Genomic DNA, 72,089 nt, shown 5'->3' with positions numbered 1-72,089 from the left:
CACGCCCGCTCCCTCAATGCAAGTCTATGGGAGGGGGCGTGACAGCCGTCACGCCCCCTCCCATGGACTTGCATTGAGGGGGCGGGACGTGACATGAGGAGCGGCGGTTATGGCGCTGGCTCCAGCATTCAGAACAGTTTGTTCCAAATGCTGAGAAGCGGAGTACCCCTTTAATATTTGCTATACCCTTTAACACTTTAACACTTATCCCCTATATAGGGGATAAATATATGATCATGTGGCATCTTGTGTGGTGTTTTTTCCAGAAATGAGGGAGATTTTTCGGAACCTTTGCAGAGGAAAAGTGGAGCACTTCCCATAGCAACCAATCAGATTGGTTCTTTAATTTTTAAAAAGGCCTATGAAAAATGAAAGAAGCGATCTGATTGGTTGCTATGGGCCACTGTACCACTCTATTTCTGCACAGGGTTTGAAATATCTCCCCCCCGTTTGTATTAATATAGGTGTTTTTTCTTTTGTGTTTTATCCCTTGAGTGATCCATTACAATTGACATGATTCTCTATCCAGTGATCAATATTTCTATTTAAGAATTTTGGAAAAAAAAGCCCAAAACAATATCGACTTCCAGCTAATATTTGGACAATGGGGGAGATTTTTTAAAACCTGTGCAAAGGAAAAGTTGCCCAGTTGCCCATAGCAACCAATCAGATCGCTTCTTTCCTTTTGCAGAGGCCTTGTTAAAAAAGAAAGAAGCGATCTGATTGGTTGCTAGATTTTGATAAATCTCCCCCTTTGACCTCTTATATCGTTCCCAATTCTATTCTGTGTTAGGTTATCTTATTGTACTACTTTCTATTATATCCTTTATAAAACAGAGAATATACATGAATCCATATGAATACGAATCAATGCTTATATATAATGTATTATATTATGTTTCTACATGATATTCTCTCAATAAAATAAAAATTTACAAGAAAAATGAGTATGTATTATGCCAGTTTGAACCCAGCCTATAAGGCCATGTTCACATGTTGGAATTTCCGCTGCAGCAGAGTCCTGTTGAATTCAATGGGATTCTGCTGCGCTGTGCAGACAGTGGAATTTCCATGCCAGATGTTTCCAGAATGGAAATTAAGCTTTTCCATGTCTGCAGAAAGAATGAACGTGTTCATACTTTCTGTGGACTCCGCACGGAATGCATTGCCGTCTATGAGACAGCACTTTCCGGTGCGGTCCTAGCGCGGTCCTAGCGCCCGCAGTTTGCGGACTGTCCGCACGGATATTCTCTGTGCGGACATTCCGTAGTGTGAACATAGCCTAAGAGAACTCCACTCTTTTACATGTGAACATTTTTACACAGGCAGTACAATAAATTTGTAATGTTTTGCTCCCAATGTTATTTGGTTAGGGTAGGTTCACACTATGATTGTGTCTTAGGCATCCTCTCAAAATGGGATTCAGACTACGCACCATGCACTTGTTGTATTGCCTAATTACGATTTTTACCTATTTACCTATTGTCCTTCTGGGCCTTCAATTTCTCTGTTGTTTTTGCTTTGTTCCTGTATTGTGTTCCTGAAGCTTTTTCAATAAAACTTCTTATTCCTTCAATGGCCTGAATATAGTCAGGTAGTGACTACATTCAGGTAAATGTACAGGATAACTCTGTTAGTTGTACTTTGGAAGAGGGCTTGACAAATATGTTCTGGATTTAAGAACAAGCAAAAAAAAAAATTTTAGAAACCCGAATTCAACATGACTAGAGATGAGCACATTTTTTTAAAATTTCATTCGGCCATTTTGCCGAATATTCCGAAAAAATTAGGTTTGGTCCAAATTTATTCACGGTGAATCACTATTAGAAAACAGCTATTTCCGGCCTACAAAGAGCCTCAATAGGGGTTTGGAACACTTTGCCTTGCTGTAACATGCATATGGAGTGTGCTGGGGTAGTGAAATAATACTGTTCTTCAGTATGACATGCAGATTACAGACATCGCTATTAGAATCACTGCAGCAGAGCAGCACAATGACAGAGCCTGGAGGTGGCATCAGTAGGAGGAGACCATATAGTGGCTGAATGAAACAGCCTGGAGGTGTTGGCAGCATGAGGAGACCATATAGTGGCTGAATGGCACAGCGTGGAGGTGTTGGCAGCATGAGAAGACCATATAGTGGCTGAATGACACAGCCTGGAGTTGGCGGAAGCATGAGGAGACCATATAGCCTCAATAGGGTTGTAGAGCACTTTGCCTTGTCCTAACATGCATATGAGTGTGCTGTGTTAGTGAAATAATACTAAGAATGAATTCGAGTAGAATACAGACATAGCGCACATCTACAATCTTGCATAATGATCTGATTGCTTCTCAGCATAATATCAAAAACTAACAGGTTGTTAGTATACATTTTTGATCAAAAAGTACAAGCCCACTCGCCACGTCAAGGCCACCTATTCAGAGTGGGTCCCTAACGTCCCTAGCATAAAATGGCGCAGCACCAGGCGGCGACCACCACCGCCCTGACACAGGTGCCCACGGGGGGGGAGCGACCCACTGGCAGAGCGGCCCCAATGCCTCTCAAACCAGTCTATAGGCCGCACCCGCCCGCAGACACAGCACCACGGCAGCAACGGACGCCGCCCCGCACCACACCAGTGTGAACAAGGTGTAATGGCTCACTTACCCTGCTCTCCCAGTCAGACTGGGAGGCTGCTAGGAGTGAAATGGCCCTATTGTGGTTAATTACCACCTATATAGGTTTTGGCTGTGGGGGGTGGGGAAGAGTGCAGCACATGTTCAAAAAAACAAAAAAAAGGGGGAAGAAAGAAATCACAATATGAATTCGAGTAGAATACAGACATAGCGCACATCTACAATCTTGCATAATGATCTGATTGCTTCTCAGCATAATATCAAAAACTAACAGGTTGTTAGTATACATTTTTGATCAAAAAGTACAAGCCCACTCGCCACGTCAAGGCCACCTATTCAGAGTGGGTCCCTAACGTCCCTAGCATAAAATGGCGCAGCACCAGGCGGCGACCACCACCGCCCTGACACAGGTGCCCACGGGGGGGGAGCGACCCACTGGCAGAGCGGCCCCAATGCCTCTCAAACCAGTCTATAGGCCGCACCCGCCCGCAGACACAGCACCACGGCAGCAACGGACGCCGCCCCGCACCACACCAGTGTGAACAAGGTGTAATGGCTCACTTACCCTGCTCTCCCAGTCAGACTGGGAGGCTGCTAGGAGTGAAATGGCCCTATTGTGGTTAATTACCACCTATATAGGTTTTGGCTGTGGGGGGTGGGGAAGAGTGCAGCACATGTTCAAAAAAACAAAAAAAAGGGGGAAGAAAGAAATCACAATATGAATTCGAGTAGAATACAGACATAGCGCACATCTACAATCTTGCATAATGATCTGATTGCTTCTCAGCATAATATCAAAAACTAACAGGTTGTTAGTATACATTTTTGATCAAAAAGTACAAGCCCACTCGCCACGTCAAGGCCACCTATTCAGAGTGGGTCCCTAACGTCCCTAGCATAAAATGGCGCAGCACCAGGCGGCGACCACCACCGCCCTGACACAGGTGCCCACGGGGGGGGAGCGACCCACTGGCAGAGCGGCCCCAATGCCTCTCAAACCAGTCTATAGGCCGCACCCGCCCGCAGACACAGCACCACGGCAGCAACGGACGCCGCCCCGCACCACACCAGTGTGAACAAGGTGTAATGGCTCACTTACCCTGCTCTCCCAGTCAGACTGGGAGGCTGCTAGGAGTGAAATGGCCCTATTGTGGTTAATTACCACCTATATAGGTTTTGGCTGTGGGGGGTGGGGAAGAGTGCAGCACATGTTCAAAAAAACAAAAAAAAGGGGGAAGAAAGAAATCACAATATGAATTCGAGTAGAATACAGACATAGCGCACATCTACAATCTTGCATAATGATCTGATTGCTTCTCAGCATAATATCAAAAACTAACAGGTTGTTAGTATACATTTTTGATCAAAAAGTACAAGCCCACTCGCCACGTCAAGGCCACCTATTCAGAGTGGGTCCCTAACGTCCCTAGCATAAAATGGCGCAGCACCAGGCGGCGACCACCACCGCCCTGACACAGGTGCCCACGGGGGGGGAGCGACCCACTGGCAGAGCGGCCCCAATGCCTCTCAAACCAGTCTATAGGCCGCACCCGCCCGCAGACACAGCACCACGGCAGCAACGGACGCCGCCCCGCACCACACCAGTGTGAACAAGGTGTAATGGCTCACTTACCCTGCTCTCCCAGTCAGACTGGGAGGCTGCTAGGAGTGAAATGGCCCTATTGTGGTTAATTACCACCTATATAGGTTTTGGCTGTGGGGGGTGGGGAAGAGTGCAGCACATGTTCAAAAAAACAAAAAAAAGGGGGAAGAAAGAAATCACAATATGAATTCGAGTAGAATACAGACAGCGCACATCTACAATCTTGCATAATGATCTGATTGCTTCTCAGCATAATATCAAAAACTAACAGGTTGTTAGTATACATTTTTGATCAAAAAGTACAAGCCCACTCGTGATTTCTATCCCCTCTTTTTTTTTTTGTTTGAACATGTTGTCTGCACTCTTCCCCACCCCCTCAGCCCAACCCTATATAAGTAGTAGTTAGCTACACATGGGTCATTTCTTTCCTAGCAGCCTCCCAGTCTGACTGGGAGAGCATGGTAAGTGAGCCATTACACCCTGTTCACACTGGTGTGGTGCTGTGCGGTGTCCGTTACTGCCGTGGCGCCGTGTCTGCGGGGGGGTGCGGCCCAAAGACTGGTTTGAGTGGCATTGGGGCCGCTCTGCCGGTGGGTCGCTCCCCACTGTGGGCATTGGTGTCGCGGCGGTGGTGGTCGCCGCTCGGTGCTGCGCCATTTTATGCTAGGGACGTTAGGGACCCACTCAAAATAGGTGGCCTTGACGTGGCGAGTGGGCTTGTACTTTTTGATCAAAAATGTATACTAACAACCTGTTAGTTTTTGATATTATGCTGAGAAGCAATCAGATCATTATACAAGATTGTAGATGTGCACCATGTCTGTTTTTCTACCCGAATTCACATTGTGATTTCTATCCCCTCTTTTTTTTTTTTTTTTGTTTGAACATGTTGTCTGCACTCTTCCCCACCCCCTCAGCCCAACCCTATATAAGTAGTAGTTAGCAACACATGGGTCATTTCTTTCCTAGCAGCCTCCCAGTCTGACTGGGAGAGCATGGTAAGTGAGCCATTACACCCTGTTCACACTGGTGTGGTGCTGTGCGGTGTCCGTTACTGCCGTGGCGCCGTGTCTGCGGGGGGGTGCGGCCCAAAGACTGGTTGAGTGGCATTGGGGCCGCTCTGCCGGTGGGTCGCTCCCCACTGTGGGCATTGGTGTCGCGGCGGTGGTGGTCGCCGCTCGGTGCTGCGCCATTTTATGCTAGGGACGTTAGGGACCCACTCAAAATAGGTGGCCTTGACGTGGCGAGTGGGCTTGTACTTTTTGATCAAAAATGTATACTAACAACCTGTTAGTTTTTGATATTATGCTGAGAAGCAATCAGATCATTATACAAGATTGTAGATGTGCACCATGTCTGTTTTTCTACCCGAATTCACATTGTGATTTCTATCCCCTCTTTTTTTTTTTTTGTTTGAACATGTTGTCTGCACTCTTCCCCACCCCCTCAGCCCAACCCTATATAAGTAGTAGTTAGCTACACATGGGTCATTTCTTTCCTAGCAGCCTCCCAGTCTGACTGGGAGAGCATGGTAAGTGAGCCATTACACCCTGTTCACACTGGTGTGGTGCTGTGCGGTGTCCGTTACTGCCGTGGCGCCGTGTCTGCGGGGGGGGTGCGGCCCAAAGACTGGTTTGAGTGGCATTGGGGCCGCTCTGCCGGTGGGTCGCTCCCCACTGTGGGCATTGGTGTCGCGGCGGTGGTGGTCGCCGCTCGGTGCTGCGCCATTTTATGCTAGGGACGTTAGGGACCCACTCAAAATAGGTGGCCTTGACGTGGCGAGTGGGCTTGTACTTTTTGATCAAAAATGTATACTAACAACCTGTTAGTTTTTGATATTATGCTGAGAAGCAATCAGATCATTATACAAGATTGTAGATGTGCACCATGTCTGTTTTTCTACCCGAATTCACATAGTGAAATAATACTGTTATTCAGTATGACATGCAGATTACAGGCATTGCCATTAGAATCACTGCTGCAGAGCGTCGATATGGCAACAGAGAGACCATATGGTGTCAAAATTTAAGAGAATAAAGAGATTTTTATGTTGTTTTTATTTAATTTAATTAGAATTAATTTCAATTTTTTGAGTACCCATTCTGGTGAGCATTGAGCTTGCGGTCCTCCACCTGTTCCAGCCCCTGCCTATCAGTGCCCCCCTGACTGTGAAAGTGCAAATGTTTCATTTAATCAGTTATGGTTCATTGTTATCGCTCCAAGCTGTTTCATTGGATTCTTGTGATAATTCCCCAGGTAATATGATGTCGACGACTATAGGGCCTCAGTCATGAAAAGGTTACATCGATTTTTTTACATTTTAATTTAAGATTTATATTACGGTAGATTTCCAAGTTTAATGTCCTGGCATTTACTTTGAACTAATACTGTATGACCACAAAACCCAATCTAACAAGGAGTCACATGGCGGCAAAAAGAGGTGGCATATGCCCGACGAGACTATAGGGTCTCACAATTTAAAAGATGAAAGATATTTAGAAAAATTTAAATTGAAGATTTTAGATGCATGAAAATTTTTAAAGTTTAATCTAAGGTGCCAACAGCATAAGGAGACAGTATGGTGGAACAATGACACAGCCTGGAGGTGTCAGCAGCATGAGGAGACCATAGGGCCTCACAATTTCAAAGATTAAAAGATACATTTTCAAATTTTAATCGAAGATTTATGGTAGCTAGTGCTGCCATAACATTTTTTAGGTAATGTCCAAGCAGCATGATGAGACCAAAATGTGGCAGAATGACCAAGCCTGGAGGTGGCAGAAGCAAGAGTAGACCATATGGTGACAGAACAACACAACCTGGAGGTGGCGGCAGCCTGAGCAGAACAAAGGGCCTCACAATTTAAAAGATTAAAGATATTTTTTTTTATTACATGTGACCATGTTAACATCCTCCGGATACTTGATGAAAAACTGCCACACCGCAAAGTAGCTGATTTTCCCCCCAACAGTCCGCACTGACTAACTGCTACTGCCGCTGACTCCAGGGACCGCTGTTCCACTACCTACTAGGCAGGTAGGCTGCCGCGAAGCAGGTGATCTACCCCAGGCACGTTTGGCTCCAGACTTCCCACTGCTGCCACCATACTGACTCCCAACCATACTACCACCTTGCTGGCTTAACTGCTGCCTCACGGACTACCGGCCGCCCTCTTTTCCTCGATCATCATGGAGTTGTGTCAGCACGTCACTGATGTCCTCCTCAGGTTCTTCAACAGTATGTGCTCTAGGAGCCTGAATGCTCCCAACACCACCTACCACGCCACTCTCCTCATCACTACTTGCCCGCCTAGCGAAGGAAGAGGGGGATGTCTCCTCCACTTCTTGGCTGGGCTGCTGACTGTCCTCTAGTAGATCATTCTGACTAAAAAGTGGAGCTGAACCCACAGCATAGGATACAATCACATTTGAAAGCCCCCACTCGGTCGATCCTTATCAGGAACAGCATAGGACAGAGGCAATTGGAGGACTGGGACTGCTCCCAGGCCATACCAACTGATGGTTGTGTCTGAGGAACCCACCGACTGTTGACTGGGGGTGTTAGATGTCACTTGTGGATGACCGAGTTAACAAGTCAATGACAGCAGATGGGTTGCTGGTTGAGACACGACTGCTAGCTGATACCAGGAGCTCAGGTCTCTCGCTGCGACTCACCCCTGGTCTGCTGTGACCTCTGCCTGCGCCTGATGAATTTAGGCCTCTGCCACTCCTCCGTGCATGTCCTGGCACTTCTCTGCCTGACATACTTAGTGCATATATGAGGGGAGTACAATACGCTCCACTACGCTTAAAACAGTATTTGTCTAGAACAGCAGCACGTGTGTACTTTTGGCTGGCCTTTTACAATAACTAGGCCCTTAAGACTTTATCAGGAACAAAATGGTACAACACTTAGATGTACGTATGTGGTATGCACGTATGAGGGGAGGACAATGCGCTCCAGTATGCTTAAAAAAGTATTTGTGTACAACACCAGCTGGTGAGTACTTTTTCCTGGCCTTTCACTGTATCTAGCCCCTTGAGACTTTAACAGGAACAAAACAGTACACCACATAGATGTTCGTATGTGGTACGCACTTATGAGGAGAGGACATTGCGCTACAGTACGCTTAAAAAAGTATTTGTGTACAACACCAGCCAGTGTGTACTTTTGCTTGGCCTTTCACAGTATCTAGGCCCTTGAGACTTTAACATGAACAAAATAGTGTGGTGTCCCAGTACAGGATGATGTGGCCCCGTACTGTCCTCCTGCCCTGTCAGGCAGAGTCCCTGCATGTCCCCAGCCCCCCCCCTACAGTTCATCATGTTATACATAGGTTTTGTACCTATAATGTACTGTTGCTTTAATGTTTTGATCACATGATTGTTACCCAGGAGGCTCCAGTGACCAGGTGACCCCCCAAGTGACCAATGGGCTCCTTGCACAGCCCCCCTATATAACCAGGGGAGGGGCTGCAATCTCTCTCTTGTTCCTGAGGTCCAGTGGAGTCAAGACGTCTTACAGATTGTGTCCAGAGCATTGGAGGCCTCAAGCCTAAAGTCTTCAGACACAAGTCAGCTCAAGTAAGCTAAAGTCATCGTCTTGTCAGTCACAAGTCAGTCATGTCAATTGTCTAGTCACCGTGGCCTACACTAAAGTGTCTCTACATACTGCAATTCCCAGCAAGCCTGCGAGGTCCCCCTGTGTCACTGATCACCTCCTTGGTATTCTGGCTGTACTGCATTGACTGTGTCATCTGTCTGAGCTCAGTAAAGCTACCGTTTGTCCATAGCTTGGCACAAGTGTCTTCATTGCCCTCGTGCCTATCCTAGGACCAGTGGTATTACCTTCGGGTGGTTAAGGCTAAACCACGCCCTGGCGTCATGACAAGAAGGGGTTAATAACATCTACCCTGCATTGCACCTCGCTGACACCACAATAGTACACCGCTTAGATGTACGTATGTGGTATGCACTTATGAGGGGAGGACAATGTGCTAGAGTACGCTTAAAAAAGTATTTGTGTACAACACCAGCAGTACACACTAGTGCTGCAGCACACAGTCGCTGTGTACTACACCCAAAATTGCACTCTCTCTCAATCTCACTCCCTTCCCTAACAGTGCTTCTAGGCAGGATTTGTGCTTGAGTTGAATTGCTGCTGTTTTGTGCAACTCACTGTGCAACACACTGCTCTCTGTCCCTTTCATTGTGTTTTTTCATTCATTCAACTTTATACCAATATGTTGGGTAGTCTTTTCCATGTAATAAATCACTATACCGCATGTAGGGCTTCCAGCTGGACAGCTGTGAGCTCACTAATTACGTAAATAGCCTATAATGATACAGAATGCCATAATGAACCTAACCTTTGCTTTTGCGTACTGAATGTATTTTAACTTCACTGTCTTGTCTAGTCACATAAACTTTGCCTGACGGACGGTCCGGTATGGACCAGAAATGCGTTGCCTGTTTGTACATGAAATAAACCATTTTAAAGGGACAATGCAGTGTTCCTAGTCCTTTTATATCCAGACTACCAGCCCCAACACCGGCCAATTTTTTCAAACCATTCCTTCCATTGCCTTCAACTGGGACAGCAAGACTGCTACCAGAGGATCGGGGCTGAGGATCTCGAGATATATTCTGAAAATGCTACTTTTAGGTGTTGTGCTCTTAGCGCAAACCGACTCGGTGAGTGTAATCCTATATAACGCCTGTACCTTTCTTATAACGGCCTTCACTAGGGGCAAAAGCTTCCCCTTTCTCTTTTTGTTTCCTTATGTGGCCTTTCTGTAATAGAACGCTGTAGTGACTGGGAGGTGAATCGCTGTTGGATAAAAGCTTTTATGGCCGACACACAGCGCTGTCTATCCCTATCTATCTCTCTGCAATGAAAGGCTGAAGTGACTGGCCGCAATATGGCTGACGATTGTCACGATCCCGGCTGGTAGGAGGTGGATCCTCTGTGCCAGAGAGGGATTGGCGTGGACCGTGCTAGTGGACCGGTTCTAAGGCACTACTGGTGTTCACCAGAGCCCGCCGCAAAGCGGGATGGTCTTGCTGCGGCGGTAGTGACCAGGTCGTATCCACTAGCAACGGCTCCACCTCTCTGACTGCTGAAGATAGGCGCGGTACAAGGGAGTAGACAAAGCAAGGTCGGACGTAGCAGAAGGTCGGGGCAGGCAGCAAGAATCGTAGTCAATAAGGCAAGCAGGAGGTCAAGTACACGGTATGGATAAACACAGTAACGCTTTCACTAGGCTCAAAGGCAACAAGATCCGGCAGGGGAGTGCAGGGGCAGAGATCAGATATAGTCTGGGAGCAGGTGGGAGCCAATTAAGCTAATTGGGCCAGGCACCAATCATTGGTGCACTGGCCCTTTAAGTCTCAGGGAGCTGGCGCGCGCGCGCCCTAGAGAGCGGAGCCGCGCGCGCCAGCACATGACAGAAGGGGACTGGGACGGGTAAGTGACCTGGGATGCGATTCGCGAGCGGGCGCGTCCCGCTGTGCGAATCGCATCCCCGACGGCCATGACAGTGCAGCGCTCCCGGTCAGCGGGACCGACCGGGGCGCTGCGGAGAGAGAGACGCCGTAAGCGCTCCGGGGAGGAGCGGGGACCCGGAGCGCTAGGCGTAACAGTACCCCCCCCCTTAGGTCTCCCCTTCTCTTTGTCCGGTAACTGCCTCCCCTGGGATGAGGACACCGGGAAAGAATGGAGGGTTTCCTCAACGGGAGGCAGTACAGCAGGAGTGGGAATGGGGAGGGAGGGCAGAGGGCGAGGCCTGGCACGGGGCAGTGTGACACCAGGACGGGGGCCATGAGGAGGCACCGAGGCTTGCCTGACTGGACTGGGAGGGGGGGAGAGGCACTTCTTATGGCAGGCAGAGTCCATAAAGACTTTAGGGAGACCGGATACAGGGGAACACACAGGGTCACGGCAGGGAGTACTGGGAACCGGTTTAAGGCAGTCCTTGAAACAAGAGGTACCCCAGCTCTTGATCTCCCCTGTGGACCAATCCAGGGTTGGGGAATGGTGTTGAAGCCAGGGTAGTCCAAGGAGAATTTCGGAAGTGCAATTGGAGAGGACCAAAAACTCAATTTTTTCGTGATGAGGTCCGATGCACATTAGGAGGGGCTTCGTGCGGTAACGCACGGTGCAATCCAACCTGACTCCGTTGACCGCGGAAATGTAGAGTGGCTTGACGAGACGGGTCACCGGGATGCGGAATTTATTCACCAAGGACTCCCGAATAAAATTCCCAGAGGCACCAGAGTCCAGGCAGGCCACGGCTGAGAGGGAAGAGCTGGCTGAAGGAGAAATCCGTACAGGCACCGTGAGACGTGGAGAAGCCGACTTAGCATCAAGAGACGCCACACCCACGAGAGCTGGGTGCGAGCGTGCGTTTCCCAGACGTGGAGGACGGATAGGGCAATCCACCAAAAAATGTTCGGTACTGGCACAGTACAGACAAAGATTCTCTTCCCTACGGCGATTCCTCTCTTCCTGGGTCAGGCGAGACCGATCCACTTGCATGGCCTCCTCGGCGGGAGGCCTAGGCGCAGATTGCAATGGAGACTGTGGGAGAGGTGTCCAGAGATCTAAGTCTTTTTCCTGGCGGAGCTCTTGATGCCTCTCAGAAAAACGCATGTCAATGCGAGTGGCTAGATGAATGAGTTCATGCAGGTTAGCAGGAGTTTCTCGTGCGGCCAGAACATCTTTAATGTTGCTGGATAGGCCTTTTTTAAAGGTCGCGCAGAGGGCCTCATTATTCCAGGATAGTTCAGAAGCAAGAGTACGGAATTGTATGGCGTACTCGCCAACGGAAGAATTACCCTGGACCAGGTTCAGCAGGGCAGTCTCAGCAGAAGAGGCTCGGGCAGGTTCCTCAAAGACACTTCGAATTTCCGAGAAGAAGGAGTGTACAGAGGCAGTGACGGGGTCATTGCGGTCCCAGAGCGGTGTGGCCCATGACAGGGCTTTTCCAGACAGAAGGCTGACTACGAAAGCCACCTTAGACCTTTCAGTAGGAAACTGGTCCGACATCATCTCCAAGTGCAGGGAACATTGCGAAAGAAAGCCACGGCAAAACTTAGAGTCCCCATCAAATTTGTCCGGCAAGGACAAGCGGAGGCTAGGAGTGGCCACTCGCTGCGGAAGGGGTGCAGGAGCTGGCGGAGGAGATGGTTGCTGCTGTAGCAGAGGCAGAAGTTGCGACTGAAGTTGCTGCACCGTGGTGGACACTTCCGACAGCTGGTGGGTTAGATGGGCGATCTGTCGGGATTGCTGGGCGACCACCGTGGTGAGATCAGAGATATAAGGCAGGGGAACCTCAGCGGGATCCATGGCCGGATCTACTGTCACGATCCCGGCTGGTAGGAGGTGGATCCTCTGTGCCAGAGAGGGATTGGCGTGGACCGTGCTAGTAGACCGGTTCTAAGGCACTACTGGTGTTCACCAGAGCCCGCCGCAAAGCGGGATGGTCTTGCTGCGGCGGTAGTGACCAGGTCGTATCCACTAGCAACGGCTCCACCTCTCTGACTGCTGAAGATAGGCGCGGTACAAGGGAGTAGACAAAGCAAGGTCGAACGTAGCAGAAGGTCGGGGCAGGCAGCAAGAATCGTAGTCAATAAGGCAAGCAGGAGGTCAAGTACACGGTATGGATAAACACAGTAACGCTTTCACTAGGCTCAAAGGCAACAAGATCCGGCAGGGGAGTGCAGGGGCAGAGATCAGATATAGTCTGGGAGCAGGTGGGAGCCAATTAAGCTAATTGGGCCAGGCACCAATCATTGGTGCACTGGCCCTTTAAGTCTCAGGGAGCTGGCGCGCGCGCGCCCTAGAGAGCGGAGCCGCGCGCGCCAGCACATGACAGAAGGGGACCGGGACGGGTAAGTGACCTGGGATGCGATTCGCGAGCGGGCGCGTCCCGCTGTGCGAATCGCATCCCCGACGGCCATGACAGTGCAGCGCTCCCGGTCAGCGGGACCGACCGGGGCGCTGCGGAGAGAGAGACGCCGTAAGCGCTCCGGGGAGGAGCGGGGACCCGGAGCGCTAGGCGTAACAACGATTATATAGGGCTGTGACATCACAGGGGTGACTGGCTGCTGATAGGCTGCATGCTGCATGTGATTAAGAGTCATCACGCCTACCCTTGTTCCCGCCTTCCCAGGATTCCTTGCCCCATGTCTTCACATGTGGATCCGCCATTTTAGATGCCCTGGAGCCTGGACCACACTAAATTGAGCTTAATGAAGCGATTTGCATTTGTTACGAATCAAATTTTTCCTGAAATTCGTACCAAATTCAGATTAGTCAGATTCGATTTGCTCATCCCTAAACATGACGTTATGTGACATTCTATGAAAGTGTCCCCTTATCTCCCCCGTGTCACAGTAATCAGTGTCCCTGTTACGCCGAGCGCTCCGGGTCCCCTTTCCTCCCCGGAGCGCTCGCCTCATCCTCGTTGCTGCAGCGCCCCGGTCAGATCCACTGACCGGGTGCGCTGCGGTACCGCCTCCAGCCGGGATGCGATTCGCGATGCGGGTGGCGCCCGCTCGCGATGCGCACCCCGGTCCCCGTACCTGACTCGCTCTCCGTCGGTCCTGTCCCGGCGCGCGCGGCCCCGCTCCCTAGGGCGCGCGCGCGCCGGGTCTCTGCAATTTAAAGGGCCAGTGCACCAATGTTGGTGCCTGGCCCAATCTTCCCTATTACCAATTAGGGTGATCACCTGTGTACTTCCCTATATTACCTCACTTCCCCTGCACTCCCTTGCCGGATCTTGTTGCCTTAGTGCCTAGTGAAAGCGTTCCCTTGTCTGTTCCTAGCCCGTGTTCCTGACCTCCTGCCGTTGCCCCTGACTACGATCCTTGCTGCCTGCCTCGACCTTCTGCTACGTCCGACCTTGCTTCTGCCTACTCCCTTGTACCTCGCCTATCTTCAGTATCTTCAGCAGTCAGAGAGGTGAGCCGTTGCTAGTGGATACGACCTGGTCACTACCGCCGCAGCAAGACCATCCCGCTTTGCGGCGGGCACTGGTGAAAACCTGTAGTGGCTTAGAACCGGTCCACTAGCGCGGTCCTCGCTATCCCTCTCTGGCACAGAGGATCCACCTCCTGCCAGCCGGCATCGTGACAGTAGATCCGGCCATGGATCCCGCTGAAGTTCCTCTGCCAGTTGTCGCTGACCTCCCTACGCTGGTCGCCCAGCAAGCTCGTCAGATCGCCCAGCAGTCGCAACAGATAGCGCAACGAGATCAACAGCTGGCATACTTGACCTCCGAGGCACTGCGTATTCAGTCACAGATACAGCAGCTGCAGCCGCAGATACAGCAACAGCTACAGCTGCAACTACCATCTCCTCCGCCGGCTCCTGCAACTCCTCCGCAGCAACCGGCCGTTCTTAACCCCTGCTTGTCCCTGCCGGACAAGTTTGATGGGGACCGCAATGATTCTGCCACAGCCACAGTCCAGTCCTTCTTCGCTGAGGTCCGTGGTGTCTTCGAGGAGCCTGCCCGAGCTTCTTCTGCCGAGATTGCCCTGCTGAACCTGGAACAGGGTGTTTCTTCCGTTGGCGAGTACGCCATTCAGTTCCGTGCTCTTGCTTACGAGTTGTCCTGGAATAGTGAGGTTCTCTGCGCGACCTTTAAAAAAGCCCTATCCAGCAACATTAAAGATGTTCTGGCCGCACGAGAGACTCCTGCTGACCTACATGAACTCATTCATCTTGCCACTCGCATTGACATGCGTTCTTCCGGATGGCGTCTGGAGCTCCGCCTGGATATGGACTTTGTTCGCACGAAGCGTTTTTTCTCCCCGGCTCCTCTCTCCTCTGGTCCTCTGCAATCCGTTCCTGTGCTTCCCGCCGCGGAGGCTATGCAAGTTGACCGGTCTCGCTTGACACCTCTAGAGAGGACACGACGCCGCATGGAGAATCTTTGCCTGTACTATGCCGGTACCGAACATTTCCTGAAGGATTGTCCTATCCGTCCTCCCCGCCTGGAAAGACGTACGCTGACTCCGCACAAAGGTGACACAGTTCTTGATGTCAACTCTGCTTCTCCACGCCTTACTGTGCCTGTGCGGATATCTGCCTCTACCTTCTCCTTCTCTACTTTGGTCTCCTTGGATTCCGGATCTGCAGGAAAAATTTTTTTGGCCTCTCCTATCAACAGGTTCTACGTCCCTGTGACCAGTCTCGCCAGACCCCTCTACATCTATTGTATTAACAATAAAAGATTGGACTGTCTCATGCGTTTCCGCACAGAACCCCTCCTAATGTGCATCGGACCTCATCACGGAAAAATTTACTTTTTTTTCCTCAGGTTCTTTGGCCCCAAGAAGAGGGGGAGACCCAAGGGGGGGGGTACTGTTACGCCGAGCGCTCCGGGTCCCCTTTCCTCCCCGGAGCGCTCGCCTCATCCTCGTTGCTGCAGCGCCCCGGTCAGATCCACTGACCGGGTGCGCTGCGGTACCGCCTCCAGCCGGGATGCGATTCGCGATGCGGGTGGCGCCCGCTCGCGATGCGCACCCCGGTCCCCGTACCTGACTCGCTCTCCGTCGGTCCTGTCCCGGCGCGCGCGGCCCCGCTCCCTAGGGCGCGCGCGCGCCGGGTCTCTGCAATTTAAAGGGCCAGTGCACCAATGTTGGTGCCTGGCCCAATCTTCCCTATTACCAATTAGGGTGATCACCTGTGTACTTCCCTATATTACCTCACTTCCCCTGCACTCCCTTGCCGGATCTTGTTGCCTTAGTGCCTAGTGAAAGCGTTCCCTTGTCTGTTCCTAGCCCGTGTTCCTGACCTCCTGCCGTTGCCCCTGACTACGATCCTTGCTGCCTGCCTCGACCTTCTGCTACGTCCGACCTTGCTTCTGCCTACTCCCTTGTACCTCGCCTATCTTCAGTATCTTCAGCAGTCAGAGAGGTGAGCCGTTGCTAGTGGAAACGACCTGGTCACTACCGCCGCAGCAAGACCATCCCGCTTTGCGGCGGGCACTGGTGAAAACCTGTAGTGGCTTAGAACCGGTCCACTAGCGCGGTCCTCGCTATCCCTCTCTGGCACAGAGGATCCACCTCCTGCCAGCCGGCATCGTGACAGTCCCTTTATCTCTCCCTGTGTCACAGTCAATAGTGTTCCTTCATGCACCCCTTGTGTTTCAGTTATTACTGTCTTCTCATTTCCCCTTTGTGTCACTTATTAATGTTCCCTCATCTATTCCTGTGTCACATTCATTACTGTCCCCTCATCTTCCATGTGTGTCAGTTATTACTGTCCCCTAATCTCCACCATTTCCATTATTACTGTCCCCTCATTTCTCCCCCATGTCATTATTGTCCCTTCATCTCTTCCTGTGTGTCACAACTAACTCTGTCTCCTCATCTCGCCCCTGTGTGTCACAGCCATTACTGTCCCCTTATCTCTCCCTGTGTGTCATAGTCATAAGCGTGCTCTCATATTTAAAACAAAAACAAAACAAACAAACTGCTTTAATTCTGTCCGTCTCCCACACTGATCCTCCATTCTGCCTCTGCAGTTCAGCATGTCTTTGGTTGGTGCTCTGAAGTACAGCAGCGTATGTCTTCGGTTGGCCGTCCAGTGTCATGTGACTAACACAGCCAATTAAGATCCTTGCTGTGTTGCTCCATACTCCTCCGAAATTCATAGTTGCTGTGGCGGCATGGCGCCCAGGATTTGTCAAGCCCTGATTTAGGGTTCTAGTAATAACTTGAATGCGTTCAAAAAAATGACTTGAACCTACTCCCTAGTTAACTACAGCACGTTCGGGCCATTAAAGAAAAAGTCCAGCGGTAAGTAATTTATCTCCTATCTGCAGGAACGTTACTTCCTGAAGAAGAGCCGCGGCCTGTACATTCCCAGCAGTCAGACCACCTGCGATCAGACATTTATCCCCTATCCTGCAGATAAGGGATACATTTCTTACCGCTGGACACCTTCTTTAATGACCAGAACGTACTGTAGTTCGCTAGGGAGTAGGTTAAGGTCATTTTTCATAGGTATACAAGTTTTTGCTCAAACCCCCATCCTGCAGATAAATTTCTTGCCCCTGGACATCTTCTTTAATGTAATTGGGTCCGATTTTGAAAGTATGCTGCTGAAGTATCCATGCCTCAAAAGGCACAATTATAGAGTGAACCCCCCCCCCCACTACCCCATTCACAATCCTGCAGTGATCATGTTTGAAATTGATCCATAATATGAATTTAATCTTCAATAGCCAAGAAGTTGGATTTTTTGTATCTGATGTCTTATCAGGCACCCGATAGGTTGATATGGGGCATGCACCAGATCTATGCGCCATCGGGCACAGCACAGTCAGATCAAGAACCTCTGAACTGTTTTGTGATCTGGCGGCACATGCGGGATAGTAACAATGCTGGATAAATAGTAATAAGTGCTAGTCAGCCATGATGGTTTCCAATAGATAAATGAAGGAATTCTCACACATTTTGGTGCTGTAGACAATTCTATTGTTCTGTGGAATCAGTCATCACAAGCTGGAAGGATCTGTACTGTGTATGAAGCAATGCTTTCTTTCCTTCATGGATAAGGCTAGGGATTTTGGGGGCTTTTTTTAGGCATGAACAAAATGCCACAAAAACTGCACTGTCATTTTTCAGTCCCAAGATGCAGTTTTTGTGTCGTTGTTTCAAAAATAGTCATGGCTCTTTTTTCTGTGCTATTTTTACCCATGCGTTTTTTTCATCATGTGACCCAAGGATTTCTATTGAAGAAATGGGGATGCTAAATGCAAAACCCACGTGGCATTTTTTTGTTTGTTCCAATAGATTTCTATAGGAGAGAAACGCCAAGATCTTAATCCCAAAATGCTGCGATTTTCAAAAACTACCTCTGAGCCCAAAACCTCAAAAACCCACCCAACATGAGTGAAAAAACGCAGAAGGAAAAACATCAAGTGAGTATGGGGTTTCATAATTCTCTACTAACTTTTTGCAAATATCTGGACGCAGCGTTTTTTTCAACAGAAAAACGTTGTGGGGCTGATGTGGCGTTCTTGATAGCCTAAGGCTATGATAAGAATTTTTGCAGCAGACTTTCCGGAGAGAGCAAGTGCCGGAAGAACATGCTGGTGCTAGGACCACTCAGAATTGCACTGTCTCCATAGACAGCAATGCATTTCCGAGCAGATTCTGCAGAAAGAATTGACGTCAGTTTTGCAACAGCTGGTGGCACCGTGGTTCGGAAACACTGCCCTATTAACTCCATGCCAAAATCTGGCCGCAGTGTTTTAAAGGGGTACTCCGGTGAAAACCTTTTTTCTTTTAAATCAACTGGTGGCAGAAAGTTAAACATATTTGTAAATTACTTCTATTAAAAAATCTTAATCCTTCCAGTACTTATTAGCTGCTGAATGCTACAGAGGAAATTCCTTTCTTTTTGGAACACTGATGACATCGCGAGCACAGCGCTCTCTGCTGACATCTCTGTCCATTTTAGCAACCATGCATAGCAGATGCATAGCAGATGTATACTAAGGGTAGCATGGTGGCTCAGTAGCACTGCTGCCTTGCAGTACTGGGGACATGGGTTCAAATCCCACTAAGGACAACAATAAATAAAGCATTTTTATTATTATAATAATGTCAGCAGAGAGAGCTGGGCTTGTGATGTCATCAGAGAGCATTGCAAAAAGAAAAGAATTTCCTCTGTAGTATTCAGCAGCTAATACGTACAGGAAGGATTAAGATTTTTTAATAGAAGTCATTTACAAATATGTTTAACTTTCTGCCACCAATTGATTTAAAAGAAAAAGGTTTTCACCGGAGTACCCCTTTAATGCCTTTTGTCACAAAAAGTGGGGAAAAAAACACAAACATCAAATAAAGAAAACTCCTATACTAAACACAGCATAATGAAGGAGAAAAATGATGGGGGCAGTTTTTATGGCGTGTTTATTTTCAGGCAACAATAAAGTTGTGTCTGTCCATCACCTCAGTCCTTGACTTTACATCGCTCATCTTTCTGCAGAAGATCATCACTACTAGTGATGTCCGGTTCGTGAGTGATTCGTTCTTTTGATCCGGTTCTTTTCAATGAACCCAGTGATTCAGTTCACCAGACTAAATGAATCGTTTAACCCCTAAAGGACCTTTGGAGGGTTTCGTTTCACACTGTACAATTTACGGTAAAAATTAACTGTGTTCTTTATTCTATGGATCAATACGATTAAAATGATACCCATGGCTAGATACTTTTATATTTTTGTACTGCTTAAAAAAAATCTAAAATGTTTTGCACTAAATCAGTAATCTAAAATCACCCTATTTTGACTTTTGACCCTATTTTCATTTTTCTGTATATAGGGCGGTATGAGGGCTCATTTTTTGCGCCGTCATCTGTACTTTTTATCGATACCACATTTGCATATATAAAACTTTTATATCATTTTTTTATAAAAAAAAAAATGCGAAAAAAATGTGACAAAAAAGTTGCATGTTTGGACTTTAAAAACATTTTTTTTTTACATTTACGCCGTTCACCGTACGGGATCATTAACATTATATTTTGATAGTTCGGATATTTATGCACGAGGCGATACCAAATATCTTGATAACATTTTTTTTTATACTTTTTGAGGGTAAAATGGGAAAAAACTGACAATTTTTATTTATATTGGGGGAGGGGATTTTTCACTTTTTTTTTTTACACTTTTTATGTCCCCATAGGGGACTATCTATAGCAATCATTTGATTGCTAATACTGTTAAGTGCTATGTATAGGACACAGTTCTGCTCAGTATTATCGGTGATCTTCTGCTCTGGTCTGCTCGATCTCAGACCAGAGCAGGAGACACCGGGAGACGGATTAAGGCAGGTGAGGGGACCTCCGTCCGCCATTACAGATGATTGGATCACCACGGCAGCACTGTGGGCAATTCGATCATCTATTTTATCATGCGCATTGCCGCAGATGCCGTGACCTGTGCAGATCACGGCATCTTAGGGGTTAATGGCTGACATCCGCGCGATCGTTGATGTCGGCCATTACCGGCGGTGCCCCGGCTGCTATCCTGCTGTGTATGACGCGAGCACCACTCCGATGCTCGCGGTCATACGCGGGACGTAAATGCATGTCTTGGTGCGTGAAGTACCGCCAAGCCAGGATGTACATTTACGTCCATGGTCCTTAACCCCTTAACGACGCAGGACGTATATTTACGTCCTGCGCCGGCTCCCGCGATATGAAGCGGGATCGCGCCGCGATCCCGCATCATATCGCGTCGGTCCCGGCGCTAATCAACGGCCGGGACCCGCGGCTAATACCACACATCGCCGATCGCGGCGATGTGCGGTATTAACCCTTTAGAAGCGGCGGTCAAAGCTGACCGCCGCTTCTAAAGTGAAAGTGAAAGTGACCCGGCTGCTCAGTCGGGCTGTTCGGGACCGCCGCGGTGAAATCGCGGCGTCCCGAACAGCTGATCGGACACCGGGAGGGCTCTTACCTGCCTCCCCGGTGTCCGATCGACGAATGACTGCTCCGTGCCTGAGATCCAGGCAGGAGCAGTCAAGCGCCGATAATGCTGATCACAGGCGTGTTAATGCACGCCAGTGATCAGCATTAGAGATCAGTGTGTGCAGTGTTATAGGTCCCTATGGGACCTATAACACTGCAAAAAAAATGTAAAAAAAAAGTGTTAATAAAGGTCATTTAACCCCTTCCCTAATAAAAGTTTGAATCACCCCCCTTTTCCCATAAAAAAAATAAAACAGTGTAAAAAAAATAAACATATGTGGTATCGCCGCGTGCGTAAATGTCCGAACTATAAAAATATATAATTAATTAAGCCGTACGGTCAATGGCGTACGCGCAAAAAAATTCCAAAGTCCAAAAAAGCGTATTTTGGTCACTTTTAATATCATTAAAAAATGAATAAAAAGTGATCAAAAAGTCCGATCAAAACAAAAATCATACCGATAAAAACTTCAGATCACGGCGCAAAAAATGAGTCCTCATACCGCCCCGTACGTGGAAAAATAAAAAAGTTATAGGGGTCGGAAAATGACATTTTTAAACGTATAAATTTTCCTGCATGTAGTTATGATTTTTTCCAGAAGTGCGACAAAATCAAACCTATATAAGTAGGGTATCATTTTAACCGTATGGACCTACAGAATAAAGATAAGGTGTAATTTTTACCGAAATATGCACTGCGTAGAAACGAAAGCCCCCAAAAGTTACAAAATGGCGGTTTTTTTTCGATTTTGTCGCACAATGATTTTTTTTTCCGTTTCGCCGTGCATTTTTGGGTAAAATGACTAATGTCACTGCAAAGTAGAATTGGCGACGCAAAAAATAAGCCATAATATGGATTTTTAGGTGGAAAATTGAAAGGGTTATGATTTTTAAAAGGTAAGGAGGAAAAAACGAAAGTGCAAAAACGGAAAAACCCTGAGTCCTTAAGGGGTTAAGGGGTTAAAACGGTTCAGTATGCAAATCAGTAACTGCACTGGTAACCTGGTCTTAGTGGGGGCGATAGTTCATGAACTATTTTCTTCCGAACTATCTTCGTCACAAAATAATGTCCGTTATCAATAACGGACTATAACGGATTCAAACAGCTATTAGAAAATCCCATAGACTATAATGGGATTTTCTAACGGACGTATAGGATTTTGTTACTGCGGTTTTCATACGGAACTTCATAGAGATGTTTAAAAACTGAGAATTTTGTAGTGTGAAAGAAGCCTTAGTGTGGCACATACAGACACACAATGCAAACACTAATTGAACTTCTCTCCTTTTTATCTGCTTTCAGGTGTGATTTTTATATTGCCCACACCTGTTACTTGCCCCCAGTGAGTTTAAAGGAGCATCACATGCTTGAAACACTCTTATTTTTCCACAATTTTGAAAGGGTGCCAATAATTTTGTCCAGACCATTTTTGGAGTTTGGTGACATTATGTCCAATTTGCTTTTTTTCCTCCCTTTTTTGGTTTAGTTCCAATACACACAAAGGGAAGAAACGTGTATAGCAAAACATGTGTTACTGCAATCCAATACTTCACTTTCTGAAAAAAATTTCAGGGGTGCCAACTAGAGATGAGCGAACTTACAGTAAATTCGATTCGGCACGAACTTCTTGGCTCGGCAGTTGCTGACTTTTCCTGCATAAATTAGTTCAGCTTTCAGGTGCTCCGGTGAGCTGGAAAAGGTGGATACAGTCCTAGGAAAGAGTCTCCAAGGACTGTATCCACCTTTTCCAGCCCACCAGAGCACCAGAAAGCTGAACTAATTTATGCAGCATAAGTCATCAACTGCCGAGTCGAGAAGTTCGTGACGAATCGAATTTACTGTAAATTCGCTCATCTCTAGTGCCAACATTTACGGCCATGACTGTATATACATTACTCTGATATCACAAAAGCTGCTTCCCAGTCACTCCCCACACCGACTGGTCCACACAGGAGGCATTAATAGACTACAGTGAAGGGGTTAAGGACTGGGAAGTAGATACTGGTAACCCACAACCCCCTCCCCTCCCCCATTTTCAGATTGAGAACTGAGGAATCGGTTTATTTCAATGAATCACTCGAAATGAATCGATTTAGTTTAGTAATCCGGACTTTCCATCACTAATGACTACATCACTCTCTGCCATCCACAACATGGCGGAAAGTCACACGTTTCCTGGAGATCTGACAGCCAGCACAGTGACGTCACGACACTTCCGCTGAAACGCTCACTTCCTGTAGGAATCCACCTTTCAGCCAATGACCGATGAGGATACTTTTTCAAACCGGCCAATCAGAAGGCTCGTTGGTGAGAGGTCACTGGAGAGAGTGAATGGTGGCGGTTTGAAACGGAGACAGGGAAGAGTGGCCGGGAAAAATAAAGAAAGAACACGGTGAGTGGCGGGGAGCTGAGTGCGGAATGAGGAGCGGGTGTCCGGGCGGTGGACCGGGGGGGTTTGTGGTGAAGAGTGCGGCTCTGGCTCCTCTGTGTCCGCTCCTGACTGGGACATGTGCGGTTATTATTGGCGGCTGTGCATGGTGTCTCTTGTATTGCACACCATTGAACTTCTACCTATCCAAAACTACAACTCTCAGCATAAACTGAGAGCCGAAGCCTTGGAGTTGTAGTTTTGCTTCAGCAGCCAAAGTTTAAGGAAAACATGTAAAGCAGTCTAAAGAGGTGCTGTTGCCTATAGCAACCAATCACAGCTCAGTTTTCATTTTCCAGACAGTGGTCTTCAACCTGCGGACCTCCAGATGTTCCAAAACTACAACTCCCAGAATGCCCGGACAGCCGTTGGCTGTCCGGGCATTCTGGGAATTGTAGTTTTGCAACATCTGGAGGTCCGCAGGTTGAAGACCCCTGATAAGATGTAATGAAAGCTGAGCTTTGGTTGCTATGGGCAACAATCTTTTAGACAGCCTGATAAGGTCTTGTTCACACTAGAGAAATACCAGAAGCGGCGCCTAATGTCCACATAGGTAGGTACCATCCCATTTACTGCAGCATTGTGTTGGATTCCGCCAGAAGATTGAACTTTCTTAATTTTCTACAGAACTTGTGAACTTTCTATGTGTGAACTGCGCAGCAGAACAGCAGAATTCCATTGAGATCACTGGGCGACTGATGCAAAATTTCCATAAAGGAGTACTCTGGTGCCGAGTATTCCTGCTCCGTCCTGTCCAGGCTGGAAAAAAATAAAAATAATCACTCACGTTCCTGGGTTCCCGCGGAGCGTCACTACAGCTGATCGGTCCTCCGGTCCATCTTCTTCATACTTCCGTGTGAACGAAGCGTCACATGGCGCTCAGCCTATTGCCGGCTGCCGCGATGTTCTGTCTCTGCCCATAATAGGCTGAGCACCATGTGACGATTCGTTCACACGGAAGTATGAAGAAGATGGACCGGAGGACCGATCAGCTGTAGCGACGCTCCGCGGGAACCCAGGAAGGTGAGAGATGGTTTATTTTTTTTATTTTTTTGCAGGACGGAGCAGGAATACTCTGCACCAGAGTACTCTTATAAATTCAGCAGTTTGAACACCCTCTACGCAGTGTTTTCCAACCAGGGTGCCTCCAGCTGTTGCAAAACTACAACTCATAGCATGCATCACAGATGCCGTTGTAAAGTGTGAACGCGGCTTTGTATCTGCGTATCTAAGTTTACACAGAGGATGATTGGGGCAGTTGCCCATAGCAACCAATCACACCGATGCTTTAATTTGTAAAATGGCCTCTGAAAAATTGAAGAAGCGATCTGATTGGTTGCTATGGGCAACTGCACCTCTCTTCCTCTACACAGGTTTTGATAAATCTTCCCCTTAGATCCTAAATCTATTAGGGTGGAACCGCAATTGTGTTGAGGGTTTTTAACTGCATCATATCAGTTTCCCTTCCTAATCGTAAAGAACAGATGCTGCTATGGATAGGGGGTAAGTTATTTTTCTCTGCACTACTCCTTTAAGGGGAACCAATCATCAGATTTTACCCTATATAACGCTTGGTAAAGCGTTATATAGGGTAAAATCTTTATTTTCACCTTCCCCGGGGGACGCTCCTGCCCCCAGGGATGGTGAAGATATGAAGTTATAAACTAGTCACCGCCGCCGCCGCCGTAAGTAGTCACCTGGGCGGGGAGCTCTTCTCATCTACTCCCGTTCTTCGGCCAGGAGCGACGCCCCCTCCGCTTGATTGATGGGCAGTGTCATTGTTCCGCTCGCTGAACAGACGGAGCAGAGTGATGATGCGGCCCATCAATCAAGCGGAGGGGGCGTCGCTCCCGGCCGAAGAACGGGAGTAGATGAGAAGAGCTCCCCGCCCAGGTGACTACTTACGGTGGCGGCGGTGACTGGTTTATAACTTCATATCTTCACCATCCCTGGGGGCAGGAGCGTCCCCCGGGAATGGGGAAAATAAAGATTTTACCCTATATAATGCTTTGCCAAGCGTTATATAGGGTAAAATCTGATGATTGGTTCCCTTTAAGTCTATTCTACACCAGGAGTGGATCAAGAGAGAGTAGAAAAATAATTATTATGATCCATGCCAGGTTTTGGCTTCAAAACTCCTGCAAAAACTTCAGTGTGAGGGCTTGTTTACACTGTGGACATTCTGCCGAAATTATCGGCCACAGCGTGAACGGGCCCTTAGAGCCACCTCAGGCTGCTCTTACATTGTGCAGTTTTTACCTGATGTGTTAAAGCTGTATCCAGACTGCAGTTAGACTTGGTTCATACTGCGTTTAGGTCTTCCTTCACTGGATGGAGCCATCTTCTCTTTGTTCTGGCCATTATTGTGATAAAAATAGGGGACTTTAACCCCTTAAGGACCAACACAAATAAACCTGTACGCTCCTGAAAGACCAGGCCTGTTTTTTCAAATCGGGGATGTCTGTCTTTATTAGAGAATAACGCTGGTAACGTTTTGTCAATCACAATAATTCTGACACTGTTTTTTTGTCACAAGTTGTCCTTCATGTACATAGTAAAAGTTGCCGATATCATTTGTAGTTTTTTTTTTTTTACAATGCAAAAAAATCGTGAAGTTTTAAGAAAAATTAAGCTTTTTTGCTATTTTAACACTAATAGGTTGCATATATTTATACTTACTGACCAAATAGTTTATGAAACTTATACTTTCAGATGTCTACTTTATTTTGACAGCATTTTTTTTTGTTTTTAATTCACATTTAAAATTAATTAGAAGCCTAACAATTTAACTTGAAATTTAGAAAATTTGAAAAGTAAATCTTTTCTTATGTGCTATGCAAGGTTTGCAGAAATTTGAAGGTGGTAGAACATAGGAACACCCCCCCCAAATGACCCCATTTTAAAAACTAGACCCTTCAAGGTATTCGCTAGGGGGTACAATGAGTATTTTAACACCATAGTTTTTTGGCAGGAATTATTACAAAGTCAGTGTTAAAAATTCGAAATTTGCAATTTTTCACAAATACATCATTTGTGGGACATATTTTTTGTATATCACTTCTGATATTGCAAGAAATGCACCCTATATTTTATTAAGCTGCTCGGCCCGTGTTTGGAAATATCCCCGCTTAGGCCATATTTGGTTCCTTGGCGGTGTGGTAGGACCCAGAAGGAGAGGAGCGCCATTTGGCTTTCAGGGCATCATTTTAGGCCGAATGGATTGTAGGCTGCACTTCATGTCTGCAAAGGGTTTTAGCTGCCAGAATCATACAGAACCCCCACAAGTGACCCCATTTTGGAAACTACACCCCCCAAAGTATTCATCTAGACCAAAAGGGAGTACTTTGAGTCCTTTTTTGTGTGGCTGGAATGGATACAAAATCAGTGGAAACATTTTTAATTTTCTTTTTTTTTTGACAATTGCATCATTTGTGGGACATATTTTTTGGTATATTGCATCTGAAAAGTAGAAAATGCGCCCCATATTTTATTACGCTGTTTTACCCGTGTTCGGTAATACCCCCCGCTTAGACCATATTTGGTTGCATGGCCACATGGTGGGACCCAAAAGGAGAGGAGCCCCATTTGGCTTTCAGGATATCATTATACAAATTATGGGCCGCACTTCAACTTGCAAAGCATTCTAGCTGTCAGAACAATACCGCACCCCCAGATGTGACCCCTTTTTCGAAACTACGCCCCCTAAAGTATTCACCTAGGGCAAAAGTGAGTACGTTGAGCCCTTATTGTGTGGCTAGAATTATTTCAAAGTCAGTGGAAAAAATAGAAATGAGCTTTTTCTCCCACAAATTCTTTATTTGTAGGACATCCTTTTGGTAAGTCGCTTTGAAATGGAGGAAATACGCCCCATATTTTATCACCCTGTTTGTTTCGGGCTGGGCAGTACCCCTACTTAGGCTATATCTGGTTGCCTGACCGCCTGGTAGGACCAAGAAGGAGAGGAGCCCCCTTTGGCTTTCAGGGCATCATTATATGAATAGTCCCCATTCATTAGGGATCGACCGATATCGTTTTTTTTTTTGGGCCGATAGCCGATAACTTATACCGATATTCCGGTATAAGTTATCGGCTATTTATCCCCCCACGACACCGCTGCAGATCATTGATTTAAAGCGGGCGCTTTAAATCAGTGCACTGCAGTGGCTTTTGCGGTGCCATAGGCCGCCGCCGCCACACGCTTCTCTCCCCCTGCCTGTCTGGGGGTCCTGAGTCCGATCACCGCCGCCGCACCGCGACTGACCACCCGCCGCACCGCGTCACACCCCCCACCGCTACGCCCTGGCCCCATTGCCTCCCCCATCCCCGGTTTTATAATTACCTGTTCCCGGGGTCCACTCTACATCTGGCTCCGGTGGCGTCCTCCTGAGCTGTCACTGTGCGCACTGACGGTGACGTCACGTCGCGCACGTCACTCGTCATTGCGCACAGCGTAACGCAGGACGCAGCAGGAGCCAGAAGTAGCGTGGGCCCCGGGAACCCGGTCGCGGTGCGGTGCGGGCGGTGCGGGGCATTATCGGCTTATCGGCAAGGTAATTCCCGATACCGATAATGCCCAAAATCGTGATTATCGGCCAAACCGTTAATCGGTCGATCCCTGACATTCATACTGCGTTTCTGCAGTATAGGTGTCCGTTGTCATGTCAAAAAAGGAATGCCAATGTATACTGTAGCACTCATTCAGAAATGAATGGAGCTGCTACAGTATACGTCAGCATCACTCTTTTTGACTTTATGCTGAAGGATACTTCTAACACTGCACAAACGCAGTATGAACGGGGCACAGAGCACATCCACAGCTTATGTCACACCGCGGATGCCCCCGGCAGCAGTCACAAGGGGCGAGATCACTGCTGCGGCTGGGTAGCTCAGTGTGTCCGCTCATGACTGCCGGCGGGAAATCCGCCGCTATGAGTGGACACACAAAGCTACCTAGCCGAAGCAGGGAGCTCTTTATCGTGATTGCTGGCGGGCATCCGCAGCATGTAATATGCTGCGGATGTGCGCCCTGTGATCCTACACATTATTAATTTTTATTTTTGATTATATTTATTTAATTAATGTTATTATTTTTACACTTTTTTACATTTTTTACATTTGTCTTTACACTTAATTTTTTTACACTTTTATTTATTTTATATATTTTTTACACTTTTTTTAATGCTTTGGAATACTTAGTATTCCAAAGCATTGCAGTTATATTCTGTCTGCCAGTTTTACACTAGCAGGCAGCATATCAGGACGTCCAAACAGGGAGGATTGCTGGCACTACTCATGTACAAACAAGCCTCCCAAAATAAATGCTACCGCAAGATCCTGCTTGGAAACATACAGACTCGGGTATTGCTTTCGGAAGAAGCACTTGGCGAAACGTTGCTCTGTTTGTACGCACCTGCATGCACCTAATCTCGTGGAATAAAGCTGTTCACACGCAAGTGAGTTGCCATCTTATTCCTTCTATGTTGGCCTCAGGCACGTCCTATCAGGCAATAACCGGGGAAGACCTGGGGGTCCTAGTAAAGACCCCCGGCTGCCCAGGTAAGCAGCAGCACCCCGCGATAGTTGCGGGGTGCTACAGGAGAGAGACAGAGGGATCTTGTCATCCGATCACTGCAGGCTGCTCTGTAACCCCCTCCTCTTTGTTTTCATGCTGCAGTCTGATAGACAGATAAGACAGACTTTTTTATTTTTTTAAAGCGCAACTGTCATCAAATCTGGGCCAAATAACCTACACACAGCCTTTGTACTGTGTGCAGATTGTGTATTAGGCAGTGTATTTACTTTCTGTCTGTCGTCCTTTATTACCCCCCAAAAAACAGTTTTGATCACATCCGCACACAGCCGTGGGGCGCACGAAGGGGCGCGTGCGCTGGGACCTGTGTATCAATCACACAGCGGTCCCAGCGTTGACATGCAGGGGATAGGAGTGGTGGCGGGGCATTGTGGACCCCGGCCACACCTATCTGACTGTGTGCGGCTTCCATAAAAACTGTTTTTTGGGGTAATAAAGGACGGCAGACAGAAGGTAAAAACGCTGCCTAATACACAATCTGCACACAGTACAGAGGCTGTATGAAGGTTATATGGCCCAGATTTGATGTTGCACAGTTGTGCTTTAAGCCATTATTTCTATAAAAATTTTATTTTTTTAATAAGTATATTAGAAATATTAATATATTTCCAATATGTACATCAAAAGTTTTTGATTCTGACATTTAAATGATGTTATTTTGCGGGGTGGGATGTGGTGTTCAGTAGTTGCTGGTGATCATGGTCTTCACTGAGTGATGGGGGTACATAGTGGAATTCGGTCTCCCCTTCTGTGCACCTGTGTGTTTCTGGCTGAAGCCTTTGATGTAATCCGGCTGTGTGGCTGTACATGGCAATTACCCGCAGATCCCTGGACCAGAAGCCGGGTAATTGAGCCGGGCCTGTGTGCGCAGGCTGTTCTGTGGAGGAGAATCTGTGAAATTAAATTTGCTTGAAGCCACTGGCATATTCTTATTTAAACGTCTGTAGTATATAATTACTTTATTGATCCGAGAGGAAATGAGTTGGTTAGTGGACCTTCTTTTTATTGTATTAGAGGCTTCATAGAGGCCTGGGCTTATTAAAGACATATGTCTTGTTTAAACCAATCTTAGTTTCTGGTAATTTAGGAGGTTAAAATCCTTAGTAATTAGTGACAGATCTCGTTACAAGGAAGACATTCCTGCTCCGTTATTAATATAGTTGCCACCAGAGCAGCCCCTATTACAGGAGTCACAGTGATAACTTGTATCATTCAGAGAAGCAATCTGCTGATCAAACTATCATAGCACGGCTGTCTATCACAGTAATGCCTTCTCATTTGTAGAGAGAAACTGTTTGAAATCAGGATTTTGTGTTTTGTTGGGTTATTGCTTGTGCTCAAGATTAGGGATCGACCGATATCGTTTTTTTTAGGGCCGATACCGATAATCGGTGGAGGTTAGGGCCGATAGCCGATAACTTATACCGATATTCCGGTATAAGTTATCGGCTATTTATCCCCCCTCGACACCGCTGCAGGTCATTGATTTAACCCCTTAAGGACCAAGCATTTTTCTGTTTTTACACTTTCGTTTTTTCCTCCTCACCTTTTAAAAATCATAACCCTTTCAATTTTGCACCTAAAAATCCATATGAGGGCTTATTTTTTGCGCCACCAATTCTGCTTTGGAATGACATGAGTCATTTTACACAAACATTTATGGCGAAACAGAAAAAAAAATCATTGTGCGACAAAATTGAAGAAAAAACACCATTTTGTAAATTTTGGGGGCTTCTGTTTCTAGGCAGTACATTTTTCGGTAAAAATTACACTTTATCTTTATTCTGTAGGTCCATACGGTTAAAATGATACCCTACTTATATAGGTTTGATTTTGTCGCACTTCTGGAAAAAATCATAACTACATGCAGGAAAATTTATACATTTAAAATTGTCCTTTTCTGACCCCTATAACTTTTTTTTTTTTTCCACGTACAGGGCGGTTTGAGGGCTCATTTTTTGCGCCGTGATCTGAAGTTTTAATCGGTACCATTTTTATTTTGATTGGACTTCTTGATCGCTTTTTATTCCTTTTTTTTATGGTATGAAAAGTGACCAAAAATACGCTATTTTGGACTTTGGAATTTTTTTGCGTGTACGCCATTGACCGTGCGGTTTAATTAATTATATATTTTTATAGTTCAGACATTTACGCACGCGACGATACTACATATGTTTATTTTTATTATGATTACATATTTTTAATATGGAATTTGGGAAAAGGGGGGTGATTTAAACTTTTAATAAAGAAGGGGTTAATGTGTGTGTTTTTAAACTTTTTTTAAACTTTTTTTTTTACACTTTTAGTCCCCTTAGGGGACTTTTAGGAGGAATCATTTGATTCCTCATACAGATGAATGGGATTGCATACAATCACATTCATCTGTGTGCTCTGCGCTCGATTGATAAAGCCTGGTCCTGCCAGGCTTTATCATTCAGAGAGCCGGAGCCGACACAGGAGGAGAGGTAAGCCCTCAGGCTACCTCAGTAGTGGATCGCTCCCCCGCGATCGCGCTGCGGGGGAGCGATCCACCCCACTGGACCACCAGGGACTGGATACAGGCACCTTTAGACGCCGCTGTCAACTTTGACAGCGGCGATCTAAAGGGTTAATAGCCGGCCGCGGCGATCGCCGCATGTCTGCTATTAACGCCGGCCCCCAGCTGGGGGCTGGCCGGTATGACGCGGCCTCGAGTCGGGAGCCCGTGTCATACCTCGGTAACGGCCATTGGACGAGTATAGACGTCCATGGTCGTTATCGGGTTAAAGCGGGCGCTTTAAATCAATGCACTGCAGTGGCTTTTGCGGTGCCATAGGCCACCGCCACCACCCGCTTCTCTCCCCCTACCTGTCAGGGTGGTCCGGGCCATCCTTCCTTCCTTCCTGTAGTGTCCGGCGGCATTCCGGATGGAGGGTGCACCTGTCAGGGCTGTCCTTTTTCTCCGGGGGTCATCTTCTCCACTCCGGGCAGGCTCCGGCCTAGTAACGCAGCATAGGTCGCTGTGCGGTGGGGGGCGGGGCATTATCGGCTTATCGGCAAGGTGATTGCCGATATCGATAATGCCCAAAATCGTGATTATCGGCCGATAATATTGGCCATACCGATAATCGGTCGATCCCTACTCAAGAGGCAATGATGTTTTATTTCCTAAATATTACTTGTGTGGAGAATAAAAGACGGCAGCTCACCAAACTTGCGTTTCAAGCTTCTTTATTCATACAGCAGCGTGGATTTGACAGAATGCGTGATGCAGGTGCTCAACAAACAACCGCACGAACGCTCGTGCGGTTGTTTGTTCCGCACCTGCATCACGCATTCTGTCAAACCCAAGCTCTGTTGGACACTTTGGTTTAATCACAAGTCTGTGCACCGCCATAGAAGCAAGCCACAGCAGGTGACACTGCCACTACTATACAGGTGTAGGGGAGGTTGGAGCACTTCACACCCAGGATCTGGCAGCAATGCCAATTGAATTTTCTGCTATTTTTTGATTTCCTAAATATTGCATGGGGTCTACAGCTGGGAACATCTTTTAGGTAGCTGTTGACCAAACACTCGTTCGCCTGAATGATCTCCATGTACACATGCGACCAGACATCCCTGGAGACAGCTTATCTCTCCCAAAACCAAAAGGAATGCAAGTGTAGAAATCAAACCTGTCCCATCCTTCCCGGGGAGAGACCACCACCTACATATATCGGTGGTCTCCTTACTGTGGACCTCCTAGATGTTGCAAAACAGCCTTTGGCTGTCAGGGAATGCTGGAATTTGTAGTTTTGCAACAAATGGAGGCACTTTTGTCGGGAGACATTGGTGTATAGGCTTTAAGATTGCAGCGAATCAGCAGCAAAATCTGCATGCAGCACAAAATGTTGCCACATGTGTCCTTTGTGTGTCTGTGCCTCTCTTTGCAGCTGTTCCCTCCTCCTTTTCTTTCCCCTCCCCATAGACTTCTTCAGGCAACAGCTATCATTTGATCCCTTAAATGAATTTGACCTGCTGAAGTTCACTGCACATCATGTCAGGGGTGCTGTTGAATAGAAGAAAAAAAATGGTGGCGGGGTTTAGGGATCGACCGATTATCGGTATGGCCGATATTATCGGCCGATAATCACGATTTTGGGCATTATCGGTATCGGCAATTATCTTGCCGATAAGCCGATAATGCCCCACCCCCCCCACCGCACCGCGACCGCCACCCCCTCGACCCGCCGCACCGCACATCCGACCCACCGCACCGCGTCGCACCCCCCACCGTGATGCTAGGCGGTATACCAGTATGGATTTTTTCCCATACCGCTATACCAGTCGGGCCCCTCCCCCACCCTCCGAGTGAATAAAAAAATTAAACTTACCCGTAATGGGGGTTGTCCAGGCCATTCTTCCTTCATGTAGTGTCCGGGGACGTTCCGGGTGGAGGGTGGTCCGGTCCGGGCTGTCCTTCTTCTCCCACGGTCTTCTTCTCCACTCCGGGCAGGCTCCGGCCTAGTACGCTGCATAGACGCCGCTACGCCGTGACGTCAGGTGCGTCGCTGCGCACGGACGTCACTGCGCAGCGACGTCTATGCAGCGTACTAGGCCGGAGCCTGCCCGGAGTGGAGAAGAGGCCCGCCGGAGAAGGACAGCCCGGACCACCCTCCACCCGGAACGCCCCCGGACACAACAGGAACGATGGATGAATGGCCCGGAGCACCCTGACAGGTAGGGGGAGAGAAGCGGGTGGTGGCGGCGGCGGCCTATGGCCCCGCAAAAGCCACTGCAGATCATTGATTTAAAGCGCCTGCTTTAAATCAATGATCTGCAGCGGTGTCTCAGGGGGTTAAATAGCCGATAACTTATACCGATATTCCAGTATAAGTTATCGGCTATCGGCCCTAACCTGCACCGATTATCGGTATCTGCCCTAAAAAAAACGATATCGGTCGATCCCTAGCGGGGTTACACGGCTAAATCAGTGCTGTAGCATTTTCAAGTGTGTGCTACTCAGTACCTAATCCTGACCATGTACATATAATTTTTGTGTCTAGCACCTATATTTTTCTCAAGAATACACTCTGTTTCTCACTTGTCATTCTATGCTTTGAGCGGACATGTCCTTGCATGACTCCTCTTCCTCACTGAGTGCTGGGTCTCTTCATTCAATCACTGCAGGCTGAACTGTTACCCCCATTCCTGCTTGTCTGATTGGACTGGAGTGAGCACTGAGTGCTAGTCCCACCTTCACTTACTGGACTTTGTTTTATGCCTGTGGACAAAGATGATTCTGCAGCCAACAGGATTGTGTTCCGGATGGTGTGTTTTTTTATTTTTTTTTATTTAAAAATTTTTTTTTTTTTTTTTTTGAAGCCATGATTTCTATAAAAAGGAAATAAAATCTTTTGAAGTATGTTAGAAAGGTTAATGTTTTGCCAAGATGTACAACATATAAAAAGTTTTTGTCTCTACCAGTGCCCATTTAATCCTCTAGTTCCCACCAGTCACAAAGTAGTTCTATACTATAAAAAAAAAAAATTCCTGTTACTAAATACTTTGTTTTTTTACTGGTTTAGATGACTGGCTCCAACGAATTTAAGCTAAATCAAGCCCCTGAGGATGGAATATCAGCGGTCAAGTTCAGCCCAAACACTTCCCAGTTCTTACTGGTTTCCTCCTGGGACTCTTCTGTCCGCCTCTATGATGTTCCTGCAAACACCATGAGGCTGAAGTACCAGCATGCTGGTCCCGTCCTGGACTGTGCTTTTTATGTACGTATCTTCTGTTTCCTAGGCTCATCATTTATTGTGTTTTTGACCAGCTAAATTATACTTAGTGTTTACCTTGTATTATAGGATCCTACACATGTGTGGAGTGGAGGATTGGATCGTCAGCTAAAAATGCATGACTTAAATACAGATGGAGGTAGGTGGGAGCGTCAACATGACTGTGTTAGTACCCTATGTTAATGCTGGACTTTTATCTTCACATCACTTGTAAAGTTTGTCACTAAATATTTCCTGACTGCACTGAGGAGTCCTCAGCTCCAAGAATGTGCTTCCTTTATAAGGTACGCTTTTAGGTTTAAAGGGACTGAAACCATTTTCTTTGAATTGCTGGGTTCACATCACATTTTAATATACGTTTTGCGTGTATGTAAAACATATACCAAAGGAAGTAAACAGATGAGTGCTACATTATTCACTAGAGATGAGCGAATTTACAGTAAATTTGATTCGTCACGAACTTCTCGGCTCGGCAGTTGATGTCTTATCCTGCATAAATTAGTTTCGCTTTCAGGTGCTCCGGTGGGCTGGAAAAGGTGGATACAGTCCTAGGAAAGAGTCTCCTAGGACTGTATCCACCTTTTCCAGCCCACGGGAGCACCTGAAAGCTGAACTAATTTATGCAGGATAAGTCATCAGCTGCCGAGCCGAGAAGTTCGTGATGAATCGAATTTACTGTAAATTCCGCTAATCTCTATTATTCACCTTTTTTTTTTTTTTCTTTTTTCAGTCTTTTTTTTTTCTTTTTTTGTCTTATTTATTATACATATAGACATATACCTTATCACATACAAGTTTTTCTTGTAGTCTTTTCCTTGTCAGAAAAGTTGTACAAATCAGTCCAATTCCTCTTCCTGCGCATGCCTGAAAAATAAGGTACAATATTTCAGTGTTTTCCAAACAGTGTGTCTCCAGCTGTTGCAAAAGCTCGAGACACACTGTTTGGAAAACACTACATTAAAGGGGTTATCCTGTCTAAGTCCTCTCTGATGACACCTGTCTCGGGAAACGCCCAGTTTAGAAGCAAATCCCCATAGCAAACCTCTTCTAAACTTGGCGTTTCCCGAGACAGGTGTCATCAGAGAGCACTTAGACAGAAAAGAACAACTCAATCCTTCAGGTACTTATGAGCTTCTGAAGTTAAGATTTTTTAATAGAAGTAATTTACAAATCTGTTTAATTTTCTCGAGCCAGTTGATATATCAATTTTTTTCCTGGATAACCCCTTTAAAGGGGTAGTCCAGCAAAAAGCAACTTATCCCCTTTTCCTGTGGATAGGGAAGTGTGTGATCACGGGGGTCTGCTCCCCCATGATGGATTTTTTATCGGAGTTCTTAAGAGACCCAAGTGCTGTGATCAGGCAGATCTCCTCACAATCAATCACTTATCCCCTATCCTTTTTTTTTTTTTCTGCCCCTTTAATTATATAGAAATGGCTTTAAATGGGAAAACAAACATTATTCCATCACACACAAAATTAATCATAAGGGATAGCGGAGTTGATCAGAGACACACACACTTGCACAACAACTTGCCATTTAAACTCTATGGGTACGCCAAGTCATACATGTCAGCACATTTTGCATGCGTTTAAACATATATGCTCTACAGCAGTGGTCTTCAACCTGCGGACCTCCAGATGTTGCAAAACTACAACTCTCAGCATGCCCGGACAGCCAACGGCTGTCCGAGCATGCTGGGAGTTGTAGTTTTGCAACATCTGGAGGTCTGCAGGTTGAAGACCACTGCTCTACAGTATGAACATGGCCTCCAGTGTGGCAACTAGGGATCGACCGATATCGTTTTTTTAGGGCCGATACCGATAATCAGTGCAGGTTAGGGCCGATAGCCGATAACTTATACCGATATTCCGGTATAAGTTATCGGCTATTTAACCCCCTGCGACACCGCTGCAGATCATTGATTTAAAGCGGGCGCTTTAAATCAATGATCTGCAGTGGCTTTTGCGGGGCCATAGGCCGCCGCCACCACCCGCTTCTCTCCCCCTACCTGTCAGGGTGGTCCGGGCCATCCATCGTTCCTGTAGTGTCCGGCGGCATTCTGGGTGAAGAGTGAACCGGTCCGGGCTGTCCTTCTTCTCCGGCGGTCATCTTCTCCACTCCGGGCAGGCTCCGGCCTAGTACGCTGCATAGACGCCGCTGCGCAGTGACGCCCGTGCTGCCCGAGGGTTGGGGAGGGGCCCGACCGGTATAGCGGTATGGGCAAAAATCCATACCGGTATACCGCCCAGCATCACGGTGGGGGGTGCGACGCGGTTCGGGGGGTGGCGGTCGCGGTGCGGGGGGCGGGGCATTATCGGCTAGGTAATTGCCGATACCGATAATGCCCAAAATCGTGATTATCGGCTGATAATCGGTCGATCCCTGGTGGCAACAAACTACATTTGCCTTGGATCCATAACTATCTAGACTAGAAGATAACAGGCCTTGTATGGACTCGGGCCCTAAGATGTATTTTTTGTTTTCTAATAATTGAATATTGGTTTTTTGTGTTATTCCAGTATGCTCTATCTATAGCATTGGGTATTGTTATATTTCACGTTAAAAGTGACCATTACTGCAGATCTCTTTCCCATATAAACACAGCCATAAGGACATAACACTATTTATCCCAAATGCTATTTTTGTGACCGAATGTGACAATGCTTTCAGCACAGCCAGTTCCCTATAGCATGCTGTGATCATATGATTGTGGATAGAGAAACAGTGTGTCACACACAGACTTAATGTATGATAGAGTGTATTTTAATTGAAGTTCTCCTTTTGACATTCTGTATTAAGCTTTTATAAAGTAACAACACTTCATGGCCCCGAGGCTTTATTGATTTTTATTAATTTTTTGTAATGTTTGTTTTGCAGATACGATGGTTGGGAGCCATGAGGCTGCCATCCGATGTGTAGAATTCTGCCCCGAGGTGAATGTTATGGTGACGGGTAGTTGGGACCAGACGGTGAAGTTATGGGATCCGCGGACGCCTTGTAATGCTGGAACGTTTTCCCAGCCTGATAAGGTTTTTTATTTTTTATGACATATATAAGATTTTACATTATGCCACTCTTTATCTTCTTCTTTTTTTTTTTTTTGTAAACTTATTTCTCGAGTTCTGCCACATTCCTTCCATCATATTTCGGTATTTGTGAAGCGTAGGTTCAGTGCTCGGCTAAAACCAATTGTTTCTCCCGCAGACCTCACATAAGATTATAGCGCCAGCATTTAAGTTATTACATCCTTTCCTCCTTCATATTTTCCGCTAAGTTACTGTGTCAAGATGAAGCAGGAAAGCTTTTCCTTCTACTAAATCAACACAGCACTTCTGTGCCTGTGCTTACTCTTAAATATACTGACCAGTTTGGAGCCATCATTACGGGGCCTGCACTCCATCTAAATGGCCGTCATTTTTACCCCATCACGACTGAATCTACTCCTGGCAAGACCTTTGTGCGGAGCAGAATAATTGCATTGTTTCTTGGTTTGATTTATGGGTGTATGTGGCCAGTAAAAGCTGGTGATGAATAGCTGACAGGACAGCACATAATAGACGGCCACTGGGAAACCGCCTACCTATTGGCTCAGATGGCTCCGGCATGTCAGGTTTCTTCATTCCTGTTTTTTTTTACTTTTTTCCTTTCATTCTCCTGATAAATGTGTCCACCCACTCGGCAGCTTGACACGATGGTTTGGGGTGATTGATGAAACTGGTGGCTAGAAAGACTACTTCCAATCCAGGTGTGACACCAGTTTGTAAAGAAGATTTAGCATTCCCGGTGAGATTGTTTCATTAGAACGGTTTCCCCCCCTCCTTTCCTTTGCACATGTGCTTTGGTAGTTGTATGTCTTGGTAATTGTGGCAGCAGTCATACCTGTGGCATTAGTTTAAAGTGGCTAGGGCCGCTGCATTCATTTATAATTTTCCTGCAGTTCGCCCATGACTATAGCTTGCTCTCAACCTTTCCTTGTGCTGTAGTGTATTTCTGGAAAGCTGCTCTGTAGCCTCCTGGTTTGTATATACAGTAGATATGGCAGCCAAATTACTTACTGCTTGTGATGGTTCAGCCACTTATTGTTCTCTGCCTATTGCACATGACCATAGTATGAGGGCACCTGTAGGCATCAATAAATCCTACTTTACGCTTTCTATTTCATATGGAGGCATATAGCGTGATTTTTATCAAGACTGGCATTTAATAATTGGTTCTTAATTAAAAAAAAAACAAAAGAAACCTTAGTAAGATGCCCCAAAATTAAGTGTACGCCCACCTCCAAATAAATTTTATGCATATTTCATTGTGCATGTGCCACATTCCGACATAGAATTATTCTATAATTAGCGCCAATTTTCTTGCTTGAATTATAGTAAATCTATCACTCCTTTGCCAGTGTTTTCCAAACGGTGTGTCTCCAGCTGTTGCAAAACTACAACTCCCAGCATGCCCTGAATGTGGAGAAAGCCGTGGGGTGCATAATTTTTGTTCTTTCTGAATGGCTGATGGGCTTCCACACGTATTTGACACTCTTCATGGAGAAACCTTGTCCCCATATTTTCTAGTGGTAAATGTATATATTTTTTTTAAATTAGGACATTATAGCTTGCGCTGTTTTTACAAGCTTTAATTGATATGGCTTACAGCACGCCCCATGGACAAAGATCCAATGAACATCTCCAGATTCTTTGTATACAATGTTTGTAAGCATGCTCTGTGACCTGTACAGAGATCGATTTTCAGGAGTGGAGGAGGCTGAGCTCCTATTGTCTTTGCTATCTACTGGCATCATCTATTTTTTATTTTTTTTCCTTTATTTATACCTTTTTTAAAAGATTAGAACAGAACAATAATAAAACAAAACACTGCTAGTGTCATTTATCACTGTATTTTTTTTACAGATCACTTTCTAGCAGCCTCCTCCTTACTATCAAAGACACGACAGAATGCTTCAACAAAATAAATACTGCAAGAGTTCAGGAATACTTTAAAATAGTTAAATGGAGAAATGCAAAAAAAAAATCTTTATATTTAACATAAAAACTTTTACACAAGTAGTTTCCTGAGAGAGAGAGATATATAATATAATCAGACTTACAGCTCCATTTGGGTACCTTTTGAGCCCCCGATGCAGTAGAATTACACAATTATAGAATTTTTGCTTGTCTGTGTTGTCAACAACACTTTACTTTTTGATCTGCTTTTTTTTTTTTGTTGATCCTCTCCCCTCCAGTGTGACTATAGAGGCAGGGGCACCATACTCGCTGCTGGCCTATGTTAATAATATAACGGTGCGGCCATGCTCCGTGGATGGATGATGAAACTTTGACAAGTTCAGTAATTGACTTTCTTTAGTAAACGCAGCGCCCAGGCTTGAACACTGTAGTGTGAATTGATGACTGCACAATGCTTTGCTGCTTTTTATCAAACCTTGTGGTGCGCTGGGACTTCTTGGTTTTGATGTTAGATGTGGGAACCTTAATTTCCAAGCGAACTCCCTGCCGCCGTTTCCAGATTAATTTATCTTTTTGTGGGAACTTAGTAAGAGATGTTGAAGTTCTGTGAATACACCCCCCTCTCCCTCCATATATTTTGCTAGATATCTGCAATCCTTAGAACAGCATCCGGCCTTGTTTGTGGTGTTTGTGTTGATTTTTAAAAAATCTAACAACTGTTACATGGTCACTATATTTTCAACATCTTCCCTTCATTGTGCTAACTTACATGAATTGTAACATTTTAGTGAATCGCTTTCTTTTACTAAGTGACTCTTTACCCTAAAAAAATTTAAAAAATTGTCTTTTCAGTGCTTTAGTGTAACCCCTTCTTTGCTGTTCTTCATCTGTATGTATTCCTTTCTTCCTTTCTGTATTTATCCTCCCCCTTTCTGCAATCTTGTCTTTAGTAACAGCTCAGTGCTTGGTGTAACCTCTTCTTTGCTGTGGGACTGCTGTTTTTTCCTGCTCAAATAGCACCTTGTAAACAGTGTATCCGTAACATGCCATCTATAATAGTGTACTCTTAAAGGGGTACTCTGGTGAAAACCTTTTTTTCTTTTAAATCAACTGGTGGCAGAAAGTTAAACATATTTGTAAATTACTTCTATTAAAAAATCTTAATCCTTCCTGTACTTATTAGCTGCTGAATACTACAGAGGAAATTCTTTTCTTTTTGGAATGCTCTCTGATGACATCACGAGCACCGTTCTCTCTGCTGACGTTATTACAATAATAATAACGCTTTATTGTTGTCCTTAGAGGGATTTGAACCCAAGTCCCCAGCACTGCTAACCACTGAGCCACCATGCTGCCCTTAGCATACATCTGCTATGCATGGTTGCTAAAATGGACAGAGATGTCAGCAGAGAGCACTGTGCTCGTGATGTCATCAGTGTTCCAAAAAGAAAGGAATTTCCTCTGTAGCATTTAGAAGTAAATTAATAGAAGTAATTAACAAATATGTTTAACTTTCTGCCACCAGTTGATTTAAAAGAAAAAAGTTTTCACCGGAGTACCCCTTTAATCACTAGCACAGTAACAGCCCATTTATTTTAGTCAACTTCACCATTACAATGGCATAGCAGAGAGGAGAAAGTCATGTTCTATGCTATGATTGCTAGTACACACACAGTTGCTTCCATAGTTGCCTGTCCAAAAAGCTCAGCCTTGGTCCTGCCCCCATAAATGGAGAGAATGAGAGTGAACTATAGAGGGCACTCTGAGAGACTTAATAACAGCAGGAAGAGTTCTTGCCACTACTCTGAAGGGTTAATCTCAATAACATATGCAGGTTTTGAAACAAGTACCCTTTAAAGTGTCTTTTCGTACATAGGTGTACACGCTGTCTGTGTCTGGAGACAGGCTGATTGTGGGTACTGCTGGTCGAAGAGTGTTGGTATGGGATCTCCGGAACATGGGCTATGTGCAACAGAGACGGGAATCCAGTCTGAAGTACCAGACCCGATGTATCCGTGCATTCCCCAACAAGCAGGTAATAGACATCATCTGATGCATGAACACCATACATGTCACTACTTCAAATAACTTTGCATTATGTGGCAGTATTCCTTTGCCATGAACAGATACAGACGTCCATCTGCTCCTCTAATGATAACTATATTCAGCCAACCCCCTTCATCTGCAGTGGCCTTAAGTCACAGCAAAGGGGAGCGGCTCAGTATTCATGAAGAAGCACATTGTTAGAGGAACGGGCAGCCATATTGGTTGACTGAGGGGTAAAGGAACTCCTAGTGCACCAAAAATTGCCTCATTTGCATATTAAAAACCTAAGGTAACAGATAAATGGATTACTAGAGTGCCATATTAAGGGTGCTGTAATGCTCATGGTAATGGCCCCTCTTAGCATCTTTCTGCAGGTTAGGTCACCCTAAATTTTTTACAGATTCCCTCTGATCCTCTTTGCTTTAGTATTTTATGAATCTGTTTTTGTGACTGAAATTTGGCAGACCATAAAACCAAAATGTGCAAATGTTACTTAATTTCTATAAACATAATTTTTGTTGAATTGCAGAGCTTTTTATTTTATTTAATTTTTTTTTAACTATCCATAACATTTTCACAACTTTGCTTATTGAAGGGTTACGTGTTAAGCTCTATTGAAGGAAGAGTTGCTGTTGAGTATTTGGATCCAAGCTTGGAGGTCCAGAAGAAGAAATATGCCTTTAAGTGTCACCGGCTGAAGGAGAACAACATTGAGCAGATCTATCCTGTGAACGCAGTGTCCTTCCACAGTTTACACAACACCTTTGCCACAGGTCAGGTTTTTCATCTTTTTAATATTTCCCCCCCCCCCCCTTATTCTTTACGTCGAAATGAAGTTAAATTTGTGCCTCCACCCCTTGCATAAAAATAAAGTATTTAAAGGGGCACTCCGCTGCCCTGCTTCTGGAGTTCCTAAACTGCCTGCGGGCTTCAGTGTTCAGAACCGCCCCTCATGACGTCATGCCCGCCCCCTCAACGAAAGTCTAAGGGAAGGGGGCGCGACGGCCGTCGCGCCCCCTTCCCATAGATTTTCGTTGAAGGGGCGGGCCTGACATCACGAGGGGCAGCCCTGAACACTGAAGCCTGCGTGCAGCGTTAGGAACAATAAACTTCCGGACACTGGGGAGCGGAGCTCCAGTAGCAGGGCAGCGGAGTACCCCTTTTAAATACTTTCTCCACCAAACCCATGGTGAATTTTCTACATTATTGCCTTTTTGTAAATGGTGCTGACCAGATAGAAAAGTGGTAACATATTCTTTCCTTACAATCTGCAGGTGGCTCAGATGGTTTTGTTAATATTTGGGATCCTTTCAACAAAAAGCGTCTGTGCCAGTTCCACCGCTACCCTACAAGTATTGCGTCCCTGGCCTTCAGCAACGACGGCAGCACTCTGGCAATTGCTGCCTCCTACATGTACGAAATGGATGACATTGAACACCCCGAAGATGCTATCTTCATACGCCAAGTGACAGACGCTGAGACAAAGCCCAAGTGAGGCAGCTTCACCTGCCTTTCCTCCCCCTGCACCAAGATTTTTTATTAATTTTCCTTTGCCTCATGAATAGCGTTATTGATGTTAAGGGGAGATAACCATGGCTGACTGTAGGGCTGGGGGAGATTTTATCACATCTCCCAAGCTTTCAATATCCGTCAGTTGATAGACGTCTGACAGATAAAATTATGCTCAGTTGTTTTATACAGAAGCGTGTCGACCTCCTCTGCATTTCTTGCCCTTCATTATTTCACCTGGAGGACTCCTCTGACTGACTTGCCTTCTAATGCAGTTATGAGATTGACTTTCTGTTGGTTACAGTATTTATGTTCCCTCCTATTTTGTCATTCTTATCTTTTCTAATGTTTTTATTTCATCTGTTTTTCTGTATATAATACATCACTTTCCCTTACATTGAGGGTTTTGTCTGTAAATAAGCCCATCTGTTGCATAAGCAATAAATATAGAAACATGTTAGGAACTGTTTTCTTTATGTATTTGGAATTACATTTTTGATGTGTTTTTTTTTTTTTCTACACAGGCCGACATTTCAGTGTTTAGATTTTTTTTGTCCAGAAAAGTTGCAAAAAAAGGCGGAAGCAGTGTTTATTTGTGCCTTTTTGTTCATTCATTTTTCCTGATTTTGAGTTGCAATCCACTGATTTTGGCAATAGACATGATATGTAGAGATGAGTGAACTTACAGTAAATTCGATTCGTCACAAACTTCTTGGCTCGGCAGTTGATGACTTTTCCTGCATAAATTAGTTCAGCTTTCCGGTGCTCCGGTGGTCTGGAAAAGGTGGATACAGTCCTAGGAAAGAGTCTCCTAGGACTGTATCCACCTTTTCCAGCCCACGGGAGCACCGGAAAGCTGAACTAATTTATGCAGGAAAAGTCATCAACTGCCGAGCTGAGAAGTTCGTGACGAATCGAATTTACTGTAAGTTCACTCATCTCTAGTGATATGGAAGGGTTTTACGAACTGCACCTTTTTGTGAAAAGGCGCAAACAAGGCGCAAAGCCACTGAAAAGTCTCTAAAACGACACCAGCCCAGACTTAGCTTGGCTTTTTGGTGTATGTGAAGAGAGAAATTTCAGAAAATCTGAGCTGCACAAAATTTATCAAATGCTCTGTGACCATCTAATAAATATGTTACTCCTACACATTACCAGCACACAAAAAAAGTGTAGAAAAATGCTTCACTTACACCTACAATGATAAATGCTTCACTTACACCTACAATGATAAATGCTTCACTTACACCTACAATGATAAATGCCGGCCATAGTCCGGAGAGAAATTTCTACCATAAGATATGATGGAAACCCCTTCCTGCTTCCTAGCTGGCACACTTACACACTCATGCCTACTTACACACATGCGTTTATGGTGCTGTGATGGGGCACAAATGGGAAATGAGGTGGTATGAATTAGCAAATGACATAGACAGCCTACAGCAGTGTTTCCAGACCAGGCTGCCTACAGCTGTTGCAAAACTACAACTCCCAGCATGCTCAATTCGGGCATGCTGAAAGTTGTAATTTTACAACAGCTGGAGGAACCCAGATGTTTCTGCCACGGAAATTCCACCATGGGAACAGTGCAGCAGAATCCCATTATATTCAATACGACTCTGCTGCAGCGAAATGTCCGTGCACTATATATTCCGGCAGGATTTTGCTGCGTGAACAACCAATTTTGGCCTTTAGGACCACAGCCCATTTTTCAAATCTGACCTTTCTCAGTTTGTGGTAATAACTAGAGATGAGCGAATTTACAGTAAATTCGATTAGTCACGAACTTCTCGGCTCGGCAGTTGATGACTTTTCCTGCATAAATTAGTTCAGCTTTCAGGTGCTCCGGTGGGCTGGAAAAGGGGGATACAGTCCTAGGAGACTCTTTCCTAGGAATGTATCCACCTTTTCCAGCCCACCGGAGCACCGGCAAGCTGAACTAATTTACGCAGGATGTCATCAACGGCCGAGCTGAGAAGTTTGTGACAAATCGAATTTACTGTAAATTCGCTCATCTCTAGTAATAACTCTTTGTATTGGTCTAACTTATCCAAGTGTTTGCGTTTTTTTTTTCTTGACATGTATTTTATGTTACTGGTAGATTTTGTTTGCTACCTTCTGCCTTCATTTGTGGAAAAAACCATATGTTAGTGAAAATGAAGAGAGAAAATTTTTCCTTTTCTTGAAAATGTAATCTCTGCTTTTTAAGAAAGTTTGTTCCACATAAATTGGTTAAAAAAATTACATTTACAACATTAATTTTACTTTTTCGGGATGTGAGAACTTAGAACAGCTTTCCAAACTTTTCATGTTAGTGACAGTTTTTAGACATGCATAGTTTTGGGACACACACAATTTATTTTTTTTAACTAGCAAATGGGAGATTAAACTACAAGGTTTCTTGTATACACTTGTACTATAGATCTGTGCAAAGTGTATTCAAATTTACAATGCCCATTTAAATTGTGTAATTTCCAACATTACATTTCACCTCCACGTTGCTTTAAGTCCTGTAATCCCCCTAAAGCATTAACATTGATCCTAAAGTTTAAAAAATTAGGTGATTAGGAGTTTCTAGCAGACGGGACACTCTTCACTAACACTTCAGAAATAAATGGTTAAGACAGAGCTTTACAAACTATTTACCACGACCGTGTGTTGCGGGACCGTTCCGTTTGGCCGCAGAAGTAGTCACTGTTCTTATGGCCATGGCATGTGCTTCCTGATCTTAAACTGGATCATTTTAAGACAGTGAGCAGGTGGCCGCCGGGAAGTCTGACTAGTGACCCCCCTGATGTTGCACCCGAGTAGCAGAGTAGATGCCGCCAAGGCTGCACCTACTGTGGAACGGGACAGAGACAAAAGGAGGTTCTGAGGACAGGCGTATAATCATTAAATCATAAAATTTTTAGTGAAAACGGGGGAGTAGCAGCCACACCTGTAATGTTGATATTTAAAGATACTATTATGTAATTTATCTTAGAATAAAATGCTTCTTTCTCCTGTTAAGCCTCTTCCACACTCATCAGATCAGCTTTGACCTGTGTCTGCAAGACAAGCCAATACAGGTCTATTGATGGGGGAGGGGGAAGCCCCGTCCACCAGCTCTAGGAGAACTGCAAATCTGTGGAAAAATACCATATACAAGTTATATACAGTGGGGCAAAAAAGTATTTAGTCATCAATTTAGCCATCAATTGTGCATGTTCTCTCACTTAAAAAGATGAGAGGTCTGTAATTTTCACCATAGGTATACCTCAACTATGAGACATACTGAGAAAAAAAAAATCCATAAAATCACCTTGTCTGATGTCAAAGAATTTATTATAAAATTATGGTGGAAAATAAGTATTTGAACAAGCAAGATTTCTGGCTCTCACAGACCTGTAATTTCATTAAGAGTCTCCTCTGTCCTCCCATTCATGACCTGCATTAATGGCACCGGTTTGAACTTATCAGTATAAAAGACACCTGTCCACAACCTCAAACAGTCACACTCCAAACTCCACTATGGCCAAGACCAAAGAGCTGTTGAAGGACACCAGAAACAAAGTGGAAGACCTGCACCAGGCTGGGAAGACTAAAGCTGCAATAAGCAAGCAGCTTTGTGTGAAGAAATCAACTGTGGGAGCAATTTTTAGAAAAATGGAAGACCTACAAGACCACTGATAATCTCCCTCGATCGGGGGTTCTCACCCCATGGTGACAAAATGATTACAAGAACCGGAAGATGCATGGATAACGCGAAACGGTGCTGTTGTTCCTGACAGCAGCTCCTAGTCTCCTTGCCTGGAGCAGCTCCCCCTCCCTGCACTCGGGTGTTTTTGATATCTGCTTTTATATGGAATTCTGAAGACTTCAATAAAGCATACACGTCGTAACAGCATGGTGAGTGCGGAAATACTTTCCTTCTTTTTGCAATTAAATAATTTACAAATCTGTTTAACTTTCTGGCACAAGTTTAAAAAAAAGTTTTTCACCGGTGTACCCCTTAAACCCCCTTGCCGCAAAACACTGTTTATAAACAGCGCTGCGGCACGGCAGGGTTATGAAGTCAAACCCGCACGGTCCCATCTGCTATCAGCAGCCAGGACCCGTGGCTAATGCTGGACATCGCCGTTCAGGTAGATGTCCGGCATTAAAGGGGTATTCTAGGATTTTTTTTTTTATTTGACTATGCTACAGGGGCTGTAAAGTTAGTGTAGTCCATAATATAGTGTCTGTACCTGTGTGACGGTTTTCTCACAATTCTGTGAATTTCACCCCATTATTTTTATCGGCATACAAAATGACTGTTGTCTCAGATTTTTCCCAGGTTGCAATGCGGCCGAGACCTGACTCACTAGTCAGCTGATGACAGGGAGCCTGTCTGCTTCAATGGGTGGAGTGATCACTTGGTGGGAGAGGGATCAATCTGCAACTAATGCAACAGCTTATAGGCACCCTGATTGAAAACCACAGGTCTTTTGAATGGATGCAGCTCATTTATGTTTCAATGGGTGGGGATGCTGATGTGTGGGAGGGAGGAAAATGGAAATACCAGTTCACAAAAAGCTAGCCCCAGTATTATGGTAGTCTCACAACATAGCCATTTAGCCCCAAGACAAGTGCAGATCCTTCCTAATCATGTCCATTACTGCCTGTCCGGTACGTACTAAAATCACCTTGTGGTGGATAACCCCTTTAACTCTTTAGACGTGGCGATCAATGTTGATTGCCGCATCTAAAGTGAAAGTCAAAGCTTCCCGGCAGCTCAGTCAGGCTGATCGGGACCATCTCGGTGAAAACGCGATGTCTCGATCAGCTAGGTCGCATCATGAGGGTGTCTTACCTGCCTCCTGCACGTCCGATCGGTGATTGATTGTTCTAAGCTTGAAATCCAGGCTTGAGCAATCGATCGCCCATAACACTGATCAATGCAATGGCATTGATCAGTGTATTGAATGTGTACTGTTTACAGTGTATTGAATGTCCTGCATGTTATTGTCCCCTATGGGGGCTATACCATTGCAAAACAAAAGTGAACAAAAAATAAATAAAAGTTAATAAAGATGATTTAACCCCTTCCCTAATAAAAGTCTGAATCACCACCCTTTTCCCATAAAAAAAAAAACTAAAACTGTGTAAATAAATATATGTGGTATCGGCGCGTGCGTAAATGTCCAAACTATAGCTATAAAAATATATCATTAATTAAACCGCATGGTCAATGGCGTACGTGCAAAAAAAAAAAATCCAAAGTCCAACATAGCGTATTTTTGGTCTCTCTTTATACCATAAAAAATGAATAAAAAGCAATCAAAAAGTCTGATCAAAACAAAAAATATACCGATAAAAACTTCAGATCACTCAAAAAATGAGCCCTCATACCGCCCTGTATGTGGAAAAATAAAAAAGTTATAGGGGTCAGAAAATGATATTTTAAAAAGTATTCGTTTTCGTGCACGTAATTATGATTTTTTCCACAAGTACGACAAAATCAAACCTATATAAGTAGGGTATCATTTTAATTGGATGGACCTACAGAATAAAGATAAGGTGTCATTTTTACCGAAAAAATGTACTGTGTATAAACGGAAGCCCCCAAAAGTTACAAAATGGCGTTTTTTCTTCAATTCTGTCGCACAATGATTTTTTGTTCAGTTTCACCATAGATTTTTGGGTAAAATGACTGATCTAATTTCAAAGTAGAATTGGTGGTGCAAAAAATAAGCCATAATATGGATTTTTAGCTGCAAAATTGAAAGGGTTGTGATTTTTAAAAGGTCAGGAGCAAAAAACGAAGGTGCAAAAACAGAAAAACACTGTGTCCTTAAGGGGTTAAGGAACTTACCTTGGAGTGTAGTGCACAACTGACGGATGGATCAACCCCACTAACCTGAATATACAAGTGGTTTGTGTAGGTAATCCTGAGTAAAACTATGGGCCTCATTTACTAAGAGCGGAGTGTAGTTTTCTTTGTGGGATTTTGTTTCCGATTTTTTCATGGTATTTACTTTTGTTTCTTGTACTTGGTGATATTCCTAACGTTTCGCTCTTTTTATACATGCTCTGTCGGGTTTTCCAGGGCTTAAAGGGGTACTCCGGTGGAAAACTTTTTGTTTAAATGAACTGGTGCCAGAAAGTTAAACAGATTTTTAAATGACTTCTATTTAAAAATCTTAATCCTTTCAGTACTTATTAGCAGCTTATGTTACAGAGGAAATTCTTCTCTTTTTGAATTTCTTTTTTTTGTCTTGTCCACAGTGCTCTCTGCTGACACCTCTGTCCATGTCCATGTCAGGAACTGTCCAGAGCAGTATAGGTTTGCTCTGGGGATTTTCTCCTGCTCTGGACAGTTACTGATACGGGCATCAGGTGTCAGCAGAGAGCACAGTGGACAAGACAAAAATAATTAAAAAAAGAAAAGAATTTCCTCTGTAGTATATAGAAGCTAATAAGTACTGGAAGGGTAAAGATTTTTTAATAGAAGCAATTTACAAATCTGTTTAACTTTCTGGCCCCAGTTGATTAAAAATTTTCTTTTCAAGGGAGTACCCCTTTAAATCCACCACATTTTCTGTGGAAGTGTTAGTAAATTTGTAGGTTTCTTTTGAAAATGTAGGGCTTTTTGGAGACATGCCCCTTTTCCCTCATGGCCACGCCCCTTTGTAGGGTTTTCTGAGTAAAGTGGAGAGTTAGTAGGGTTTTCTGGATCAATTGGCGGAAATTCTGTCGCACAACACATGCGACACAAAAAAACTACAAAATCGATTCGGAAAAGCTTTAATAAATGAGGCCCAATGTATGAATTCTTAACTATACCAGGGGGTGGGTTGGGGTCTCCATTTGTGCTGCCCTGCTCATTAATATTCATCTCCATGAGGAGTAAGGTTGCACGAACAGGACCCAGGGAATAGTGAGTAGTTGAGGTTTTCGGTATCTCAACCACTTTCCTGCTACTGACGTTGCAGATTTATTTGAATGCCTGTTGAAAATTGTAAAAATACTAATTTTCCCCTCTTTGAACCATAGCTAGTATCCTAAACAGGAGTCTTCTGTGACTCGCAGGGACATGGACAATTATTTTTGTGTTCCCACCCCAGGCATTCAAGTCCTATACTTTAAATATCATTAAGAAAGGTCATCCAGGTAAATTCGACAGGGAGCGGTGGCCGTGCAGGTGTACAGGGGGATCTTTTTCAAGTCTACAGAAGTTACATAAAGCATCACAGTCATCTTGCTTAATGTGGGTACTGGCTCCTTGAATGGGGGGGTGGGGTCCTCTGACCTTCACATAGGTATTATGCCTACTGGTCCTATAAGATTTCATTCAAACATGAAATGTGAATGACAAGTGTTGATCCCATAAGTTTCCTTTAGGACATCCTTAGTTTGCAGGCAAATTTGGATTTTTTAAACTAAACAATTTGCACTGTGTTTGCATCAGGGCATATATTATAATGTGGCATTTTGTAGAAACAAAAGGAAAACGGGGGGGGGGGGGGGGGGGAGCACCTACGAGTCTTCTGGAAGGTGCAAGACTTTGTCTTTTTATTCGGGTGCATAGAAAATCCTAAAAGCAGGATGCCAGGGTCCGCAGCGAGGTGCGAGGATGTTTTGAAGTCTTATGGGGTTAAGCATTACGTCGAGGATCATAGGTGTGCGTGATAAGGGAAGCCGATAGCATATGTTTAAAGGGGTACTACCGTGCTGACAACTTATCCCCTATCTAAAGGATAGGGGATAAGTTGCCTGATCGCGCAGGGTCCCGCCGCTGGGGACCCCCGCGATCTCGCACGCAGCACTCCGCTCTCATCAGGCCCCGGAGCGAACATCCGCTCCGGGTCTGATGACGGGGCCGGTGATCGTGACGTCATGGCTCCGCCCCTGTGTGACGTCACGCTCCGCCCCTCAATGCAAGTCTATGGCAGGGGGCAAGACAGCTGTCTCGCCCCCTGCCATAGACTTGCATTAAGGGGCAGAGCGGTGACGTCACACAGGGGCGGAGCCATGACGTCACGATCACCGGCCCCGTCATCAGACCCGGAGCGGATGTTCGCTCCGGGGCCTGATGAGAGCGGAGTGCTGCGTGCGAGATTGCGGGGGTCCCCAATGGTGGGACCCCGTGCGATCAGGCAACTTATCCCCTATCCTTTATATAGGGGATAAGTTGTCAGCACGGTAGTACCTCTTTAAGGAAAAGTGGAACGCCTGGGTACTTATCCAACAGTGCCGATCGCTGTGTCTTTATCTACTATTATATATTATAATGTAATGATAAAGAAATGTCATTACATATTTGACCATTTTAGTCCAATTCTGCACCATATTGCTTTACTAACAACGCTCCAATAATGTCTTCCGGTCATCAAGGTGGTGATTATGGAAATGTCCATTTCTACTCCATTACCCCATCAGGATGTCCCGGGCAGCTTAGCTGCGCAGCAGTGCGTTTTCACCCTTTGCCCCTTTGACCCTATGTAGCGATAACCATCACAAGGACATCAGATAATCAGAGGCAACATCGGAAGTACCGATAAAGGTGAGGATACGGCCAGGTAATTACCTCATGAGCATGGACCATGGCCATGAGACCGCAAACAAGCTGCCATTGTCCTGCGCACCTCTGTACCAGGGCAGGGAGAAAATATCAGGGAATTGTATTTGGTCAGGTTAAAAGATCAGGTTACGTGGAAACATTTTGTGGCTGCTGATCTGGAGCAGCTCTGTCTGTCGACCTGAAGAGCTCCTTTGTCGAAGGTTTAAAGACTTGCTGACAAGGAGCGATGGGGGAAGTGCGCTCCAACTAGATTCAGAATTTTCCACATTTCTTACATAGCTGCATCATAAATTTGCACAATAATACAACAGTTACAAGTCCAGGATCCACGTAACATGTATCCTTGTACCATGACAGTCCTAATCCTAACATCTTGTCCTATTAAAACACTTCTCGACCCCATGAGTCTTCTCGCTCAAGCCACTCAAGAAATAATATTTATATATCTATGCATTGCTTTGAAGTCATTTACCGCTTATAACTGCTATGCACAATACCTAATTCATAGACTGCAGAAATACATTGGAATACGTTTATCACTTAGGGTCTATTCACATGGGCGGATTTCATGCGGATCGCATGTGCTGCAGAAAATCCACAGACTTTCTAAAGACCCATTGAGATCAAAAGTAGTAGACTCAACTGCTGATTTTCTGCAGCAAATACACTGCAGAAAATCTGCAGGAAATTATGCGTGTCAATGGACCCTTCTATTCCACATTTCCACTAATGCCAATATAAAATACTCTAAATTGTATGATAATGTATGAATTTGGTGAATTATTTACATTTTTAATGTATGAATTTGGCGAATTTTTCTAAATTTTTCTCAAATGGATATCTACACCATGCATCAAGTGAGATTGCACAAAAAATTTCCACCTTTTAAAGGTGCAAATGTATAAAAACATTACTACAGCTAAGCCAGACCCCCAAAATCTGTTGAAAAGAAAAATTTCAGAGCTAAGTGCAAATGCACCCAAATATGGAGCACATGCGTGATACATGTGCCCATGAAGAAATAATTGGGCCTAAGCCCGGGGCACAAGATCCCTTTTGGGAAATCCCCCTACTACTTAAAATTAACTTTTATTATATTTGTGTTAAAATAGGAAATGACTAATGATTAAAAATATATTTTGGGATACACCCACTCATAAACTGTTACTGAGGTTCTGCAGTACCCCTAAACTGGACTTTTGTATGTGCTAATTAAAAACCATGATTTGCTTATGGTTTGGGCTATGTGCACCCACACAATTTGCTAAAACTTACGCCAATTTACTACTTAGATTTCACTTACAGGCACTAGGGGCAGCCAAAGAAGTACCAGTGTGCGCCTGTTGATAAATCTGGCACGATCGTGCACTGGTGGGGGATTACTTAAAGGGGTACTCCGGTGAAAAACTTTTTTCTTTTAAATCAACTGGTGCCAGAAAGTTAAACATATTTGTAAATTACTTCTATTAAAAAATCTTAATCCTTCCAGTACTTATTAGCTGCTGAATGCTACAGAGGAAATTCCTTTCTTTTTGGAACACTGATGACATCACGAGCACCGTGCTCTCTGCTGACATCTCTGTCCATTTTAGCAACCGTGCATAGCAGATGTATGCTAAGGGCAGCATGGTGGCTCAGTGGTTAGCACTGCTGCCTTGCAGTGCTGGGGCCTTGGGTTCAAATCCCACTAAGGATAACAATAAAGAGTTATTATTATTATTATAATGACGTCAGCAAAGAGCACTGTGCTCATGATGTCATCAGAGAGAATTCCAAAAAGAAAACAATTTCCTCTAGTATTCAGCAGCTAATAAGTACAGGAAGTATTAAGATTTTTTAATAGAAGTAATTTACAAATCTGTTTAACTTTCTGGCACCAGTTGATTTAAAAGAAAAAAGGTTTTCACCGGAGTACCCCTTTAAGACTGGCGTCTTCAATATTCTGTCTCAATAGTTTTTACTGATACATTTTCAAGTTTTTCATATTTTAAAGTTAATTCTATCAAGCAAAGACAATGGCAAGACAATAATCCTTCAGTATTATACTTTGCCTTTGGGCTGAGGACTACATTGCTATTACGGGGGTTTTCCATCTTCTTCAAGACACCAAATGTTGGGACTTTTTTTTTTTTTAATCTCTTGACCAAATAGGTCCTGACATCTGGTTAATTACTGTTGTTGTCAAGGATAACGCCACAAACTATACTATCATTGATGATAAAAATACCAGAACTTGAATAAATAATGCCAAAGAATACTTAGCCTTGTGGCTCATTCAGATGGGCAGGTCTGTATTTGCAGGTTTGTATTCTGCATATTGCACTCTGAACTGAAATCTATCTGACTGTCTATCTTTTTATTTTTTTGTATTTTATTACTTGAGCATTACTAACCTTTCCCCCACTGCTTCTGTTCTGATGCTTCCTGTGCTACCACTGATCCTGCTCCTATCATGACTCATAGAGCTGTAAATACTGGTTAAGCCAATCACTGACTGAGGCGGGTCACTACTGCAGCACGTGATTGGCTGAAAGGGCCTTTCCTGTGTGTCCATACAGGACCTGATAGTGGAGATCAGCAGCAACCTGGACAGCATCAGTAGGGAAGGGTAAGTAATACTTTTATTATGTATTCATTTATTTATGTATTCATGTAATACTTTTATTATGTATTCATGTAGTTATGTATTCATTCATTTATTTATGTTTAAAGCATCATATGGGTTGCAGGTTTTATTATACAAGTTCCTGCTCATCTTGACACAGAAGTGGTCCAGCCAATTACTGACTGAGACGGGTCATTACTGCAGCTAGTGATTGGCTGAGAGGGTGTTAATACAGGACCAGATAGTGGAGATCAGCAGGAACCTGAACAGCATCAGAACGGCAGCAGTGGGGAAAGGTGAGTAATGCTTTTATTATTATGTATATTAATATTTCTTAATTTAAGTTTATTTTATTATCTGTTATTATTATTCATAATAATAATAATAATAAAAATATACATCTAAAAATATATATATATATATATATATATATATATATATATGTATATATATTCTTTTATTATTATTATTAGAGATGAGCGAACTTACAGTAAATTCGATTCGTCACGAACTTCTCGGCTCGGCAGTTGATTACTTATCCTGCATTAATTAGTTCAGCTTTCAGGTGCTCCCGTGGGCTGGAAAAGGTGAATACAGTCCTAGGAGACTCTTTCCTAGGACTGTATCCACCTTTTCCAGCCCACCGAAGCACCTGAAAGCTGGACTAATTTATGCAGGATAAGTCATCAACTGCCGCGCTGAGAAGTTCGTGACGAATCGAATTTACTGTAAGTTCGCTCATCTCTAATTATTATATTTATTTTATTATTTAATTATAATAATAAAACAAATAAACATATATATATATATATATATATATATATATATATATATAAATATATATTTCATTAATATATATATATACATAATATTTATTTTATTATTTAATTATAATAAAAATAATTATGAAAGTAATAAACATATATATGTATATATTTTATTATTATTATTATTATTATTAATTATAATAATAATAATAATAATAATAATTATATCATTATATTTTAAAGCAGCATGAATCCTATTAGGTCTGTCACATCATATGGGTTGCAGATTTTACATTTAAAAATGCAGGTTTACTCTTCCCATATGAATAAGGTTTTCATGTTAACCCCTAGACCAGTGGTTTTCAAACTGTGGACCTCCAGCTGTTGCAAAACTACAACTCCCAACAAAACTACAACTACAACTCCCAGCACCTCCAGCTGTTGCAAAACTACAACTCCCAGCACCTCCAAAACTACAACTCCCAGCACCTACAACTCCCAGCACCTCCAGCTGTTGCAAAACTACAACTCCCAGCATGCCCGGACAGCCAACGGCTGTCCGGGCATGCTGGGAGTTGTAGTTTTGCAACAGCTGGAGGTCCACAGTTTGAAGACCACTGTCCTAGACAGTGTGGGGGGACCATATTGTTGTCCTTAGGATTAACCAAACTCCCAAAACCAGAGTGCCGGAGTTATTTATCCTTCCCGTCTTATCTCTGTTACCCTTTGCATGTGGGTCAGTAGAAGGGTTAACCATATCATACGGTGGCGTTAGCGAGTCCAGGGGTGCCCTATTATTACCGCCAGCGACCATAGGTTTTGATTTACGATGCCGACGTAACCTCTGCCTTCCAGTTCCATCTCCCTCCATAGACCCCCGGAACACATTCTTCATTGAACAAGCTCGATATTCATAATAATAACAATAATCATCATAAAAAAAAGTGCTTGCGTTTTTCCTTTTCTTCCTTCTTGCAGCCCTTAGCTTAATTTGCCTCATTACGCCGTCTGAGGAGCTCTTTATAATCCCACTCTCCTGCAGAGATGGCTTTTACATGTCAGCTCCTTTTAGTCCCTCTCCGGCTGCAGAGTCTCAGTAGTTTTTTTTTTTTTTTCTTCCCTGAAAGCCGCTCAGACGAGAAAAAGGAATTATTCCATTAAAGAGGAACAATTTTTGTAATGCGACTTAGAGTGTTCTGCAGAAGTGTACCAAGTTTCCCTCAATCTCCGCGGTATTATTCACTCATTTAGTTAAATGATGTTTCTAATTCCTGCGTAATTACCTGTAATGAGGGCCTCTTTCTCTTCTGATGAGATTTTAGCTTAATATGAGATGGCGGTTTTTCTTTTTCCTTTTTTTTTTTTTTTTTTTAAAGGGGATAATTACCTTTTCAGAAGAAAAGCGGAGTTTGTTGTCCAGAGGCTACGAATTATTATTATTTTATTTTCTTCCAGCTTCCCGGCTGCCGGTAAATTATGAAATTAGGTTTCAAAAGCGCATTAGGGCTATTTGGAAATGACTTGAAGATGGGGCATTATGGTGACTCCCTCTGCTACCCTGACTTTTTTTTTTTTTTTTTCCTTACGGGTCTGTGCTCACCTAATTCACTTGGAGACAAGGGAAAGGGAGTCGAATGCAGATATATCCCCCCTTCCCCTAAAATGCCTCCACCCCAAATAGCTACCGCACAGCTGTGAAAATCCAGTCTGTGCTTATCCCTAGCATGTAAGTCAAAAGTATGCTCATCTTTCTTTTTAACGGATATTCTAATACATAACCAAAACATTCTTTTGCAGATGTAGCAGAGCTGGACTTGTCCATTAAAGGGAATCTGTCAGCTCTATATCGTGCTCAGAGATGCAGACATGGGCAGATAGCTGGTTTATACCTGTCTCTTATATGATGGCGATTTGCAAAGTTATAAAATCATGTTTTTCTTCTAAGCTTAAGAGTCCTTAAATGGCTTGTCTGGTGGAATTTATTATTTTACAATTGTCCCCATGCTGCCTGATAATACAACAAAAATTTTTACTCACCTTCTTCCACTCCCTATTAGCTCCAGTATCTGGGTGACCTGTCCGTGGCCGATGACTATGACTCTGCTTTCCTCCAAGCTGCAAAGCGTCTACAGAGGGTGAATCAACAGTGGCGCTTACCAATTACTGGCAAAGGTCATACAGCCCTGTGGCCAGTGATTGGCTGAGTGGCGCTGTGACGTCACGCCCACAGTTCAGATGGCTCTGTGAAGCCAAGACAGGGCATTATGATACCGGAGCTACGAGGGAGCATAGGAAGGTGAATTAAAGTTTTTGTTATTTTAATAGGCAGCCTGGGGATGATTGGAAAATAATCCACTGGACAATCCCTTTAAGGCAGTGCTGAGCTGCAGCATTCATGCCACCTCTCTCCCCCACCCCTCCCTGCCCTGCATAAGTGATGTACATGGCTTAGTGCTGGAAGTCTTACAGGTCTGTGCTCACCTAATTCACTTGGAGACAAGGGAAAGGGAGTCGATTGCAGATATATCCCCCCCCCTAAAATGCCTCCACCCCAACTAGCTACTGCACAGCTGTGAAAATCCAGTCTGTGCTTATCCCTAGCATGTAAGTCAAAAGTACGCTCATCTTTCTTTTTAACAGATATTCTAATACATAAGCAAAACATCCTTTTGCAGATGTAGCAGAGCTTGACTTGTCCATTAAAGGGAATCTGTCAGCTCTATATCGGGCTTAGAGATGCAGACATGGGCAGATAGCTGGTTTATACCTGTCTCTTATATGATGGCGATTTGCAAAGTTATAAAATCATGTTTTTCTTCTAAGCTTAAGAGTCCTTAAATGGCTTGTCTGGTGGAATTTATTATTTTACAATTGTCCCCATGCTGCCTGATAATACAACAAAAATTTTTACTTACCTTCTTCCACTCCCTATTAGCTCCAGTATCTGGGTGACCTGTCCGTGGCCGATGACTATGACTCTGCTTTACTCCAAGCTGCAAAGCGTCTACAGAGGGTGAATCAACAGTGGCGCTTACCAATTACTGGCAAAGATCATACAGCCCTGTGGCCAGTGATTGGCTGAGTGGCGCTGTGACGTCACGCCCACAGTTCAGATGGCTCTGTGAAGCCGAGACAGGGCATTATGATACCGGAGCTACGAGGGAGCATAGGAAGGTGAATTAAAGTTTTTGTTATTTTAATAGGCAGCCTGGGGATGATTGGAAAATAATCCACTGGACAATCCCTTTAAGGCAGTGCTGAGCTGCAGCATTCATGCCACCTCTCTCCCCCACCCCTCCCTGCCCTGCATAAGTGATGTACATGGCTTAGTGCTGGAAGTCTTACAGGTCTGTGCTCACCTAATTCACTTGGAGACAAGGGAAAGGGAGTTGATTGCAGATATATCCCCCCCCTAAAATGCCTCCACCCCAACTAGCTACTGCACAGCTGTGAAAATCCAGTCTGTGCTTATCCCTAGCATGTAAGTCAAAAGTACGCTCATCTTTCTTTTTAACAGATATTCTAATACATAAGCAAAACATCCTTTTGCAGATGTAGCAGAGCTGGACTTGTCCATTAAAGGGAATCTGTCAGCTCTATATCGGGCTCAGAGATGCAGACATGGGCAGATAGCTGGTTTATACCTGTCTCTTATATGATGGCGATTTGCAAAGTTATAAAATCATGTTTTTCTTCTAAGCTTAAGAGTCCTTAAATGGCTTGTCTGGTGGAATTTATTATTTTACAATTGTCCCCATGCTGCCTGATAATACAACAAAAATTTTTACTCACCTTCTTCCACTCCCTATTAGCTCCAGTATCTGGGTGACCTGTCCGTGGCCGATGACTATGACTCTGCTTTCCTCCAAGCTGCAAAGCGTCTACAGAGGGTGAATCAACAGTGGCGCTTACCAATTACTGGCAAAGGTCATACAGCCCTGTGGCCAGTGATTGGCTGAGTGGCGCTGTGACGTCACGCCCACAGTTCAGATGGCTCTGTGAAGCCGAGACAGGGCATTATGATACCGGAGCTACGAGGGAGCATAGGAAGGTGAATTAAAGTTTTTGTTATTTTAATAGGCAGCCTGGGGATGATTGGAAAATAATCCACTGGAAAACACCTTTAAGGCAGTGCTGAGCTGCAGCATTCATTTTTTTTTTTTTACAGATTTTCTAATACATAAGTGAATCTTTATTTTGCAGATGTAGCAGAGCTGAACTTGTCAGTTATAGGGACCCTGTCAGCTCTATATTATGCTCAGATATGGACAGACATGGGCAGAAAGCTAATTATACCTGTCTCTTATATGATGGCTGTTTGCAAAGTTATAAAATTATGTTTTTCTTCTCAAGATTCATAAAAGTGTCCAGTGGAATTTCTTTATATATATATATATATATATATATATATATATATATATATATATATATATTTTTTACAACTGTCCCTGCTTCATAACATAACAAAAACTTTAACTCCCCTTCCTCCACTCTCTCATAGCTCTGGTATCAGAGCACCATGTCTGGGCCGGAGGCTTTGCTTTCCCCCGAGCTGCAGAGCATAGAGTCTACAGCTGAGGGAACTGACTGTGCCATTCGCCAATCACTGGTGGAGGGGGACACCACTGTGGCCAGTGATTGGCTGTGCGCTGTGATGTCACGTCTACAGCTCTGGCTCAGGCCAGCTCCATGAAGCAGACTGTCAGCAGAGACAGGGTGTTCAGATACTGGAGCTACGAGGAAACGGAGAAAGCTGAGTTAAGATTTTCTTATGTTATTAGGCAGCCTGAGGACAATTGTAAAATAGTAAATTCCCCCAGAGAACCCCTTTAAGTGGTTGCTGAGCTGCAGTGTGCATGATTCCTCCCTCCCCCACCCCCCTTCCCTGCCAGTGCTGGAAGGTAAACAGGGAGGGGAGGAGGCATGCATGCGACAGCCAGGGCAGCCTTTATGACTCTTGAGCTTAGAAGAAAAAACATGATTTTATAACTTTGACAGCAATCAGAAAAGAGACAGGTATTAATTGTCAACTCTCTGACTATGTCTGCAGCCCTGAGCATGAAATAAAGCTGACAGATTTCCTTTAAGGGTAGGGTCACACTTTCTCGCTGCAGTCCTGTGTGCGCAGTGCAGTTTGGAGGCAGGCCCATGTGTCACAGTCATATCGTCGCTCTGGACCCACTTCCAAACCTCACTGCCCACGCAGGGCTACCCTCCCACATCCTTGTGTGTGCAGTGAGGTACAGATTGCTGATGTGACTGTGATGCATGGGCCTGCCTCCAAACCGCACTGCGCACACATGACTGCGGCGGGGAAGCCCTGTTTGTCTGCTAGTAGTGAAATACACTGCCTACAGCGACATATGCTCCGGACTTCCAGCTGCCCGGCGTATTTCCCATAGTGTGAAATACCAAGTGTATATGCTATGTTTGACCCTACCCTAACGATTTATTTTGTAATACCTTATCTTAGTGTTCCCCAACCTGTTACTTTCCAGCTTTTGCTAAAATATAACTCCCATCATGCCCTGACAGATCTTGTATACAAGTAGACAAATTGTCACTGATTTGTATAGAAACAGCATAGTTTGTGTGGGATATTGCAGCTCAGGAATATTCAGGTGAATTGGACTGGGCTGTAATAACAAATCTAACCTACAGATAAGAGTGGCACTGTTTTTAAAAGAAAACAGCCATGTTTATAAAATCTCATACCACCCCTTTAACTGGTAGTCCAACTGTAGAACTATAGGGAAAAGGTAGAGGTGGTCTTGTTGCCACTTTTTTGAATGTTCTGATTGTTTTCAGTTTTAGGTCTTATTCACGCTTTCTTATCAAAATACAGATAATGGTGCACAATAATGACTGAGGTGGTGTGGCCCAGTGCCAGGGGGCTAGGTAGTGGGGGGATGCTGGACCTATGGGACACTCTCTATATAGGCTCTGATGTTGGGGCAATAGTGGTTTTCTATTTTTAGCTGTTTTAATTTTTTTTAAGAATCACCTGTTTTGATTTAGCAGTTTTTTTAATGTAAAAAAAAATGTAAATGTGAACTACACAAAAACAGAACACACATTTTTATACTCAACTGATTGATCTCTATGGGCTAAAACGGTACCAATGCGGACCCACTGGAACATAATTCACTATATGCATAAAAAAATCGGAAATGTAAATAAAAGCATTTAAAACTATTTTTAATAAAATAAAAATGTTTATATTAATAAAAAAAAATTTCATTAATACAGATCCAATGGATTATATGGTTAAAAGTACATGCTAAATTTATAAAGTGCTTGACAGCTAACATTGGGTGTGGCCATCAATCTTTAATCTGCAGGAGTCCGACTTCTGGTGCGTCCAGCGATCAGCTGTCTAAAGAGGCCGTGGTACTTGTGAGAGGGACGCAGCCTCTCTAATGATTACCGCCTCTCGTCCTTTCACATGCCATACTATACGTAGCGGTAGTGCAAGTTGCTGTAGTGTTATCTTATTCAAGTGAACAGGACTCTGCTGCAGTTTCTTTAATTCATGTACCAGTTTAGTAGCTCTTCCGGGATGTTGCTTCAATGTATCTATGTATTTCCTAAACACCCATGAGCACTTCCCTCTCTACTGCTAATACATCTCCCTAATTACCCACGAGCACTTCCCTCTGTACTGCTAATACCTCTCCCTATACACCCAAGCTTTCTCTTAGCATTTCCTACTGCTCTGTTACATTTTCTGCCTACCTTTGTCTTCTGAAATAATGAACCCATGAATTCCTTTCCTCAGATACTGGTTAGGACTGTATCATGCTGTGGTTATTTAAGTATGATACTGTTCTTTAACTATTGCCCTTTTTTTTGCTCTGGATTAGAAAAATATGGCTACTTTCTTCTAAAAACAGTGCCTAGCTGGATCTAGCCTTGACTTTACTTCAAACCATGGCCCAGCAAGGTTCCTGTTAACAATACATTATACAGGATCTCCTAGGAATCTCTACTCATCTGGGCACCTTGTATCTGACCACTTTGGGGGTTCAGCAGACCGCCACTGTGACCACCAGGTCCCTCACTTTCACTTCCTGCTCCTCCATAGTACAATAAGAATCCTTATGCCACACTGATCCTTAGGTTTGCATCTGGTATTGCAACTTAGCAGCCAAGTTTGTTTATTTCTGGATATCCCATTTAAAGTATTGCCCAGGACTTGTAGTTCAAATGATAAAAGTTTGTTCTTTTGTAATAATCAATGGCATTGTGGCACCTACATAAAAATTAACATTGACAAAAATGACTCCCTTCAAACTCTCCTCAGTTTCATATTGACTCATTGGCACTTTTTGGACAGAATAACTTTATCTTCCTCTGTGGGCATTCTTAGTAACCAGACATATAGGGTTATGAATTTTTAATACTGAAGACTTCTCTTAAGGTGTCCCCATAGAGCTGCACTCCAGCCAAGTCTCCATTCTTCCATTGCTCATACACCACTGGCAGCATTAATGGTCAGACCTCAATCTCTCCCCTGCACTTCAAGACATATTTATAAGAAGAGTCCAGTATTGTAAACTTAAAGGGTTTCTCCGGTGCTTACACATCTTATCCCCTATCCAAAGGATAGGGGATAAGATGCCTTATCGCAGGAGTCCCGCAGCTGGGGACGCCCGCGATCATGCACGCGGCACCCCGTTTGTAATCAGTCCCCGGAGCGTGTTCGCTCCGGGTCTGATTACGCTCGACCGCAGGGTCGGCGGCGTGTGACGTCACGCCTCTGCCCCCGTGTGACGTCACGCTCCGCCCCTCAATGCAAGCCTACGGGAGGGGGTGTGATAGCTATCACGCCCCCTCCCATAGGCTTGCATTGAGCTGCAGAGCGTGACATCACACGGGGGCGGAGGCGTGATGTCATATGCCTACGGCCCTGCGGTCGACCATAATCAGACCCGAAGCGAACACGCTCCGGGAACTGATTACAAACGGGTGCCGCGTCCAGCTGCGGGACTCCCGCGATCAGGCATCTTATCCCCTATCCTTTGGATAGGGGATAAGATGTGTAAGCACCGGAGTGCCCCTTTAATACATCATACTACACTCATCATTCAGACATTTCGAAGGCAAAGTTGTGGATGGATGGCTTGCTATATGGGTGGCCAAGTCGGAGCAGATAATTTTACCTTGCCAACCTGTCCTTCCCCTGCAATGTACTTGATAGTTTGATATTTTAAAGAAGAAAAAGGGGGGCATTACAAAAAACTCTGTAAAACCTCTTGAAGGCCAGTTGCACATAGGGATGATGAGAAATATACCAGTTATGCTACCTGCCTCCCAGAATTGCCATCCATATTAGTCCTCACTACTCTCCCTGTGCTGCACCTTCCTATATTTGAAAATTATTACCTGTGCAAAGACTTTAAAAGCCATGGTTTTGTACATTAACTCCTCAGCATGGGGATAGGGTTTTCTAGCTTTCTTACTGCTGTATTGATCCAGAGAGTCCCCTCCAAGGTGCACAGCTATTTCACATTTTCTTCCTTTCACGGGCTGGAAACTGAGCTGGGATATTTGCCAGTAGTACACACACAGGTACTTTCTTTAATTTGTCTGGCCAATCACATGGCACCTACGCGTCACTACTATACCATGACATAGTGCTGATGAAAGTACAGTGGACTGAACAGGTTGAAGGGGTTATACTAAGTACTGCTGTTGATAATGGAGATGACAAGCTTAAAAGTGGGTACAGGGGAGATTAAATTCAGGATGCAACACTGTTTACATACAGGAGTAGGGACACAGGAAACAGCTACTCAGAACTTTATGGGTGATAAGAGGGAAACCTTGATTTACCTTTCAGGAACAATAAGAATCCTCTGGAGAAGGCAGACATACACAAAAATTTTAAGTACACAGTCCAGGATTTCTGCTCCTCTCCAGCACATCACACTAGCTAAGTGCCACCCCCACTTCCTGTGTTTCATCTATTCAGGACCAGGACAGTTTTTGATCCACTAGATGTATACATTGAAAGTTTCTATTCTCTAATAGGTACTCACACTGTCTTCATGCTGTGTAGACTTGGGGGTACTTTGATATAATTTATCTGAATAGGAGGTACTTCAGAGGCATAGGTAGGGGGCATTACATGAGAAGTGCTGGAGACTGGAGGTAAACTAGGATTCCTATGAAACGACACCATACAGAGAAAACTGTTGAGATACAATACAGAGTACATTGACAAACAATAGCCTATATTTGCTAAAATAAGAATACCCCTTTAAGGGATTTACATTAATCCCTGGGTAATGTCATCCCCCACTATACAACTCCTTTACATCTAAAGCTAATGTCATTAGGTATTTCACGGAAAACAATTTCGACTCATTACAATAAAAGCGAAGCTATAGCGACGTCTTCAGACAGTGAGATTTCATTTCTGAGAATGGTGCTTATGACAAGCTGCCATTGTGAATAGGAACGATGCACTTAAGCCAGGTAGGCAAGTTCATAGAAAGGATTATGTTTCCGTTAACGCGTACCTAAGAATATTTGTTTATATTTTCGATGCAGAAATGTAGACGATTAAAATGCGCATCACGGCCGTAATTCTCACATAATGCAGCTGGATCTGTGAAATAATGTTTGTGTTACTAATAATTATGTGCAATTCCTGAATGATTAATGAAGGTAAATGATGTCGGAAAATGACAGGACAAAACATTGCGCTAATTAAGAGGCTGAGAATCGCTAATGAAGCTGCAGCCCAAGCTAATTGTCAGTGTTAGTTCACCATAGAAAACAATTTGTCTATAGCACTCCCCCATCAATACACAGTCAGCACTCCAGAATTAACATTGCATATGTATAGCACATGGCCAGAGCACAAAAAGCTTTACAACATGCTCATGGAGGTTTACATGCAGAGGCCTAGAGATGTCTGGAGCTGGGAAAATAGGACTAGGTTCACACAAGGACATAAGTGGAGGTGAGAAATGCACCAACTATCCAACCAATGCCGTAAAACTACATACCGTATATACTCGAGTATAAGCCGTCCCGAATATAAGCCGAGGCCCCTAATTTCACCCCAAAAACCCAATAAAAGTTATCGACTATAAGCCTAGGGTGGCGCAGGTTGAAGACCACTGCGGCCTTCGTCATCATCCATTTCCCCCTTTTGTTTTCTACTCACCTCCCCTCGGTGAGAAGGAAGGGTGAGCTGGTCCGGGCCGTCCATCTTTGGCCATCTATGCTGCAGGGAGCGTCCGGTGGGGAGGGTTAGTCGTTCCGGGCTGTCCATCTTCACTGGGAGGCCCTCTTCTCAGCTTCGGGCCGGCCCCGGACTAGTGACGTTGCCTTGACGCCACCGCGCAGGGATGTCACGGATGTCTGCTGCGCAAGGACGTCCCTGAGCGTCATCGTCAAGGCAACGTCACTAGTCTGGGGCCGGCCCGGAGCGGAGAAGAGGGCTTCCTGGTGAAGATGGACAGCCCGGAACGACTAACCCTCCCCACCGGATGGTTCCTACAGCATAGGAGGTCAAATATGGACGGCCTGGACCAGCTCACCCTTCCTTCCCACCGAGGAGAGGTGAGTAGAAAACAAAAGGGGGGTCTGGATGATGACGAAGGCCCGACAGTGGTCTTCAACCTGCGGACCTCCAGATGTTTCAAAACTACAACTCCCAGCATGCCCGGACAGCCGATGGCTGTCCGGGCTTGCTGGGAGTTGTAGTTTTGCAACATCTGGAGGTCCGCAGGTTGAAGACCACTGAGAAGGGGTTGACAGGTGGAGATGGATGGCTGGGAACATCCCCTCACAGCTAAAGTCAGAAACGGGGCGTTTTCAGCACAAAAAATCGTGCTGAAAAACTCGGCTTACACTCGAGTATATACGGTATTTTAGGGCAGATCTTCATGCAGATCTTGGTGTAGCAGTAGATGCTTCATACTTTTTCTTAAAGAGGATTTCCGGGAATTAAACATTGATTGTGTTACTCACCTTTTGCATCCTCCTTTGGTTCCTTCACACCAAGAAGGCCACAATAAGACAGTATACATGCTTTCTGGGGAATATGCAATCATCTAGGCCCCAAGGTAGAGACTGTTGACAGTTCATCCACTGTTCCAGTGGGACCACCGAAACTGAGCCTTCAATTCTAGTACCTCCACTATATTCTCCGGCACCTCCATGGTACAATAGGAATCCTTAGGCTTGTCCATGATTTATTAACCAGCCTACTATATACTTTATACAGTGTCCTCAGCAATTCTTCTGTGATAAATCCATGGGGGCCTACATGATTTGCTTGCTCTCTGAAGAATCTAGCGGCCCTGGTGTGACCTTTATGGAAGTGAGAGTACTTGGTTATGTTTTCACTGTCCACCTTTCTGGTTACATTTCAGAGAGTGTTTGAGGAACCTTTTCTACAGCCTCTGATCTGTTATGGCCTCCATGACTGGTCAGTATGCCATGAAGTTTTGTTCTCCGGCTTTGGAATTGGCGTGAAACACCAAGTCTTGAGGGTGCATTCACATCACAATTTTGCTATACAGTTCCCGTATACGGTTTTGTATTCAAAAACCGTATACAACCGTGTATCAAACCATATACATTGACCTCCAATACAAAAATGTACACAACAAGATGTATCCGGTGGTGTAAGTTTTTGTACAGTATGTACTGTTTTGTGTCCGGTTGTGTCCTGTTTTTCTGTTTACAAAGGTTTTTTTGTCCTTTATAAAACCAGTATACGGTTTTGTAACATTGTAGCTATGAAAACCGTATTGAGAACACGATTACATACAGCTTTGTCAATTTTTGAGGGATATGTTTTCCAAAACAAAAAACAATTCAAAACAATATAGAAAAATCGTGATGTGAATGTAGCCTAAGCTGCCTTCTATAAAGGATTTTCAAGCTATATCAAGGACAAATTGATAGGTTGTGAGGGTCCAGCCCTCTATGACCTGATCTTGCTAGCTACTACAGTGAATCTCTATTTCCTTGAGCAATATTAAAAGAAGTAAATGTAATGTCCATTTCTGTGTTTTTGTATTTTTTCTATTTTGTGGTCTGTTCAGACACTAGGTTTGTGTCTAAACAGTTTTCTGTGCTATTCTCCCTGGCTTGGGATGAGTTAATGCTCTTAGCCTATGGCAGTTCCGGTGTGGTTATTTAACCCCGGGCTTTGCTGGAACTTGCAGGTGGTAATTGAGGTCTACTCTCACCATGTCTGGTTTATCTTGCACCTTGCTTATTATATAGATTTTAGCCTGCTTGGTTTTAGTACATTTATCAGGTTTTAGTATTGTCTTTTGTTCGTTATTCATTCACTTTGATGTATCCTAGTCTGGTTTTGCATTGTGCGTTATATCAGTCCTTTCAAGTTCTTGTTTTCAGTCCATTGTTCAGTATTTAGTATTCCTTTTAGTATCTAGACCCGTATTCCTCCATGTTATGGAGTTTGGTTTTGTAGTATTCCTGTTTAGTATCTTGACCCATATTCCTCCATGTTATTGAGTTTGTTTTGTAGTTCCTGTATTCCTCCATGTTATGGAGTTTGGCTTTTGACATTTTTCTTGTTTCTATCTAGTGAGTTCATTATTTCTGATAATTGTGTTTTTAGTACATGCACTGTACATGTGTGTACATAGTATACATGATTACTGATCTAGGGTGTCCTCTGTACATTACTATTGATCTATAGTGTCCTATGTACTTTAACACTGATCTGTATCCTCTGAACTTGTATCTGTTTGTATGGAGTGTTCTTTGTTCTGTGTCCAGTGTGAACAGTGCTCTATATTTCCTGACCATTTAGTGTTCTGACATTCAGTTCATCTGTTCATCCCCTGCATATCCTGGTTTCTTTTGTATATTTATTCCATATCTAGTCTTGTTCATTTATTCATATCTGCTGTTAATCTTTATTCTGGTTTCTGAACTGTATGTTAGTACACTATATCCTGCTTTGTTAGTATTTATATCCTGCCTAGTTCATCTGTTTGTTGGTTATTGTATTCCCGTTTTGTTTCTGACTTGTCCCTGTCATGTACAGTTCCATTTGTTTTATTTGACCTTGACGCCATTGCACTTTAGCGCTAGGAAGGGACCGGCTTCAAGTTGTCGATCTGTCGCCTAGGGCGGATGGGAAAGTAGGTAGGCAGAGGGGTTTTAGGGACAGCTTAGGGTTGCAATCTCTCCTTGCCCCCCATTCATGACAGTAAACTGCTGGTATTCCATTCATGTTTGAACCTCCAATAACCATTTCACTTTTGTTCGGATTTGCCTATACCGTTGGGTCTCTAACAGTAATCGCGGTGGTCCCAGTGCTCGGACAAGGGATACGTTTATTTTCGCTGGAGTTCTCCTTTAAAGGTGGAAAGAGTTCTGACATGCTTTATCTTTGTCTCATTCTTTAACATCACAAGAACCTGGCATTTTTACATCAAGTTCACAACAAGTCCATAAGGTGATACTGTCTATGATGAAGGTTTCTTTAAAGGGTTACTCTGCTCCCCAGCGTCCAGAACATTGAGTTCCGAAAGCTACGTGCAGGCTTCCGTGTTCACGCCTGCCCGCTCGTGACGTCACGACCTGCCCCCTTAATGAAAGTCTATGGGAAGTGGGTGCGACGGCCGTCACGCCCCCTCCCATAGACTTGCATTGAGGGGGCGGGACGTGACGTCACATGACAGGGCGTGATGTCAAGAAGGGGCGGGTGAACACAGAAGCCCACACACAGCGTTCGGAACTCAATGTTCTGGACGCTGGGTAGTGGAGTAACCCTTTAAAGCAGACCAGTCTGCATGTTAGGCTTTAAAATAAGAGCATGTCTGTTTTCATCTTGAATCAATATATATCTGTCATTAGTTTATTAACCTCTCCAGCGTTTAGATATCAGAGTTTAAAATGTTATGCAAATTAGGCTTTGAACGTTCATCCTGACTGCGGTATCACTGAAGAGATGCAGGGATTACAGTACTGCCTAGTGGGTGTCAATCAGGAGTTAGAGGAAGTGACCAGCGCTCAAAGGTGAGTGACTAACTGGTGAAGGGGCCGGACTGTGCTTGGCACTGGACACCCAGTGGGCTCCATTTAATTTTATGTATGGAGAAAGGGTGATAAGTCCATATAGTTATACTCATACTTTATACCCTAAAAGCATATAGACTAGTCCACTTTAAGGGCTTGCTCTCACATTTAGGGTTTGTGATATGGTTTTTGAGGCCAAGACCAGGAATGGATCATAAAGATTACACTGAGGCTTCTTTTTTTTTTTTTTTTCTATTTTTGACTTTGGCATCAAAAACCTGAATGTGGGAATACACCCTTACTGTATGCTGTGTTTTCTATGTTGTATAAAGGGTTGGTTTCCATAAACATCCAGCCAATGATCTGCTCTAATTGACATTATCAGAGATACATATAAACCATTCATTAATTCCACCAGACATTGCTCAGTATCCAAGTATCTGTCATACGCAGTGAAGGCAAGAGCCCAGTGTATATGTAATAATGGGACAGATAAGACTCCTGTCTGTGTTGACACAGAGTGCAAATATATGACTATCTGCTGTCAGACATATGTCTCAATACACATCTATCATGGAGGAAATCTAGTGTATTCATCTGTGTCTCTGACTTGCAGTCCTCCACTATTACTATATGGAATGGGTGTCTCTCTCTTAACATCATTACCCCGAGAGGCCTGTCTCCAGAGCTGAGACATGTTAAATAAAGCAGAAGCTTCTGTGCCCAACCCTGCGAGACAGACCCTATGACTGAGCACCGCACTAAATCACCCGCTCATCGCCTCCTAGCATGCTCTTACATTTCATCTTTAACTGCGACCTTGTTTGTAAAATGGAAGAGGAATTAAGAACAGATAAATGTGATTTATCTGTGTTCGGGCTGTACGTCATTCAGAAATTTGGTGGCCATTCCCTAAAAGTTTGCAGCACCTTTCCATTTTGGGCTTGTTGTCAGACCATCTAAAGTGGGTTTGGAGAGTTTGACAGTCCCCCGATGCCAGATGTCTGGGAAAAGTAGCAATGTGGATGCTAAATTTCCATATCCAAAATCCTTTGTTCCCATAAGAGATACATTATATGGTCAAGAATAGGGATTTTTCAAAAGTTTGTTTTGGCAGGTTTGCCAAATTGGGTCCAGAAACCAGAACTCAGCAACAACCTTTAAACTTATGTATAACACTGCCTAAAGCCTTGTATAACACTGCTAGTGTCACCTGGGATTGTATTCAAGGAGCTTTGAACTGGATTAAGGCTAAGGCTGCTTTCTCACTATAAAGTTATATACCCGTTATAATGTCCTGTTAGGAAAACCCTTTAAAGCTGCTGGTAAACGGCCGTTACAAAATCCCATACGGCTGTTACAACATCACACTTAAAGGGGTATTCCAGGCAAAACCTTTGTTATATATATATATATATATATATATATATATATATATATATATCAACTGGCTCCAGAAAGTTAAACAGATTTGTAAATTACTTCTATTAAAAAATCTTAATCCTTCCAATAGTTATTAGCTTCTGAAGTTTTCTGTCTAACTGCCCAATGATGATGTCACGTCCCGGGAGCTGTGCATGATGGGAGAATATCCCCATAGGAACTGCACAGCTCCCGGGACGTGAGTCATCAGAGAGCAGTTAGACAGAAAACAACAACTCAACTTCAGAAGCTAATAACTATTGGATGGATTAAGATTGTTTAAAAGAAGTTATTTACAAATCTGTTTAACTTTCCGGAGCCAGTTGATATATAAAAAAAAGTTTTGGCCTGGAATACCCCTTTAAGTCTATGGGATTTTGTGATTAGCCGTTATCACCCATCATAGCCTGTTAATAACTTTTTTTTTTCTCCCGTTAATAATTTTTCTCCCGTCACAAATAACGTCCGTTATTCATAACGAGCTTTAATGGGTGATAACTTTTAATCACAAAATCCCATACACTTGAATGGGATTTTGTAACGGCTGTTTAACCTGTTAAGGACATAGGACGTTCTCTAATGCCCAAGGACGTTAGAGAACGTCCTGTTGTATTTCCGGTCTCTGCCGCTCGCCGGGCAGAGATCGGAACTGGATGCCTGCTGAAATCCTTCAGCAGGCATCCAGGGCAAACGCCGAGGGGGGCCACGTAGGCCCCCCATGTCGGCGATCGCCGCAAATCGCAAGGGAAATCGCCCTTGCGATCTGCGGCGATACCGGGCTGATCGGGTCTCTGGGACCCGACCGCCCGGTAATTTTGCATGATCCCGGCTGTCACAGACAGCCAGGACCATGCTAACGTATAGGAGTGAGGTGGCAAGCCTTCCACCTCCTCCAATCCCCTGCGATCCGTCGGTTAACTAACCGACCAATCGCAAGGGGGGGGGGGGGGGGCGGTTACTTACTCCCGCCCTGCCCGGCCCCTGGAAGTCCGGAGAGGACGGGAGGAAGATCGGAGGACGCAGCGGGGGACGGGGGAGTGCTGGGGACCAGCCCCGGTACTTACCTCGTCCCTGAAGACCCGGATCCCGGCGAGGAAGATGGCGGCGGCGGCGACAGGGGAGTAGATCTTCAGCCGCGGTCAGGCCCTTTACAGCAATGCACGTCGCCGTAAAGCGACATGCATTGCTGTAATGGGACCCTGTATACTACAACTCCCAGCATGCCCAGACAGCCCTTGGCGTCTGGGCATGCTGGGAGTTGCAGTTTTGCAACATCTGGAGCTCCACAGTTTGGAGACCACTGTGCCCTTCCAGATGTTGCAAAACTACACATCCTCAGCATGCCCTTACAGTTCAGGCATGCTGGGAGTTGTAGTTCTGTAACATCTGGCCCTTCAGATGTTTCAGAACTACAACTCCCAGCATGCCTGGACAGTTTTGGCATACTGGGAGTTGTAGTTTTGCAACATCTGGAAGGGCACAGATTTGGAACCACTGTATTAGTGGTCTGCAAACTAGTCCTCCAGATGTTGCCAAACTACTACTCCCAGCATGCCTGAGAATGCTGGGAGTTGTGGTTTTGCAACAACAGGAGGCACACTGGTTGGGAAACATTGTCTGTTTCCTAACTCAGTGTTTCCCAACCGTGCGCCTCCAGCTGTTGCAAAATTATAACTACCAGCATGCACTGATAAACTGTGCATGCTGGGAGTTGTAGTTTTGTAACAG

General features: G+C 44.6%; 1 protein-coding gene across 1 annotated transcript; it reads left to right on the top strand.

Moving 5' to 3' along the window:
• The first annotated feature begins 22,947 nt into the window (after positions 1-22,947).
• On the top strand, positions 22,948-43,481 carry BUB3 (BUB3 mitotic checkpoint protein). Its single transcript, XM_056530067.1, has 7 exons — positions 22,948-23,106; positions 34,282-34,476; positions 34,561-34,630; positions 37,371-37,522; positions 41,325-41,483; positions 42,090-42,267; positions 42,769-43,481. The coding sequence occupies exons 2-7, from the start codon at positions 34,282-34,284 to the stop codon at positions 42,987-42,989; spliced, it is 975 nt and encodes a 324-aa protein (XP_056386042.1). The 5' UTR covers positions 22,948-23,106; the 3' UTR covers positions 42,990-43,481.
• The last annotated feature ends 28,608 nt before the right edge of the window (positions 43,482-72,089 follow it).

This window comes from Hyla sarda, chromosome 7 (genome assembly GCF_029499605.1).
Source record: "Hyla sarda isolate aHylSar1 chromosome 7, aHylSar1.hap1, whole genome shotgun sequence".
Taxonomy (NCBI): Eukaryota; Metazoa; Chordata; class Amphibia; order Anura; family Hylidae; genus Hyla; species Hyla sarda.
The sequence above is the reverse complement of the archived record's forward strand: the minus strand, read 5'-3'. Positions and strand labels throughout refer to the sequence as shown.

Bases quoted from the DNA above. Each gene is read 5' to 3' on its own strand.
- BUB3 (XM_056530067.1), top strand. From the start codon at position 34,282: ATGACTGGCTCCAACGAATTTAAGCTAAATCAAGCCCCTGAGGATGGA. The intron at 34,631-37,370 runs GTAGGTGGGAGC...TTTGTTTTGCAG, and splicing joins TGACTTAAATACAGATGGAG to ATACGATGGTTGGGAGCCAT. The intron at 37,523-41,324 runs GTTTTTTATTTT...TTTCGTACATAG, and splicing joins CGTTTTCCCAGCCTGATAAG to GTGTACACGCTGTCTGTGTC.